Source organism: Choloepus didactylus, chromosome 1 (genome assembly GCF_015220235.1).
Source record: "Choloepus didactylus isolate mChoDid1 chromosome 1, mChoDid1.pri, whole genome shotgun sequence".
Taxonomy (NCBI): domain Eukaryota; kingdom Metazoa; phylum Chordata; class Mammalia; order Pilosa; family Megalonychidae; genus Choloepus; species Choloepus didactylus.
Genome location: NC_051307.1, coordinates 68221847 through 68293935, shown reverse-complemented (window position 1 = coordinate 68293935; position 72089 = coordinate 68221847).

Below are 72089 nucleotides of genomic sequence, written 5' to 3'. Positions count from 1 at the left end.
TTGGCTGCCTCTTTACCTTTCTGAGAAATTCCTTTGAGGTGCAGAAACTTCTAAGCTTGAGGAGTTCCCATTTATCTATTTTTTCTTTTGATGCTTGTGCTTTGGGTGTAAAGTCTAGGAAGTGGTCGCCTAATACAAGGTCTTGAAGATGTTTTCCTACATTATCTTCTAGGAGTTTTATGGTACTTTCTTTTATATTGAGATTTTTCGTCCATTTTGAGTTAATTTTTGTGTAGGGGGTGAGGTAGGGGTCCTCTTTCATTCTTTTGGATATGGATATCCAACTCTCCCAGCCCCATTTGTTGAAAAGACTGTTATGACTCAGTTCAGTGACTTTGGGGGCCATATCAAACATCAGTCGGCCATAGATCTGAGGGTCTATCTCTGAATTCTCAATTCGATTCCATTGATCTATATGTCTATCTTTGTGCCAGTACCATGCTGTTTTGGCAACTGTGGCTTTATAATAAGCTTCAAAGTCAGGGAGTGTAAGTCCTCCCACTTCGTTTTTCTTTTTTAAAGTGTCTTTAGCAATTCGAGGCATCTTCCCTTTCCAAATAAATTTGATAACTAGCTTTTCCAAGTCTGCAAGGTAGGTTGTTGGAATTTTGATTGGGATTGCATTGAATCTGTAGATGAGTTTGGGTAGAATTGACATCTTAATGACATTTAGTCTTCCTATCCATGAACATGGAATATTTTTCCATCTTTTAAGGTCCCCTTCTATTTCTTTTAGTAGAGTTATGTAGTTTTCTTTGTATAGGTCTTTTACATCTTTGGTTAAGTTTATTCCTAGGTACTTGATTTTTTTAGTTGCTATTGAAAATGGTATCTTTTTCTTGAGTGTCTCTTCAGTTTGTTCATTTCTAGCATATAGAAACATTACTGACTTATGTGCATTAATCTTGTATCCCGCTACTTTGCTAAATTTGTTTATTAGCTCCAGTAGCTGTATTGTCGATTTCTCAGGGTTTTCTAGATATAAGATCATATCATCTGCAAACAATGACAGTTTTACTTCTTCTTTTCCAATTTGGATGCCTTTTATTTCTTTGTCTTGCCAGATTGCCCTGGCTAGCACTTCCAGCACAATGTTGAATAACAGTGGTGACAGCGGGCATCCTTGTCTTGTTCCTGATCTTAGAGGGAAGGCTTTCAGTCTCTCACCATTGAGTACTATGCTGGCTGTGGGTTTTTCATATATGCTCTTTATCATGTTGAGGAAGTTTCCTTCAATTCCTACCTTTTGAAGTGTTTTTATCAAAAACGAATGTTGGATTTTGTCAAATGCTTTTTCAGCATCTATTGAGATGATCAATTGATTTTTCCCTTTTGACTTGCTAATGTGTTGTAATACATTGATTGATTTTCTTATGCTGAACCATCCTTGCATGCCTGGAATGAACCCCACTTGGTCATGGTGTATGATTTTTTTAATGTGTCTTTGGATTCGATTTGCAAGTATTTTGTTGAGGATTTTTGCATCTATATTCATTAGGGAGATTGGGTGGTTGTTTTCCTTTTTTGTAGCATCTTTGCCTGCTTTTGGTATTAGATTGATGTTAGCTTCATAAAATGAGTTAGGTAGTGTTCTATTTTCTTCAATGTTTTGAAAGAGTTTGAGTAAGATTGGTGTCAGTTCTTTCTGGAAAGTTTGGTAGAATTCCCCTGTGAAGCCATCTGGCCCTGGGCATTTATTTGTGGGAAGATTTTTGATGACTGATTGGATCTCTTTGCGTGCGATGGGTTGGTTGAGGTCTTCTATTTCATCTCTGGTCAGTCTAGGTTGTTCATATGTTTCCAGGAAATTGTCCATTTCTTCTACATTATCCAGTTTGTTGCCATACAGTTGTTCATAATATCCTCTTATAATTTTTTTAATTTCTTCAGGATCTGCAGTTATGTCACCTTTTTCATTCATTATTTTGTTTATATGGGTCTTCTCTCTTTTTGATTTTGTCAGTCTAGCTAGGGGCTTGTCAATCTTGTTGATCTTCTCAAAGAACCAACTTTTGGTGATATTTATCCTCTCTATTGTTTTTTTTGTTCTCTATGTCATTTATTTCTGCTTTAATCCTTGTTATTTCTTTTCTTCTACTTGGTTTAGGATTGGTTTGCTGTTCATTTTCTAGCTTCTTCAGTTGATCCATTAGTTCTTTGATTTTGGCTCTTTCTTCCTTTTTAATATATGCGTTTAGTGCTATAAATTTCCCCCTTAGCACTGCTTTTGCTGCATCCCATAGGTTTTGGTATGTTGTGTTCTCATTTTCATTCGTCTCTATATATTTAGCAATTTCTCTTGCTATTTCTTCATTAACCCACTGATTGTTTAGGAGTGTGTTGTTTAACCTCCAGGTATTTGTGAATTTTCTACGTCTCTGATGGTTATTGACTTCTAATTGTATTCCATTGTGGTCAGAGAATGTGCTTTGAATAATTTCCATCTTTTTAAATTTATTGAGGCTTGTTTTATGTCCCAGCATATGATCTATTCTGGAGAAAGTTCCATGAGCACTAGAAAAGTATGTGTATCCTGGTGATTTGGGATGTAATGTCCTATATATGTCTGTTAAATCTAATTCATTTATCAGATTGTTTAGGTTTTCAATTTCCTTATTGGTCTTCTGTCTGGTTGATCTATCTATAGGAGAGAGTGATGTGTTGAAGTCTCCCACAATTATTGTGGAAACATCAATTGGTTCCTTTAGTTTTGCCAGTGTTTCTCTCATGAATTTTGTGGCACCTTGATTGGGTGCATAGACATTTACGATTGTTATTTCTGCTTGTTGAATTGCCCCTTTTATTAGTATGTAGTGGTCTTCTTTGTCTCTCAAAACATCCCTGCATTTAAAGTCTATTTTATCTGAGATTATTATTTCTACACCTGCTTTCTTTTGGCTGTAGCTTGCATGAAATATTTTTTTCCATCCTTTCACTTTCAGTTTCTTTGTGTCCCTGTGTCTAAGATGAGTCTCTTCGCATGCAACATATTGATGGTTCATTTTTTTTTTTTGATCCATTCTGCAAATCTATATCTTTTAATTGGGGAGTTTAATCCATTTACATTCACGTTATAACCGTGAAGGCATTTCTTGAATCAGCCATCTTATCCTTTGGTTTATGTTTGTCATATTTTTCCCCTCTCTCTATTAATATCCTTTATTGTACTCATATCGAATCTCTTTAGTACTGAACCTTTCTCCAAGTCTCTCTGTCCTTTCTTTGTTTCTCTGTCTGTAGGGCTCCCTTGAGTATCTCCAGTAGGGCAGGTCTCTTGTTAGCAAATTCTCTCAGCATTTGTTTGTCTGTGAAAAATTTAAGCTCTCCCTCAAATTTGAAGGAGAGCTTTGCTGGATAAAGTATTCTTGGCTGGAAATTTTTCTCACTCAGAATTTTAAATATATCGTGCCAGTGCCTTCTCACCTCCATGGTGGCTGCTGAGTAGTCACTACTTAGTTTTATGCTGTTTCCTTTGTATGTGGTGAATTGCTTTTCTCTTGCTGCTTTCAGAACTTGCTCCTTCTCTTCTGTGTTTGACAGTGTGATCAGAATATGTCTCAGAGTGGGTTTATTTGGATTTATTCTATTTGGAGTTCGCTGAGCATTTATGATTTGTGTATTTATGTGATTTAGAAGATTTGGGAAGTTTTCCCCAACAATTTCTTTGAATAGTCTTCCTAGACCTTTACCCTTTTCTTCCCCTTCTGGAACACCAATGAGTCTTATATTCAGATGTTTCATATTATCTATCATATCCCTGAGGTCCATTTCGATTTTTTCAATTTTTTTCCCCATTCTTTCTTTTATGCTTTCATTTTCCATTCTGTCATCTTCCAGGTCACTGATTCGTTGTTCAACTTCCTCTAGTCTTGTACTATGAGTGTCCAGAATCTTTTTAATTTGGTCAACAGTTTCTTTAATTTCCATAAGATCATCCATTTTTTTATTTAGTCTTGCAATGTCTTCTTTATGCTCTTCTAGGGTCTTCTTGGTATCCTTTGTATCCCTTACTATGGTCTCATTGTTCATCTTTAGTTCTTTGAGTAGCTGCTCTAGGTGCTGTGTCTCTTTGGATCTTTTGATTTGAGTGCTTGGGCCTGGGTTATCCATATCATCTGGTTTTTTCATATGCTTTAGAATTTTCTGTTGTTTTTGGCCTCTTGGCATTTGCTGAACTTGATAGGGTTCTTTTAGGATTTGCAGACCAATTGAAGTCCTTATCTCTAATTTATCAGATCTACAGCTTCGTGGAGTACACTTTCTCTAACTAACCAGCAGGTGGCATCCACGAGCCACCTGTTCTCCACAAGCCAGTTCTCCCCTGCTTAGCCTTTTTGGTGAGTGGGGGAGTGAGTCTTGTGGGGTCCAATTGGTGTACCAAGCTTGCGTGTGTAGTTGGTGTTGCCTGCCCTGTATATGGGGCGTGTTTCTGGGCAGTCAGGGAGGGGGCTGGCTCTAACAATCAAATCTCCCTGGTGAACCTAGAGTTTTAAAGCTGCTGCAATAGTCTAATCCTTCAGTTCAGTCCTGCCACAGTTTGTCTCTGCCACTGACCCACAAGTCCTTGGTATTGGCGTATGGCTCCTTAGACTTGCAAGTGGGCCCCTCTTCCAGGCTGTGCACCCCGGGTCCTGTGTTGAGGGATGACTGTGCTATGTCACAGGTGAGTGCCGTCCCCCTAGGGCAGTTCTGGGCTGCTGGGCTGTGTAGGGAGGCTCCCAGTGTGCTGAAATGATGGCTGAATGGGGCTTTGTTAATTCACACTGCTCCACCTTCCCAACTCTGGGACAATCAGCTGAGGTTGCAGGGAAGGCTAATGTCCACACCCAGTTTTGTGGTGTGTGCCTGTTATTTGAAGCGCTTCCGTCACACTGGGTTGTCTGGGGCAGCTCTGGGCTATGGGGCTGGCAATGGGCAGGAGTGTTTCCTGTCCACCAGGATGATGGCTGTGAGCGGACACCCCCCTTTTCTTGGGAAGTTGTGGTGTTTAGTGAATTTTCTCAGCCACTGGATTATTGCCTTTTGTCTCAGAGCTCTCTTAGTTCTGCTCTTGTCTTGACCTGCCCAAATTGCAAGTCTTTGAAGCTTTCTGTATTGGGCTTCTTAGAGTAATTGTTTTAGAAAAAGAAAAAAGGATTAAAAAAAAGGGCCCTTCTCAGAGATCTAATGGGTTATTGAAATGCTAAGAGACAAAGAAATTAGGGCCATTAAGGAAAGGTCCACAGGGCAGAGAGATCAGCTTTTCTTTGGGATTTGCATATAAGCCTCAGGGCCTGAGCTCTGCCCTTCCCCTTTCTATGTTCACCAGAACTCCAAAAATCCTCCGCTTTTATTGTGGAGTTTTTTGTGTTGTTTTTCTCTATGCCTGTCTCCTGTCTGCTGGGCTGGCTGCTCTCCGATTCTCTGGTGTCTGGTCACAGTCTATCTATGGTTGGAGTTTTGATCAGTAGAATGAGTTTCTGATAAGGGCTGCCACTGCAGTTCTCCCTTCTCCTTCCCGGAGCTGACAGCCCCTTCTCCCACGGGACTGAGCCTGGCAGGGAGGGGCGCGGGTCCCCAGGCCACAAAAACTTACAGATTTTGCTGATCTCAGCAGTTCCACATTTTCATGAGTGTTGTATGAAGTATGCCCAAAGTCAGATTGCTCTGTGGTGTCCAGTCCACGCAGTTCCTGGCTTTCTACCTACTTTCCTGGAGGAGTAACTAAAACATACAGCTCACTAGTCCGCCATCTTGCCCCGCCTCTGTCGCTTCCTGTGGTTTTGTCTATCTTATGTAAACTTCATTATCATATAAAGAACCTCTTTAATAGGATTAAGGTCAAAACTGGGCCACTCCTTAACTGAAATAGTCTTCATCAAAAGGTCCTACTTACAATGGATTCAAACCCACAGGACTTAAATAAGTTTAATAACATGTTTTTATGGGGGTACATACCTCAAATCCACCACACTGTCATTTTGTGTTTTACCAAATCTAGATATAATTTTCAAGTTTTAATATGAGAATGAAGCTATTTTAATAGCTCTTTTACCCTACCCCACACTTCCATTCACAAATTACAGCAGTCAGTTCTAACCTATTTTTATTTCCATTTTTTAGTCACCATTGCATCATCATACAATACACCAAGGGGATCCTGTGTCTAGTGCCAGGAGCAGTGGCAGACGAAGTCGTGGTCCAGTGCCCATGGCTGTGTCAGAGATCTCCTACTCCCCAGCTTCTGTGTTTCACTGGGCTCTTCTAGCTACCTGGATTCCCTTTGTGCCCAATTTCCTAGCCTGGCTCCTTACTCCAACAGTTCTGGGAGTCATGTAATATTTCAATAAATTGTTTTGTTCTTTACTCATTATTAGCCCTGGTGGCTTATATTTGGAATAACATTTAGCAGTCCCCATTAGTGTATTGTTTTATTTAGATATAATTAATACTAGGCTTGCTTTTTTTCCCAAAATATTTTAAAATTAATTTCTTTTCATTTTCAGCATCTTATTTTTAGATGACTTGACATACTTTATTCTACAGGGAAGTTCAGTTTTGTTTTTTTTAAAATGGAGAAAATTGTCAGTTGGACAGCCCATATAGCTCAGTTGGGATATAATAATACAAGGCCAGGTGAGAGATTACAGAATAGAGAAGTAAATGACAGAACCTTGAGGAAGGGAAGAAAATGAAAAGGCAAAGAAAGATAGAACAGTCAGCCATAAAAAGTGAAAATAAACTAGAGGAACACAATTAATGAAAGCCAAGAATACAGTGAATAATAAGAATGAGGAAGAGGTCATAAGAAAAATTCCCATAATGTTTAAGGAATCTAAGATGTTGGAAAAAATCACAAGCAGATTGTTACCTTCAGAAAAATAGTTTAGAAGGAAATGTGTGAAAAGAAGTCAGATTGCTAAGTGTGTGACTTGCATATTATATAAAGGTAGTGTATGAATAACCCTGCTATTATAAAATAATAAATGTGACAGTTTGGTGTACAGTCAGGCAGAGCCATAACTAATCTAAGTTCTATATTGGGCAAATCAGTTAACCCTCTGGGCCTTAATTAAATCATCGACAGTAGATAAGCTCTTAATAAATACTAATTGTGAATTTTGGGAAGATGGCAGAGTAGGAAGCTTCAGGAAACAGGCGGGAACTTTCTGAATCAAATATTTCAAAACTCCAGACTCTAGTAGAATACTGTGCATCATTCAGAGAAGAACAGGAGGAAGAGGCTGGTAAATTGTGGTGAATACCAGTGAATTACTCTTCCCCGTGGTGGATACTGTCACCCACCACCACTTTTATGGCAGACAGCAGTGGGGTCTGGCCCCTAGGATACCTTGCTAGTGTTAGAAAATGACATAAAAACCTAAGACCAGGAAGGGGTGGTATTGTGTGATTGCTGAGCACTGCCTTTAATTAGACACTTCAATCAAGGAGGGGGGTGCATTTCTGAGGATGGCCATTTTTCCAACCCACCCTGGACAAAGGCAGTAGAAGAAACTTAAAGACAGTATGCTTCTTCAGAGCTACAGAGGGCAATGAAGGAACTGCATTTGCAAGGCAGGTGAAGAACAAGATCCTGGCACCCTTTCTAGCTCCTCCCTCATCCCCTCTCCAGCAGTTTGGTGCTGGCTGGTACTCCTTTTGTTGATCCTTGGCCTTGCTCTGGCTGGGTAAGACTGACTTAGGAAACTCTGCTCTGCCATGCCCCCACTTCCAGAATTTGCCCTCCAGACAAAAGCAGTTTGAGACAAAGAGAACATTATTTCTTACACTGATTTCTTGAAGTTTCATCCATTTCTTTTAGTGGATGAATCATATTCCATTTTATGTACATACCATATGATGTTCCAATACATGGATGTAACTTTAAGACATCATGTTCAGTAAAAAATCTGGACACAAAAGCACGAATATTGTATGGTCTCCCTGATATAAAATAATTAGAAGAAGCAATAGTTTATTATTCTATTAAGAATCTAGAATATAGTTTAATAAGGGATGGGTGGGGGCAGGGAATACAGAATTAATGCTTAAAATGTACAGAGACTCTATTCGGGATGATGGAAAAGTTTTAGAAATGGATGGTGGTAATGGTAGCACAACATTGTGAGTGTAAATAACAGCATTGAATTATATATTTGAATGTGGTTACAGGGTGAAATTTTAGGTTGTGCATATGTTATTAGAATAAAAATTTAAAAAAAAATCTGTGGAACTGTACAACACAAACAGTGAACCTTAAGCTCAACTATGGACTATAAATTAATAGTACAACTACAAAAATGTGCTTTCATCAATTTTAACACGTGTACCACACCAATGAAAGGTGTTAATGAGTGGTTTACGGGAACCCGCATTTTTTGCATGATTTTCCTGTATACCCAAAATTTCTCTAATAAAAAATACAGTAAATAAAAATTGAAAATATAAAATACTAATTCTCTGTCTACTTAAATGGAGTGAGTGATAGGACTTGTGACCAAGAATGATTTTTTTTTTAAATAAGAGAACCTGGAATATTTTTGAGGTTAGATGGAAAAAGAAATTAAATTAAAGGGAACAAAATATAGTGAAGAGAGAAGGAATGAAATAGAAACAAAGGGAGTGTGGCAATTCATGGAACAAGTTGGGGATGTGTGAAATTTTAGATTTAGTTAAGGTTAAGCCAATAGCTCTGTAAGAAATAAATCTATTTTCTTTTGATGCAGGGGAAAAGAAAGACAAATCCATAAGGATACAGAATATGTGTGAGGTGGAAATGAAAAAGAAATTTAAGGGAGCTCACGTTAGATGGCTTAAGTCTTGAATAAATTAAAAGAGGAAATGCCAATTATAAGAATGAAAGGTTTGGGTGGAACTGGGGGACTAAATAAATTGAAAATGTTTGTTGTAAATGCTGTAGGAGATGCAGATGAACTGATGCAATAGTAAGGGCAGATACACTTGAAAGACAATAGTATGATGTAATAGAATCAATAGTCTTTTTAATAATTTTAAGTATTGAATATTTTTAAATAGTGTGGATTCATCAGTACTCATCGTACTATTTTGCAGAAATAGAAGAAATTGGAAACTGGAATAAACATGTCTGGTTCTAAAACATATGTGAGACTACTTTATTGGTTAATTTATCAGCTTCAACTTATTTATTTTTGACATTTACCTATTTTTGTTAGAAGTTATATGTAACAGCATTGTGAAGGAGGATCTGATTAACTGGAGGTTGTTCTTAAAGTTTCTTAAACTTAGATGGTAAAAAAATAAATCTGATAATCATTACACTTATTTTTATCATAATAAAACATTTACAAGGACTATATTATGTATAAGAGATAGTACTAGAAGCTCACATTTCAAGGGTTATATTCCATTCTTTTGTTTCCAGTGATTATATGTGTTTTCAGTCAGCCAATCCTGGAGGATATGAACATAGAAAGAAAAACTGGCATTTATCTTTAGTTATCACATTAAAAAACACAAGCATATTTATTTGGTTCCAAGTTTGTCTTTTTCAGATATAGTTGATAATCAACATAGCTACATATGGACAGAACAAACCTTGTGAACTCAGTGTCATATGTACGCGATCAAAAAATGGAAAGTGTTGTTAATAGCTTTAAAACTCTGTCCTTACCTTTTTTTATTCTTTGCTTGTACCTCATTGTTTTCTTCCCCTATCTTTTCATTCAGATGGATGTGTTTCTTCATACTATCCAATCTTTTGTTATAATTGAAGAGGGCTGATCCTAATTGGAAGAGTGCCAGGGATTAATGAAAACACAGACCATCAGAATTTTCCATCTGAATTACACTTGTCTTCACTCTACTTTTATATTGCTTTGAATGTTTTCAGGTGTTCTGTTTTCTTTGTTCCTGGTCATGGTCATGACCTTGAAATAAGAGTTAAAATATGTTCCAATTATGAAAATATATTTTCAGCTCTTTAGCTTTTGGGATGTTCATTTTAAAGCATATCCTCAACCAGGTGTATAAATAAAAAGAAATAGGTGTTGGAAGACCAAGCTCCATTTTATACTTGATTTCCTGATTCTCAAACCTTGAATCCTGGAGTAGTTCTGCCTGATTAAGGAGAAAGGTAAAAGGCAGGGGAATATAGCCTTTATTACACTGGTGTCTTAAATTAGTAGTCTTGAAGAAGGCATTCATTATCCATTGCCCTGAAATGTTTCTGCACTATCGTTGTTCATCAGATGTGGCCCAGCCAAAGCTGTGGAATTCCCCAACACTTCCGTAAAGTCTTTGAATTCATACCTCCTTAGTTATTTATAATATATAATTTCATAGAATTACTGGACCCTGGGAGTTCTGAGGAGAGGGGATGCTAAATAAGGCTTGGCCTCAATGTGAAGGCTGATTGGTTCCATCCCAGTCCCTCTTAGTAGCATCAGAGGCTGTGAAATTGTAGGTGTTTTGCCTCACTTTTCACCTCTTTTTATTCTGCTGTGTCACTAGTAATTAGTCTCATTAAACAAATGGGAATTTGATGGACCAGAAGAGTACATTAGAGTTATTTTAATTTATATTTATTTTCTTATAAATGGCATTGACTTTATCCTATATTTATTATTAGGCCAATATATTTCTTCTTTTATTAATTAACTGCTTATTCATATCGTCAGTTTATTGTTTTTTATTTAAGCACACTTCTTATCAAAATATATGATCTTTTTTATTTATTAAGGTTGTCAATCCTTCATTTGTTGTTTTCCTGGCAATGATTTCTCCTCTGAAGTGCATTCCATCGCTGTACATTTCAGAGTTGATTATATCAAAACTTTCATTTTGAATTTTCTATCATTTTGTTAGAATATTTCCCTATGTTACAGAAATTTCATAAATATGAATTACCTGAGCACTTAAAGCTTAATCTTTTAAGTTTTTAAAACTGGATTTTGTTTTCATGAGTGTTTTTAAATCACTCTAACATAATTTATTGAATGAGTCTATGCTTCACACTGATGAATAATGCCATCTTTAACTTACATGGTTTTATATAGCAGAATCATCTATTTGTTGACTCTCCTAACTCTTTTCTTCTGGATATTGTAGCACATAATTTATATATAGCTGAAGTCTGTATTTCAGATTATATCATATTTTGGAAAAATAATTGTATTCTTCTCTTTATTACTTATATTTTTCAATTTTCAAGATATGATTTTGTCTTCTGGCTAAGGTATATTGCTGTGAACAGGTCTGTTCTTTTCACTCAATTCTCACCTAATCCCAGGAATTGGGGATTTCATGAGTCACTGAGGGCATGGAATTTTCCTCTGGGATTCTACAGGTCTTAAAATAAGATTTTTAGCTTTACTACGGTAGCTGAGGAGGTGGCACACAAGAGAAGCAGAGTAGTCCAATGTCAGTTTCAGTGGGCATGGCAAAAGGATACCTAGAATTTAGTAACCAATAAATTAATAAAATAATTTGCTCCTAGAAAAATTTGCATAATCCCTTGTACAAACTCTGTTTGAAATGAAAATCTGTTTGAAAGAAAAATAATATATTATTCTTTTCTTTTCCTTTTTATCATTTCTTTCATGCTTAATGAATTTATTTTAGTCTTTCTTAGTTTCCTTTTATTTCTCCAGGAATGTCATTATACAATATCAGAGTGTATAGATCATTTAAGTCACTCTCTCAACAAATGCAGAAATCTATACAATAATCTCCCTGACAACTTATCCTCAAGCTGCTAGTGGCTGTTCTCTTCACACATCCCCTAGACTTTAAATAGCTCTACTATTAATAAAGCTCTTCTACATGTCTTCTTTGTTATATTTCATTAAATGTTCTGATCATAGGACAGATCATATCCAATGTAACTGACATTAGTCTATTTAATATGGGTTAGTGGATTTAAGAAGATATAAGAAAAATGCAAATTTACGTATTTTTTTATTGGAAAAGAAAGTCATTCAAATTATAGTTTGTTGACAGAGAGCAAAAGAAAAGTGATTGCTGTATTTTAAAAAACTATTAAGATATATATATATATATTTGACAAATTATATTGAATGATTTATGTAGTACATTAAAACCACAAATGTTTGGGGCTAATTTATTTTCTAATTAAACATTCACTTTTGTTTTAAATTCTGGGGCCTCAAGAGTCACTTCTACCTCCAAGATGTCAGATCATCCAGTAAATAACATAAATCATAGCTGTAACTTTTATTATATCTTATGTCTCTGAGACATTTGTTACATTTAAATATATTTAAAATAATTAAAAGTGCTTGTCATAAAGTTCCGTATGGCTCCTTCCAATCCGTTAAGGAAAATCAGCTCCATTTTTCTGGTCCTATCCTTTATTCTGTGTAAGAAGAGGACAGTTCTAAGAACCAGACTCTGGGTAAGCAAATGTGCACAAACTGGGATGTGTACATGTTTATTTATGGAAACTAAAAACAGCTAAGTCATCTGGAATGTTTTCTCCTTGTACAGGAAGTGTGACCCTTATGGCAGTTTCTTTCTCTGACACCAGAGGTAAATTTCTAACCAATAACACATAATCACACACATTCCAAGAGGTAGAATTGTTTGCTTTTCAACCTGTCAGGTTAGATTTCTTGGTCAACTCAAAAAAGTCTAAATATGCCTTGAAGTTATAAAACAATTGAAACTCCTAACCTATGATTGAATTCCACAGGGCAAAGAGGAAAAGATGCAGTTGATAATGTGGTGGCAGAAGGAAAATACAGGGCGAATTCACCACAGGTGTTTAGTATTCCACTGTGATGTACAGCACACGGGAAAACTTGAACCATATTTTAGAGGCCAGGTAGCATGACTGTTCAGCCCACTGAAACTGCTTATGCTGAGAGAAAAAACAATCATGTTTCTTACTGTGCCCAAGACCTTACATCTCCCCAAAGTAATTATAACCATTTCTGCTTGGGTAAGAGTGGTTGGATGGAATCATAGCCACACATGTAGGTCTCAGCAAATCTCTGTTCAGTCTGCTTTACACCTTGTGCAATGTAGAAAGAAAAACTAATATTTTTCAAGCAAGAAAATTTAATCCCTACAATAACTTATAACAAGGAGTGTATTAGTTTCCTATTGCTCCTAAAACAAATACTATGAACTTTATAGCTTAAAACATCACATTTATTGCCTTACGCTTCTGGAGGTCAGAAATGGTTCTGATTGGATAAAACCAAAGTGTCGACAAAACTCCTTTAGGGGCTCTGGGGGAGAATCTGTCTGGCCTTTTACCACTTTTAGAGCCCACCCACATTCCCTGGCACACGGTCTCCTTCCAAATTCAAAGCCGGCAACCGCGGGTTCAATCCTTCCCGCCTCTGCTTCCGTTGTCACAAATCCTTTTCTGCCTCTGCTTCTTCTGGCTCCCTCTCTCACTAGTAAGGACCCCTGTGATTACATTGTGTCCACAAGATAATCCAGGATACTCTCCCCATCTCTAGATCTATATTAATCACATCTGTAAGTAATATATTCAGTTTCCAGAGACATAAATATCTTTAAGGAGCTGTTATTCTGCCTACCACAGGGATGCCCCCATTTTATGTATAGGAAACAGAGCCTCAAAGAGTTGAAGTGATTTGTCACTCAGTCCTTAATTGCTGAATTCAGAAGTCTGCATGACTCCATCACCCATGTTCTTTTTATTGTGTAATGCTTTACTCATGAGGTGCTCTGATCCATCTCCCTGTCAAGTCTCTGCATCTAGATTGTCTACATTAAATTGGAACAAATATTAGAAGCTCTAGTGATGCCCACAAGTTTACAATAAAAGGGATAGCCAGGAAAATGTGGAGTCTAGGCACAGGCCTCATGTGAACAGTCATGTTTCCTGTGAATAATGCTGACCACAGCTATGTTAAAGAGTGTTCAGGATATCTGATAGAATTACATTAACACTGAAAAATGCTGACTCTTTTCCTATGGAATACATTACTCATGGCAAGAGAAAACGATACACATACAAAGATCATGAGTAAAGTTGAATTTTGACTTTAGTCTGTTGGAAACAGGCAGTGTTTCTTTCAAAATCTATTGATAAATAATAAAAACTTGAATGTGAAAGTCATCAGATTGCTTAAACACAAATTAATAATTTTATCTCTCATGTCTTGGTGTCCCAGATCAGGTTAACATTAAAATTGAATTTATAATACAGGAGATGTTCTCATTCTGCCAAATTAGGGAATCATAAAATTTCTCTGTTTATGTCAAGAACATAAAATACAATTATAGTGCCACATAATACTTATCTTGAACTATAAGAATTGCCAAGAGTAAAATAGGATCAAGAAAAGAAGAGAAAGATCTATTTCTCCCAGATAAATTGTGGGTTTCCATGATGCTTAATAAATTATGAAACATATTATGATTAATTCTAAACCTGCCTTCCCATTTTCTGAGACTATTAAGAGAAAGTGTTATGGCAAAATGTAAAGGCATTTATTTGACTTTCTCACCAAGGTACATGCTTCATATGCCCTTTACTCAAAATATTAGTAGGGATGAATGAATCTGATGGAATAAAAGAAAGATTAATGAAAATCTTTTGCTACAAACTGAAACATTTGTTTCTTGCTGAAAAATCCTTATAATGGTATTTTAAAGTATGAGTTGCAGTTTTTATACACCCTATATATCTTCTTTACTGTGCTGGGACCAGAAGCTAAGGTTTTCAAATTCAAGGGGAATATGAAATCTATCATGCTTAAAATGAATAATGTGGCCTCATTAAGGAGTGTGATGGCTAGATTTTTAAAAGATGACCATGTTTTACTATAGATCAAAAGAATCTAATTCAACTATCGTCTATCTGTATCTAATAAACATGAACTGCCTATGTTTCATTCATCTCTCGTTGTAACATGCTGATGAACCATTTCAGGAGACAAAATAATGGCATGATAGGAGAATCCTGATTCTGTATTAGAATGTACCACACTAGGACTACAGAGCAATAAAGGGTACATATTTTCTTCCTGTCAAAAGATCATGTGCATTAAACTCCTACTTTGTCTAGAATGTTGACTTGAAAATGAACTATCCAAGAATGTAATGGGTAAGCCACATGAAAAGTTCTGAAGTTGATGAAAATAGTCCACACAAATGGTTCTGAAGTTTATGACAAAAAGAAAAGGAAGGAAATAGGACAGGATTAAGTAATCTGCTGCTCTCATCTGACTGAAAACTCTTCTTTTTCCAGTAGCACTATCCCAATTTTCAACAAACATACTGAATGTGTTTACTTAGAAATAAAATGTATAATAAAAATATAACTTTTTTTCATGATAAGGCCACCGAATCTAAAGCCCAATTATTTATTGCGTTTTCCTTCTTCCCTTATCATCCTATTGCATAGTGAATGGTTATTTCATAGAATAAAATTTAACTCTTTTTATATGAAAGTATCATACATGCTCTAGATCCTATTAGCTTGTCTCACTTCATCTCCTACCATTCTTTGCCTGCCTCCCTATTCCATTCATACCAGCTTACTTTCTCATAATCAGCAATAGTAAGCCCACAACACTCTCAGTGTCTTTATTCCTCTTGGTTTCTCTGTCTGGAATGTTCTTTTAACATGGATGACTTCTTATTGAGGCCTGAATTCAAATGTAACCTTCTCAGAGAAGTTTTCCCCAAATTCGCTATATAAAATAGCCTCCCTCTGCCCTACACTACCACTCTGTGTTACTCTGGTTTGTTTTCATCATAGCAGCAGATCCAGCCATATAATTTGCAGGGCCCAGTGCAAAATACGTATATGGGTCCCCTTGTTGAAAAAGTATTTAGAATTTTAGGGCCATGGGAATGGAACATTAAACCAAGGGCATGTTCCTTCTCAACATGAGTCCTTATACTACCGCACAAGTTACATGACTATGAGGCTCATCCTGCATAGCAGTTATCACTATTTGAAATTAACATCTTAATCTGTGCTTGTTTCAATTCTCTTCCCTATTAGAATGTATGCTCTGTAAAGCACAGATTGCAATCATCATGATCACCATTATGTCCCACATATTTAGAATAGCCCTTGAGGCATAGAAAGCCAAAATTAAAGTTTTCTTGAGCAAACAAATGGAAAAGTAGATGAAGGAAACCCTTACTTATTAATTGTATTCAATTTAGAACTTTTCCTAATCTTCTTACCACAATTGTTCATTTAATGACCATCAACAAGTTCCTTATTGTACTATTCTATTTTTCCTTCATTATTCTTGATTTTTCTTTGATCATCTTATGATATTAACAACCCTATTGCTTGGCTTTCATCAACGACAGCATTCTACTTTCCTTCTCCATTACTCCATTATTCTACTTCTTCTTAGTCCTAAATTTTATTTCTTAGGCCTGGCATCTAATGGGAATATGCAAACATTAACAAAGTGTTGTTAGAGTGTTAAGTCTTAGTGAGGTGGCTAACTATTATAGAAAGGCTGTTCCATAGGTTAACTAAAAATTGAAAAGTACAAGCATTATGCCAATGTTCCTGTAATAATAGAGTTTAATGATCAGCAGGCTGTTAAATGGCTATGGCAAAATTGTAATTGAAAGTATTTGTTATCAAATCAAACAGATAATAGTGATTTAAGAAGCATAACTATTACTTGAACCAATCAGAGTACACATTTGTAAAATGTTTAGGGATGCTATAATTTTGAATCCAATCATAAGATGATAGTCAGGAAAATAAATAGTGATTTCTGTATATTAAATAAGTTATAGACCTAATTATGCAGAGATTCTTGAAAAGCACAGAAGCAAGTTTCAGAATCCTGGGGAACTCATCTCTGACTAACTTACCCTCCATGTTCATAGCAAGGCACAGCCATTGTCCAGTCCCCATCTCAATGGCCATCCAGTTTAATATCAAATTCTAATAATCCACCCTTCACAAAATGGATTTCAACCAAGTGTTTCTTTTTTTTTTAATTCTACTTTATTGAGATATATTCACATACCATACAATCATCCAAAGTGTACAATCAATTTTTCACAGTACCATCATATAGCTGTGCATTCATCACCCCAATCTATTTTTTGAACATTTTCCTTGTACCAGAAAAAGTAAAAATAAGAATAAAAAATGAAAGTCAAAAAGAACACCCAAATCATCCCCCCCACCCTATTTTTCATGTAGTTTTTAATCACCATTCTACTACTCATTCATCCATACACTGGATAAAGGGAGTGTGATCCACAAGGCTTTCACAATCACACTGTCACCCCTTGTAAGCTACATTGCTATACAATCATCTTCAAGAGTCAGAACCAAGTGTTTCTTCACACCCAAAAAAAATATTGTCAGAGTTGGGGAACTCAAAATTTCTTAAGGAAGTTCTCTTTATTTTCAGAGACATTGAAAAACCACATTAACCTTTCTTTAAATAGTTTTTACCTTTCTTCTGTTTCCCAAACTGTAGTCCTCAGGTATTAGAGCTGTGTTATGTAGTTCTCTCATTATGACCATGGAAGTATTCTACCTGAAACACATAGGAAATGTGTTTATTCAGCAAATCTAAATGCTGCTTAGTTTCCAAAATATTATAAGAGCTGTACTCACTTTACCCACCCAAATCTTACCTCCTTCTTTTACATCAATAGCACTTCTCTACAGAGTCCACATATACTCTCAGGCCTGTCTCTGTGTTCTCCTGTCACCTGGAATAAATTCCATTTTTTATTCCATTTTTGATTCCCTTCAATATCTATCCTTTTTCTTAAGGATTTTCCATGTCTTAACTTTGATTTTACTTATTAACAGTATCATGTTATTTAGAATTTAATTATTTTCTAATTAAAGGATACTTTTCCCTTTCAACTAATTTATAAGCTATTTGAGAGCTGTAGTATCTCTTTAACAAACAACCCCTCATCACAGAGCCTTTCACGCATAAAACATGGCAAATTGTTGCTACATTGCAAATATTTCTTCTTGCCTTAACAGCTAAGCATGCAGCAAAGAAATCTAACAAAGGAAGCATCTTCAGTGGGATGATGACTTAAGTGGAAGGAAAGCACATGTTTAAAATAAGATTTGTGAATGTATTTGTGACAAATTTTTAGATCAAATTCTTAAGCAAGTACAGTTATAGATAGTACTAAAAACAAACAGGCATACAGGAAAAAAAATGAGAAAAGTATATATATGTTCTTTTTTTAGATCAGAATTATAATAACTGGGTACATAATAATAAACTGAGCTCCCAGTGGAAAATGTACCTATCCTTCCTTTGAATTGAAAGGTATATAAAACATAACAATGTAGAAATTCATTAATAAAAGGGATGTTTAAAGAAGTACTTCTAATGTTTTGTTTATATTAAATTAAAATTATAGCTTCTGCCATAATGCTTAAAGATTAAGCTTTTCTTAGTATATTTATTGGGAGCAAAATTGACATTTTTGAAGCTACATATACTTTTCTAAGACTAGTGGCTGTCATTTGCTTTATGACTATATACACATTGATTAAACGTATTTAACATGAAAAGAGAAATATAAGGTGGGTCCTTTGAAAGACTGTTCTGTTAAAAAAATAGCATTGTTAAATTTAGATCCAAAGCATGTAAAGTTCAAATTAAAATAAAAGGCAATTTTTATTATAAAATGTGAGTTTTTAACAAGTCTACCATATAACATAATGTTCTGATTTGCTAATGTTGCCAGGATACAAAACACCAGAAATGGATTGGCTTTTATAAAGGGGGTTTATTTGGTTACACAGTTACAGTCTTAAGGTCATAAAGTGTCCAAGGTAACACATCAACAATCCAGTACCTTCACTGGAGGATGGCCAAAGGTGTCTGGAAAACCTCTGTCAGCTGGGAAGGCACGTGGCTGTCATCTGCTCCAGAGTTCTGGTTTCAAAATGGCTTTCTCCCAGGATGTTCTTCTCTAAGTGTCAGCTTCTTTCCAAAATGTCACTCTCAGTTGCTTTTGGGATGTTTGTCCTCTCTTAGCTTCTCCAGAGCAAAAGTCTGCTTTCAACAGCCGTCTTCAAACTGTCTCTCATCTGTAGATCCTCTCTCAGCTCCTGTGCATTCTTCCAAGTGTCCCTCTTGGCTGTAGGAAGCTTGCTCCTTCTGTCTGAGCTTATATAGTGCTCTAGTAAACTAATCAAGGCCCACGATGAATGGGCAGGGCCGCACCTCCATGAAAAGTATCCGATCAGAGTTATCACCCACAGTTGGGTGGGGCACACCTCCATGCAAGCAACCTAATCCAAACATTCCAACTTAATCAACACTAATATGTCTGCCCCTCCAAGATTGCAACAAAGAACATGGCTTTTCCTGGGGGACATAATATATACAAATCAGCACACATAATGAGTTTCCTGACTCTGAAAATATTCAAACAGTGACACTTCCACTCATAGCAAATTGAAATCCAAGACAATCTATGAATTGTGTGTTCAATAGAGTGGTGCAGATAATAAGTGGTCAAGGGAGGAAATTATAGCTCTGCATTGATGAAAGTAGAAAACCTTCATTGATGCCAGAGTTGGGCTGCATCTTACTCTTGAACATTTATTTACAAAACTTAGTGTTGCCAAATGTGTTGAAACTCACAACTCTTATGAAGAGAATAAAAAGTCAAGGGGAAAGAGACAGAGAGGAAGAGAGGGACTGATATAGTAACCTTCCTAAGGGAACTGGGATTTGCCTACTGGTAGTCCAACTTCTGAGGCCAAATTCTTAACCTCTAGGCTATAATGCTTATTAGACTGTATGAGCAAGATTAGGAAAGGTAGAGAGTAGGTGAGAAAGATCAAAGGTAGTGAAGATCTCAGTATAACAAAATCAGATCCCTCCCTTTGGAAAGCATTGAGAAGAATACTTGGAAATCACAGTGGAGCTAGACTTCAAGTGTAGAGCAAAATGTCCTAGATCTGCAAATGTCAAAGTTGTTCATTATGCTTAAAAGCTAAGCTGCTGTATTTGGCACAGTGTGAAATTTCTGGAGGCTTTTCAAGAAAAGTGTCATGTGTACTAGGTATCCAATTGGGAATTAACAAAGATCAGCATCCCCTGGGGAAAGCAGAGTCTTAGATAAAGCAAAATTGCATACCAGTGAACTTTAATGTAAGAAGTTAAAACATGTCTTGCCAATCCCTCAGGCACAGAAACAATAAGAAACCTGTATGAACCAAAAGTAAAGGCAAAGTGGGCATTTTTAATTCTGAGTACTAAGCTGCGTCCTTGCCCACCAACCCTTTGCCACTTTTACTTTCATCAGCACTGATTTTCAACTAGTTTCTCTTTCATGAAACAGTAGAGCCCATTGATTAATTATTGAGTTCTTCATTAAGAGAGTCTGGGAATTAAGTTCTAGTTCTGAGTCTTGCTGAATGTATGACTTTGGATAAGTTAAGGAACCACTCTCTTGACTGTATTCTTATGTTTAGTTCTTATCTCCTATGTTGGGAGATGCATATGAATTATTTTTCACAGATTGTCATACATATAAATTGATCAAGACATTTTTATCATACTAACAATAATTATTATTTTCTTTTGGTTTTCAGTTTACTTAAGCTCTGTAAATTAAGGAGATGGCAACTGATCCACAGATGAGTTCTGGTAATAAGGACAATAAGTTAACCAAAAACCTAAAATCTAAGACTAGGATTCTAGTCACAGAAGTTAACATAACTGATCAAAATACAATGATCAAAATCCTAGTTTTCTCAAGGGGGCAGTGTCTTTCATTCTATTGAAAGACCAATCAATGTGATTGACAGTGTCTTCCCAAAGTTTTAACATAATGTTTTTACCTCACAGCCTCTCTGTGAAGCAAGTATGAAATAGAGGATATTATCCAGATTTTTCAAATGAGGAAACACACTCAGCATGGTGGAAAGATTTCTATACAAGGTCCTAGAAAAGTCAATGGGGAGACATGGGCCAGTATTCAAATCATCAGACTGACAGCTCAGTACTTTTCCACTTGGCTGTATCCTTGTGAATTCTGTGATTTTGTCATGTCCACCATGGAAATAAGACCAGTGAGGTTCTAGATAATCTCTTGAATGTGTGTACAATTAGTATTTTCCCAGCATAAATTTCTTTATAATTTTCTCCTCAGAAGAATATTACTATTTTAAACTCAACTAATTCAGGAATACCAGCCCAAGTTAGGGATTCAGTATTGCACTGAATTCAACAGTCTAGACAGTGGTGGAAGACTGACTGTATTTAAATATTTATTTTGCCATTTACCTACTCTGTCACTTTGAAGGAGTTATTCAATATCACTAAATCTTAGGGTCCATGTTCAAAGAACAAGGCTACCTACCTTAAAGGGTTGTTTTGAGGAGTTACCTAAATGGTAAATATAAAGACCCTGTCACTGAATAAGTACTATACATGTATTTGCTACTATTATTAATTATTAATAAATTTATGAAGAATGCACTTCTCTCAAAAAATTATTGCCTGTCTTTTGAGAAATTTATTAACCTTTGCAACAAATTTTTGGAAATGATACTTTGTTTTCAAAAAATGATCAAAAGTGGTTGTTTAAATGCATGTAACCTGCAGAGTTGCATTACAAATATAAATGTTAGCATGATATACTTCTAAGGTATGACACTAATACAAAGAGTTAACAACAGAGTGGTATATGAAAAAACTACCTGTTATATATTAGAGACTATATTTAATAAGTATACCTTACCAGCCCTACCCAAAAACTAGGGATGAATAATTAGTGGCTGATAAAACTCTGAGATGTTTTGTGTTATAATTGTTTAAAATTGAGAGTGTGGATGATTGTACAACTAAGTGAAGATAATGTGAGATACTGATTGTTTATCTTGGACAGAATATATTTTATGTGAAATTAGGAAGCCCCTGTTTAATAAGTCAAGCCCTCGATCTTGAGGCTTGCTCTTGTGAAATTTAGGGTTATAAATGGAAGGTTGAGCCTTCCTATAATTATGCCCAAGAGGCACCTCTAGAGAACCTCTTTTGCTGTTCAGATGTGGCCTTGCTCTCTCCAAGCCCAGCTTGGCAAATACATTCTTTAACCTCCTCACTACATGGGACATGAGTCCCAGGGGAGTGAATCTCCCTGGTGATGTGGGACGCTAGTCCCAGGAATGAGCCTGGCCCTGGCACTGAGGGATTGAAAATGCTTTCTTGACCAAAAGGGGGAAAAGAAAGGTAACAAAATAAGGTTACAGTGGCTAAGAGATTTCAAATAGAGTCGAGAGGCTATCCTGGAGGTTACTCTTACGCAAGCTCAAGATAGGTATCCCAAATTGTCACAGTATGCTAAGCCCTAACCAACAGCAGTCCTGAAATACCTAGGTCCCTATCTGATATGCTATAAAAGTTTCACTCACTAAGTTTATCTTCCAGAAACTAAAATCCACCTGAGTGTTCCTATGCCAGACAAGTCCTAAAACCCAGAGGCAACAGCCTCTTTGAGAAGAGCAACCAGATGCAGCCCCCTTCCCCATAATGTCAACACCCCTTTTCAATATGAACACGTTAGGGCGGTCACTGCCAAGAAACCCCTGAAGATCAAGAAAGTGGCTTAATGAGAGACAGTGGTAGCAAAAGACAAGATAAGATTTAACAAAGGACTACATATACTGAATCTTCATATAATTTTTTTAGATGCTAGGGTTATTAGAATAGCTAGAAGGAAACAACTGAAATTGTGGAACTGTAACCCATAACATTCTTTGAAATTTTCTCTGTATCAAATTTCTATGTTAAATTGTACTTTGAAAGTTATCACCTTTCTGTATATGTTTTATATTCCACAGTAAAGAAAAAACTGAAACTGTGGAACAGTAATCCATAACATTCTTTGACATTACCTATTAACTACCTGTTAAATTATACTTTGAAAAGCATCACCTTTTCTGTACTTATGTTACATTTTACAGTAAGGAAATAAATGAAATTGCGGAACTGTAACCCATAACATCTATGAAATTTGCTAACTATTTGTGAAAGCGTACCTTGAAAGTTATCACTGTTAGGTATACATGTTAAAGTTCATAACAAAAATTCATTAAAAAAAAAGAAAAAGTAAGCATTATCCAATTGATTTCATGGCTGCGTCTTAAAGAAGAAATCACTGTAACTCAGCTTGTCTTAGGAAGAAGTCCAGTAGGAAGCCAATTTATATTTTAGGAGATGTGTCATTTAGGGTCTTTGAAAGAGACAGATTAGGTTAAGAGGACCCCAAAGGAATTGGTTATGATTTAATAGGGTTTAAATAATCCTCTGGGTGATTCCCAAATGAAAAAAAAAAAAAAAAGTAGGAAATGTTTCCCTAGTCTCCTTAAAAGAGAAGTGCACAATTGTGGAGAAATCAGACGCCCTTAGAACCTGATGCAGAGACATCTGAGAAACAACACTGAGGAAAGGGAAGTCATAAACTGACCAATGACTGCAGCATGTTGATAAAAATTTCATGTAATTCAATAAACCTAAAAGAAATCAGCCACTGGTTATGTTCTTTCTGATAAATGTGTGATGTGTGAAATGTGGGGAAATTATTTTTTTCTTTGTAGAAATCTGACAAATACCTTACTTAAATTATTTCATTTTAAACTTCACTTATACCCTGACAGTCAAGTCTTGTAAATCACTGGCATATGCAAAAAGACACTGAGTTCTGAGAGACTGTTGTCAAAAATGAAGTCAGATTGACAGGAGAAAATCAATCTAGCTCCTTCTGAAGCAAGGGTGAGGCTATTCCAACTAGATCATGCTACTTTTTTCAAGTCCTTGAAAAGTTCAAGAGTAAAATGAGAGGATTACTGACCTAGAGAACTCTGTGATGTAAATATTGTTTATTAATATCATCAAAATCACTAGTTAAAAATTTTATAAACAATTTGTTTTTTGTAATTTAATCTTGGTAAATGGTGCATGGCAAAACAGAAATGCCTATGCCCTTCAGAGTGGTAAAAAACAAACAACAAGCAAACAAGCAAATAAACAAAAAACCTGAAGAAAAAAACCAAGAAATATAATGGAGAAATCCTAAAACTAAGACTGATAAAAGAGAACTACATAAGCTCTCCATATTTCCTGTTAGAGAAACTCTGCACATGAATAGAGAAGAACCAAGAGGGCACAGTGGAAAATAAAAGCAGAGAAAGACTTTAAAATTTTTGAACGTTGAACATGCTCTCCAACCCACATAGATATCTACTGGAAGAAAGTGGAGGCCTTGCAGTTTCAAGATGTTTGAACAAAAATTCTCAACAAGTGACTGATTACTAATCTATGCAGGCATTCAGACAACTTCTTAGAAACCAGCCTAAAAATAAAAAGACAAAGAGATGATCATAAGTCATAATGCCTGCAAAGCATGGGGGAAAGATTAACTAAATGCAAGTTACTGAACACTAAAATAAAACACTTTAAGTATGCAGTGACTCTATCAGCATGGTGATGTAAGATAACCCCTGGAAGTCTCCCCTCACAATAAACTAATAAAAGGACAAATCACAAGTGCTTGGATCTCTAGAGGATTATAGAGATGGGAGAAGGACTCTACAAACACTGAATTAAAGAAAAAGACAAACACCAACATCAGGTAGGAAATTTGCACCCTGGACCTGCTAGCCTGGACCCTTCACCCTCACCCATGCAACTTGAGAGCTGCAAAGAGGCAGCATGACCCGGGGCCCCTCCCACCATGGATGTAGACCATACAGCCATTCACAGCAGTAAGTTACAATACAAATCCAGGCAGAAGGACCCAAGTCTGCAGAGACCCAGGGTGGAACAAAAGTGACTGAAGATTGCCACTAAGGTCTGGAACAAGACAAGGATGTCCACTGTCACCACTGTGAGTCAACATTGTATTGGGTGTTCTTGTCAAAGCAATTAGGCAAGAAAAATAAATAAAAGGCATAGAGCAATTAGACGAAGGGAAAGAAAGTCATCCAAATCAGAAAGGAAGAAGTAAGACTTTCACTGTTTTCAAATTACATGATCCTATATAGAGAAAGTCCTGAATAATCTACAACAAAACTACTATAGCTAATAAACAAATTCAGGAAAGTTGCATGGTACAAGATCAACAAGCAAATATCAGAAGTGTTTCTATTCACTAGTAAGGAGCATTCAAAGGAACAAATTAAGAAAAAATTGCATTTACAATAGCAACTTAAAGGATCAAATGTCTTAGAATAAATTTAACCAAGAATTTAAAAGACTTACATATGGAAAAGAAAAACACACACACAAAACTTTACTAAAAGAAATTAAAAAATATCTAAATAAATGGAAGGAGAATCCATGCTCATGGATTGGAAGACTAAATATTGTCAAGACATCAATTCCATCCAAAATGATTTACAGATTCAACACAATCCCTATCAAATTTCCAACAGCTTACTTTGTACAAATGTAAAATCCAATCATCAAATTTACTTGGAAGGATAAGGGATAGTGAATTGAGGATTTACAGTTACACATCTCTAAAATACAGTAAAAGTAAAACAAGAGCCTTACTATTTATTTTGACAAGAACTGATGTGTAATATAAAGGTATCCATATAATATAATAGTTAATATTCATAGTTTAGATTGTGCTTAAAACATAAAAACAACCAGGCATGGGAGGGAATCTTTCAAAGAATAAATTATTAAAAAAAAGCCAAGATGGCCTGTTTTAATCAAATATTATATATTCCACTGCTTGAACAACTCACTTTTTTGAGTGTCAATCATCAAAACAACAATTCCTGTCCTAGGTAAAATACAGGGTATTTGAGTTAAAAAAAAAAAAAAACAAAAAAACAAAAAAAAAAAAACACTTAGCATAAAATTTCTCAGCCTATCATCAAAAAGTTATTTAGAACAGCTGTGTTTATAATCACGAGAAACTGAGAAAAGCACTCTTTAATGACAAACTCCCAAGTAACATAGGATTAGAATATATAACAAAGGAATTTTGGCAGGAAGAGGTCTGGTAAAAGTATCTAATGCACCCCCTGTGGACATAATCTCCCTATGATCTTCCAGCCCCTTCATTTTGTTATTGTTTTAAGGCACATTTTAAAACAACAGTATAGGCATTCCGAGGGTTACAGAGCATCCTGTGTGGCAGCAAAGTATATTAGCAAGCAGCAACAGGTGTATACCACATGAAGTGGTAAATGTGATTTGTAGATATTTGATGATAGATCTGTCTCTATAAAGCTCCATCCCAGATTGTGCCCTCCATCTGTTCCACAAGTCTTCCTCTGGTTGCTTTAAAGGTAGTGGAATATCTTCATTTTGACATCTAAAGGAGTAAGTCTAAAAGTGAATTAGTTTGATATATTTAGTATGATTAAAAATATTAATATGGCCTGTTAATTATCTAATTTATTTTAAAATGTTCTATACTTATTTTATCATAAGGTAAAGTCAGACTACCATTCCAAACCATACCAGCTTCACTGGTTAAAGCTAATAGGAGAAATATCCTCTCCATTTGATGAATCTGAATTCTTTTTTTACATGTGTTTTGTACTTCTCTATGTTACCTTGTCAGTGGAGACTTGACCATGAGAGTAAATTTTCCTTTCTAATATTTAAGGTTTTTCCCTATGTTATACCATATTTTCCTGCCTTGGTAAGTCCATTGTGAAATTCCTTCATTTTTAGCTAAACTAAACTTCAAGCTGATTGTGGCAATAAATAAATAATAGAAGTATGAACCAAAACAAAAATCACATATGCAGACAATGATTAGGAAACAGCTGATTATTACCCAAAGGCAGTTTTGTCTTTCTGGCTTTGGATCCTGACTATATTCAGGGGTAGCATTGTAATTTGGTCCCCTCCTATGGGCTGAAATGGAGGCAATCATAAGGCTCACATGACCAGTAATGTCTTACCCTCCTGACCTCCTACTCTGAATGACATTTATAGCTTAATATTTCTGTTTCTTCAGCTTACCTACAAATTATTTATCACATTGTGATAAATTGTGTTTGCTTAAAGCATGTGAATTACCAGTTTCAGAGTCTGATGCCCATTCATTTCCATGAATTATACGTATGGAAGATATCTGATGAAACTCTAGTATGGAGTTGGAGAGGTGGTGGTTAAATATAAAGGTATACCAGTACTTGGAACCTGGACTTGGATACTGACTCCAGAATCTTAATATCCAAAGGCTTGCTCAGCACAAGAAAATATGTATAGCTAACATTGTTAAAAATAGAAAATTTCCTTAAATAAAAAAACCTTAATTTTTCCTGTTTTAAAAATTAAGAACACAATATTCAATAAACACTAATATTTCACAAGTTTTAAAATTTCATCTCAATGACAATAAATGGAGCAAGATAATAGAAATAAAGAAAACAAAAGAATTGCCAGGAGATATAGAGAGAATATAGTTGTGAAAAGAAGTGTGGTTGCATTAATGTTAAGAAAGGAGACAGAAACCACACTAAAAATCTGAACAGAGTAAATTAATTATTAAGAATTGTTAACTAGTAAAAGGTTAACTAAAATTAAAATTGTTAACTAAAAGGGATAAAAGAGGACTCTGAGATATGTAGAAATAGCAAATGTATAAACCCCTTCCTACCTCTAGGGTTGCAGGAAAGTGAGCAAGGAAGCAATAGAAACTTATGAGATGGAAACAAAACCAAAGCTGTGATTCAGACATCTTTGGAGAGAAAGGGGCTATCCTAGGAATATTCAGACACCTGTGATAAGCAAACTTGTTGAAGGTTACCTGCCAGCCACCCAGGTGATGCTGAGACTTGCCCAAGGATACAATATGCAGTTGTCCCATAGCAGCAGCCCATTAGGTGGCAGAGAAGCCCACCAAAGTGTGTGGTCCTCAGCTGGACTATGAGGGCCTTTGTGGTAAACACTACCAGGCCTCCAAATTCTAACAGACTAGCTGCCACACTAAAAATAGCACACAACCCCTTTCTGCTACCCTAGTTTTGCAATATTTCTCTAGTGTCCTATTTTTTTTTTTTTAATCTTCATTTTATTGAGATATATTCACATACCACACAGTCATACAAAACAAATCGTACTTTCGATTGTTCACAGTACCATTACATAGTTGTACATTCATCACCTAAATCAATCCCTGACACCTTCATTAGCACATACACAAAAATAACAAGAATAATAATTAGAGTGAAAAAGAGCAATTGAAGTAAAAAAGAACACTGGGTACCTTTGTCTGTTTGTTTCCTTCCCCTATTTTTCTACTCATCCATCCATAAACTAGACAAAGTGGAGTGTGATCCTTATGGCTTTCCCAATCCCATTGTCACCCCTTATAAGCTACATTTTTATACAACTGTCTTCGAGATTCATGGGTTCTGGGTTGTAGTTTGATAGTTTCAGGTATCCACCACCAGCTACCCCAATTCTTTAGAACCTAAAAAGGGTTGTCTAAAGTGTGCGTAAGAGTGCCCACCAGAGTGATCTCTTGGCTCCTTTTGGAATCTCTCTGCCACTGAAGCTTATTTCATTTCCTTTCACATCCCCCTTTTCGTCAAGAAGATGTTCTCCGTCCCACGATGCCAGGTCTACATTCCTCCCCGGGAGTCATATTCCACGTTGCCAGGGAGATTCACTCCCCTGGGTGTCTGATCCCACGTAGGGGGGAGGGCAGTGATTTCACCTTTCAAGTTGGCTTAGGTAGAGAGACAGGGCCACATCTGAGCAACAAAGAGGCATTCGGGAGGAGGCTCTTAGGCACAACCATAGGGAGGCCTAGCCTCTCTTTTACAGCAACCGTCTTCCCAAGGGTAAAACCTATGGTAGAGGGCTCAACCCATCAAACCACCAGTCCCCTATGTCTGTGGTCATGTTAGCAACCATCGAGGTGGGGTAGGCAAATACCCCTGCATTCTCCACAGGCTCCTCAAAGGGGCACTACATCTTTTTTTCCTTATTTTTCTTTTTTTTTTTTTCTAACTTTCCCTTCTTTTTTAAATCAACTGTATGAAAAAAAAGTTAGAGAACAAACATACAATAAAAGAACGTCTCAAAGAGACCATAACAAGGGAGTAAGAAAAAGACAACTAACCTAAGATAACTGCTTAACTTCCAACATGTTCCTACTTTACCCCAAGAAAGTTACCTAATATAGCAACATTTCTGTGAACTTGTTCCTACTATATCCATAAGAAATTAACAGACCATAGTCATTCCTGGGCTTCCCCAGAATGTTAAATAGCTTATCTATTCTTCTTGGATTATTGTTCCCCCTTCCTGAATTGCTCTCTATTGCTAGTTCCCCTACATTCTACATTATAAACCATTTGTTTTACATTTTTCAAAGTTCACATTAGTGGTAGCATATAATATTTCTCTTTTTGTGCCTGGCTTATTTCGCTCAGCATTATGTCTTCAAGGTTCATCCATGTTGTCATATGTTTCACGAGATTGTTCCTTCTTACTGCCGCGTAGTATTCCATCGTGTGTATATACCACATTTTATTTATCCACTCATCTGTTGAAGGACATTTGGGCTGTTTACATCTCTTGGCAATTGTGAATAATGCTGCTATGAACATTGGTGTGCAGATATCAGTTCGTGTCACTGCTTTCCGATCTTCCGGGTATATACCGAGAAGTGCAATTGCTGGATCGAATGGTAACTCTATATCTAGTTTTCTAAGGAACTGCCAGACTGACTTCCAGAGGGGCTGAACCATTATACAGTCCCACCAACAGTGAATGAGAGTTCCAGTTTCTCCATATCCCCTCCAGCATTTGTAGTTTCCTGTTTGTTTAATGGCAGCCATTCTAACCGGTGTTAGATGGTATCTCATTGTGGTCTTAATTTGCAACTCTCTAATAGCTAGTGAAGCTGAACATTTTTTCATGTGTTTCTTGGCCATTTGTATTTCCTCTTCAGAGAACTGTCTTTTCATATCTTTTGCCCATTTTATAATTGGGCTCTCTGTACTATTGTCATTGAGTTGTAGGATTTCTTTATATATACAAGATATCAGTCTTTTGTCAGATACATGGTTTCCAAAATTTTTTTCCCATTGAGTTGGCTGCCTCTTTACCTTTTTGAGAAATTCCTTTGAGGTGCAGAAACTTCTAAGCTTGAGGAGTTCCCATTTATCTATTTTTTCTTTTGTTGCTTGTGCTTTGGGTGTAAAGTCTAGGAAGTGGCCGCCTAATACAAGGTCTTGAAGATGTTTTCCTACATTATCTTCTAGGAGTTTTATGGTACTTTCTTTTATATTGAGATCTTTGGTCCATTTTGAGTTAATTTTTGTGTAGGGTGTGAGGTAGGGGTCCTCTTTCATTCTTTTAGATATGGATATCCAACTCTCCCAGCCCCATTTGTTGAAAAGACCATTATGACTCAGTTCAGTGACTTTGGGGGCCTTATCAAAGATCATTCGGCTATAGATCTGAGGGTCTATCTCTGAATTCTCAATTCGATTCCATTGATCTATATGTCTATCTTTGTGCCAATACCATGCTGTTTTGGCAACTGTGGCTTTATAATAAGCTTCAAAGTCAGGGAGTGTAAGTCCTCCCACTTCGTTTTTCTTTTTTAGAGTGTCTTTAGCAATTCGAGGTATCTTCCCTTTCCAAATAAATTTGATAACTAGCTTTTTCAAGTCTGCAAAATAGGTTGTTGGAATTTTGATTGGGATTGCATTGAATCTGTAGATGAGTTTGGGTAGAATTGACATCTTAATGATATTTAGTCTTCCTATCCATGAACATGGAATATTTTTCCATCTTTTAAGGTCCCCTTCTATTTCTTTTAGTAGAGTTATGTAGTTTTCTTTGTATAGGTCTTTTACATCTTTGGTTAAGTTTATTCCTAGGTACTAGTTTTTTTTAGTTGCTATTGAAAATGGTATCTTTTTCTTGAGTGTCTCTTCAGTTTGTTTATTTCTAGCATATAGAAACATAACTGACTTATGTGCATTAATCTTGTATCCCGCTACTTTGCTAAATTTGTTTATTAGCTCTAGTAGCTGTATCGTCAATTTTTCAGGGTTTTCTAGATATAAGATCATATCATCTGCAAACAATGACAGTTTTACTTCTTCTTTTCCAATTTGGATGCCTTTTATTTCTTTGTCTTGCCGGATTGCCCTGGCTAGCACTTCCAGCACAATGTTGAATAACAGTGGTGACAGCGGGCATCCTTGTCTTGTTCCTGATCTTAGAGGGAAGGCTTTCTGTCTCTCACCGTTGAGTACTATGCTGGCTGTGGGTTTTTCATATATGCTCTTTATCATGTTGAGGAAGTTTCCTTCAATTCCTACCTTCTGAAGTGTTTTTATCAAAAACGGATGTTGGATTTTGTCGAATGCTTTTTCAGCATCTATTGAGATGATTTTTCCCTTTTGACTTGTTAATGTGTTGTAATACATTGATTGATTTTCTTATGTTGAACCATCCCTGCATGCCTGGAATGAACCCCACTTGGTCATGGTGTATGATTTTTTTAATGTGTCTTTGGATTCGATTTGCAAGTATTTTGTTGAGGATTTTTGCATGTATATTCATTAGGGAGATTGGCCGGTAGTTTTCCTTTTTTGTAGCATCTTTGCCTGGTTTTGGTATTATATTGATGTCAGCTTCATAAAATGAGGTAGGTAGTGTTCCATTTTCTTCAATGTTTTGAAAGAGTTTGAGTAAGATTGGTGTCAGTTCTTTCTGGAAAGTTTGGTAGAATTCCCCTGTGAAGCCATCTGGCCCTGGGCATTTATTTGTGGGAAGATTTTTGATGACTGATTGGATCTCTTTGCGTGCGATGGGTTGGTTGAGGTCTTCTATTTCTTTTCTGGTCAGTCTAGGTTGTTCGTATGTTTCCAGGAAATTGTCCATTTCTTCTACATTATCCAGTTTGTTGCCATACAGTTGTTCATAATATCCTCTTATAATTTTTTTAATTTCTTCAGGATCTGCAGTTATGTCACCTTTTTCATTCATTATTTTGTTTATATGGGTCTTCTCTCTTTTTGATTTTGTCAGTGTAGCTAGGGGCTTGTCAATCTTGTTGATCTTCTCAAAGAACCAACTTTTGGTGATATTTATCCTCTCTATTGTTTTTTTGTTCTCTATGTCATTTATTTCTGCTTTAATCCTTGTAATTTCTTTTCTTCTACTTGGTTTAGGATTGGTTTGCTGTTCATTTTCTAGCTTCTTCAGTTGATCCATTAGTTCTTTGATTTTGGCTCTTTCTTCCTTTTTAATATATGCATTTAGTGCTATAAATTTCCCCCTTAGCACTGCTTTTGCTGCATCCCATAGGTTTTGGTATGTTGTGTTCTCATTTTCATTCGTCTCTATATATTTACCAATTTCTCTTGCTATTTCTTCATTAACCCACTGATTGTTTAGGAGTGTGTTGTTTAACCTCCAGGTATTTGTGAATTTTCTAAGTCTCTGATGGTTATTGACTTCTAATTGTATTCCATTGTGGTCAGAGAATGTGCTTTGAATAATTTCAATCTTTTTAAATTTATTGAGGCTTGTTTTATGTCCCAGCATATGATCTATTCTGGAGAAAGTTCCGTGAGCACTAGAAAAGTATGTGTATCCTGGTGATTTGGGATGTAATGTCCTGTATATGTCTGTTAAATCTAATTCACTTATCAGATTGTTTAGGTTTTCAATTTCCTTATTGGTCTTCTGTCTGGTTGATCTATCTATAGGAGAGAGTGATGTGTTGAAGTCTCCCACAATTATTGTGGAAACATCAATTGCTTCCTTTAGTTTTGCCAGTGTTTCTCTCATGTATTTTGTGTCACCTTGATTGGGTGCATAGACATTTACGATTGTTATTTCTTCTTGTTGAATTGCCCCTTTTATTAGTATGTAGTGGCCTTCTTTGTCTCTGAAAACATCTCTGAATTTAAAGTCTATTTTATCTGAGATTAATATTGCTACACCTGCTTTCTTTTGGCTGTAGCTTGCATGAAATATTTTTTTCCATCCTTTCACTTTCAGTTTCTTTGTGTCCCTGTGTCTAAGATGAGTCTCTTGTATGCAACATATTGATGGTTCATTTTTTTTGATCCATTCTGCAAATCTATATCTTTTAATTGGGGAGTTTAATCCATTTACATTCAACGTTAAAACCGTGAAGGCATTTCTTGAATCAGCCATCTTATCCTTTGGTTTATGTTTGTCATATTTTTCCCCTCTCTCTATTAATATCCTTTATTGTACCCATACGGAATCTCTTTAGTACTGAACCTTTCTCCAAGTCTCTCTGTCCTTTCTTTGTTTCTCTGTCTGTAGGGCTCCCTTTAGTATCTCCAGTAGGGCAGGTCTCTTGTTAGCAAATTCTCTCAGCATTTGTTTGTCTGTGAAAAATTTAAGCTCTCCCTCAAATCTGAAGGAGAGCTTTGCTGGATAAAGTATTCTTGGCTGGAAATTTTTCTCACTCAGAATTTTAAATATATCGTGCCACTGCCTTCTCGCCTCCATGGTGGCTGCTGAGTAGTCACTACTTAGTCTTATGCTGTTTCCTTTGTATGTGGTGAATTGCTTTTCTCTTGCTGCTTTCAGAACTTGCTCCTTCTCTTCTGTGTTTTACAGCATGATCAGAACATTTCTCGGAGAGGGTTTATTTGGATTTATTCTATTTGAAGTTCGCTGAGCATTTATGATTTGTGTATTTATGTTGTTTAGAAGATTTGGGAAGTTTTCCCCAACAATTTCTTTGAATAGTCTTCCTAGACCTTTACCCTTTTCTTCCCCTTCTGGAACACCAATGAGTCTTATATTCGGACGTTTCATATTATCTATCATATCCCTGAGGTCCATTTCGATTTTTTCAATTTTTTTCCCCATTCTTTCTTTTATGCTTTCATTTTCCATTCTATCATCTTCCAGGTCACTGATTTGTTGTTCAGCTTCCTCTAGTCTTGTACTATGAGTGTCCAGAATCTTTTTAATTTGGTCAACAGTTTCTTTAATTTCCATAAGATCATCCATTTTTTAATTTAGTCTTGCAATGTCTTCTTTATGCTCTTCTATGGTCTTCTTGATATCCTTTGTATCCCGTACTATGGTCTCATTGTTCATCTTTAGTTCTTTGAGTAGGTGCTCTAGATGCTGTGTCTCTTCTGATCTTTTGATTTGGGTGCTTGGGCTTGGGTTATCCATATCGTCTGTTTTTTTCATATGCTTTATAAGTTTCTGTTGTTTTTGGCCTCTTGGCATTTGCTGAACTTGATAGGGTTCTTTTAGGATTTGTAGACCAATTGAAGTCCTTATCTCTAATTTATCAGATCTACAGCTTCGTGGAGTACACTTTCTCTAACTAACCAGCAGGTGGCGTCCCCGAGCCACCTGTTCTCCACAAGCCAGTTCTCCCCTGCTTAGCCTTTTTGGTGAGTGGGGGAGTGCGTCTTGTGGGGTCCAATTGGTGTACCAAGCTTGCGTGTGTAGTTAGTGTTGCCTGCCCTGTATATGGGGCGTGTTTCTGGGCAGTCAGGGAGGGGGGGTGGCTCTAACTATCAAACCTCCCTGGTGATCTTAGAGTTTTAAAGCTGCTGCAATAGTCTAATCCTTCAGTTCAGTCCTGCCACAGTTTGTCTCTGCCACTGACCCAGAAGTCCTTGGTATTGGTGTATGGCTCCTGAGACTTGCAAGTGGGCCCCTCTTCCAGGCTGTGTACCCCGGGTCCTCTGTTGAGGGATGACTGTGCTATGTCACAGGTGAGTGCCGTCCCCCTAGGGCAGTTCTGGGCTGCTGGGCTGTGTAGGGAGGCTCCCAGTTTGCTGAAATGATGGCTGAATGGGGCTTTGTTAATTCACACTGCTCCACCTTCCCAACTGTGGGACAATCAGCTGAGGTTGCAGGGAAGGCTAATGTCCACACCCAGTTTTGTGGTGTGTGCCTGTTATTTGAAGCACTTCCGTCACACTGGGTTGTCTGGGGCAGCTCTGGGCTATGGGGCTGGCGATGGGCAGGAGTGTTTCCTGTCCACCAGGATGATGGCTGTGAGTGGACACCCCCCTTTTCTTGGGAAGTTGTGGTGTTTAGTGAATTTTGTCAGCCACTGGATTATTGCCTTTTGTCTCAGAGCTCTCGTAGTTCTGCTCTTGTCTTGACCTGCCCAAATTGCAAGTCTTTGAAGCTTTCTGTATTGGGCTTCTTAGAGTAATTGTTTTAGAAAAAGAAAAAAGGATTAAAAAAAAAGGGCCCTCCTCAGAGATCTAATGGGTTATTGAAATGTTAAGAGACAAACAAATTAGGGCCATTAAGGAAAGGTCTACAGGGCAGAGAGATCAGCTTTTCTTCGGGATTTGCATATGAGCCTCAGGGCCTGAGCTCTGCCCTTCCCCTTTCTATGTTCACCAGAACTCCAAAAATCCTCCGCTTTTGTTTTGGAGTTTTTCATGTTGTTTTTTTCTATGCCTGTCTCCTCTCTGCTGGGCTGGCTGCTCTCAGATTCTCTGGTGTCTGTTCTATGGTTGGAGTTTGGTTCAGTAGAATGAGTTTCTGATAAGAGCTGCCACTGCAGTTCTCCCTTCTCTTTCCCGGAGCTGACAGCCCCTTCTCCCATGGGACTGAGCCTGGCAGGGAGGGGTGCGGGTCCCCTGTCCTCAAAAACTTACAGATTTCTCTGATCTCAGCAGTTCCACGTTTTCATGAGTGTTGTATGAAGTATGCCCAAAGTCAGATTGCTCTGTGGTGTCCAGTCCACGCAGTTCCTGGCTTTCTACCTACTTTCCTGGAGGAGTAACTAAAACATACAGCTCACCAGTCCGCCATTTTGCCCCGCCTCCCTCTCTAGTGTCCTCTTTTGATAAAAATTAACATCAAATCATTTGGCCAAAGGAGAATGTCTGGGTCTAGCATAAAAATGCAGGGCGATGAAGGGTTGATCTGAAGCTGACAAGCAAGTAATTGACGTGTCACTTTATATATACTCTTGACTGTTCAGCTTCCACACACACTCTTCAACAGACATTTGATTTTCCACACAACAAAAAAATTCCTTGTTCCCACCTACCAAGATGCAATTGTCTGTTGTACAAAGAATGAAGTTTTCACCCTCACCAAAAATGAGTGGAAACAGTCCCAATGATCATTGCATCTATGACTGGCTTTATTAATCACCACTCATATCCAGTTACCATCTATTGTGGTTTGAATTGTGACCCCTAAAAAGATATGTTGAAGTCCTAACCTCTGGTATCTCAGAACATGACTTTATTTTGAAATAGTTAAATTAAGATGAGGTTATACAAGAGTAGGATGGATTCCTAATCCAATATAACTAGTGTTCTTGCAAGAAGAGAAGAGAGAGATGCATAGAGAAGACCTCCATGTGATGACAGAGGCAGACATTGAAGTGCTGCACTTGCAAGTCAGAGAATTCCAAGGATTGTCAGTAAATCACCAGAACTTGGAAGAGGCAAAGAAGGATTCTCCCGTACAGGTTTTAGAGGAACAATGGACTTGCCAATACATTGATTTTGGACTTACAGCATCCAGAAATGTGAAACAATAATTTCTGTTTTAAGTCTTCAAGATTAAAAAAAACAAAAAACAAAAAACAAAAACTACATTCTCTTTATTTTGGGTCTATACTGTAAAACAACCAGAGTTGTTTCCTATAGTCATAAATAATTTGCAGCTTATATTGTTTCCCTACTTCATTGACTGCACTTTACTTCCTGGTGTTGTGTTTTCAAATGGAATAAAAATGGAGACTTGCATGAGATGGGTCTTATGTTAAGTCATCTCTGATTGATATAAGAAATATGATTCAGCTGGTATGAATGAATATACTGCCAGTACCTTGGGAGACACTTGACAGATAGGGCTACCCAAATGCATCTGGGCAGGGCGTGCTGACTCAACACCCATTTGTTTTGACTGGGATTTGATCTTCTGCATGTCACATAAAAGATAAATCTTTAAAGCATATATATTTCATCACTAACTAGAGAATAACATTGTATAGAATATAATTCCTACTGTAAATGATAATGCTAGTTCTTCCATATCCTGTAATTATGACAATTTTTGGAAATAAGATATATTATTTTATATATAAAATTTTATTATATTGTATACATACCTTCTTTCTTATACTCAATTTCTTCCATTCATATTTCTGTAATAGATTGTAATTCTTTGCATGGATTCATGAAGGTCTTGATACTCCAAAGTAATGTTACTGATTAAATCTTTTACAAATTCCTTCTAAAATAGAAATTTCATTAAAACTTGATTATTTTAAGTCTATCCCTTCAGCACTTTGTCTCAATCTAGTTGTTTAAATCAATGACAGTTGTACAGAGTAGAAGAGCATGCAATCTTGCTTTGTATGTAGCATGATTAAATAAATTTTTGTATTGGTTGGTAAAACCATTTTATGCTGTTTTTTTTTTTTTTTGTAAGTGTGTCATGGACATCTTAACTTACTAGATGCTAATATATCTATATCTATCTATCTATATATATATATATGCAACAAAATCCCATCTTCTTCACTACCCTGTCGTTGCTTACTTTGTTCACTTAAGTGATTTGGTTTCTTTGGTCATTGAGATAAAGATTTTCTGTCCCTATCAGATGACTGCATGGATTCCCATGCACAGCTGCTATACGACTAAGACAATACCAGATCTGATTCTTTGTGAGGTTTCTTAAGGATTAGACTCAAAACTGGTATTCTGTCAGCCATGATTACATGCCATTAGACAAAGGAAGCCACATGACAAACCCCATAGTCAGGGGAGTGAGGAAGAAACTATAAGCTAAGTCCATGCCAAGGATGAAGTGATAATTCAATCTACCTTGGTAGCCAATGTCAGGGGATATTTTCTCTATAGAATTCTAAATTACATAGGACATGTTATTTCAATGACTAAATTTGTTGCAATCTGAATAAAATTCAAAGAAAATGTGATTTAAGTACAGAAATGAGATGTTGCTACTATTTGGGGGGCAGGAAATGTAAAAAACACTAAGCAATGGTTTTTAAAACAAGTGAAGATTAATAACATATTCAACCATTGCATGAGAGGTTTTGTATATGAAGGATACAATTGCCAAAATTAAAATTCAACAACATGTTTGACTCAGCATCTCTGAGAATTAGAATTTTTAAACTTTCAGAATTCTAGAGGTTTTAAAGTATGAAGAAAAAGCTGGACTGATATCACTTCTTACAGAAAGGCTGTTCAACATCAGAGTGTTTGAAAGAATATCTGGTTGACCACTGACATCACACTTTATTTTTGCCATAATAAAGAGACTGGAAAGCTTGCAGGGTAAAATATTGTCACTATAGGCATATTTGATAAATGACTAAATTTTAACTTCTAGTGGCCACAGAAATTAGGAAGCACATATTGTGAGGTGACAGTTCATTATATTTTTCTTGTAAACTCTTATATAGAATTTCATTCAAAAAACGTCCAAGTGTCTTTCTCTCAGTTTGGCAGCAATCCGTTTTACCATTCATTGTCTTTTTCCTTTATTGTTATGGAATATTCCTCTGTCCCACAAAAGCAGATTACCTAGTTCCACCTTGAAAGCATCAGTGACAGTGCTGAAATGACTACAAAAATGTCCAAATGAAGATATTCTTAAACATTCCCAAGCAGTGTTCTATCTGCAATATGAAAGACCCTTATTGAAATCACCTCTTTATTAAACCTAATATGCTAAAATTTAACTTAAATCAGAACTTAAACTAAAACTCCCACAAAGTTGCTCTGTTCTACCCCCAACAAAACCAAAAGCAACAGTAGTATCTAAAATAGTAATTTTAAATAAAATAATATTTAATAAATTGCATGTTAGTGAAGTCACGATATATGAAGATGATTAAACAGAATTTTATATCTATCTATTGATAAATAGCATACAAATTTAGATATTTTTCTCTACTATTCATCGGTATGCAGTAATCTATTCCTTTATGTATATTTTCTCTATATGCAGATGTAATTCTACTTACATATCATGTTACAACTCAAGTTGATTACCTGAGTTTTAAAAACTGGAATATTTAGATTAAAATAAAAAATTAGCCATAAAATAAAAATTGCTTTTTTTTTTTTTTTGCCTTCTAACATTCCCTTAATAAGTTACAAGAGGATGTTAGAGGCCAATTACATTTGTCTTTTATTCTTTTTATTTTCCTAAGTGAAGAGTGAATTGCCATACAGTGTGTCATGAGAACACAGGCTCTGGCACAACAGGAACTTTCAACAAGTGATCTGCTTTATTACTTGTACAGCAGAAAAGGTCCAAAAAGAACAGGGGCAAAGATCCACCTTGGCTGGTCCCCCGAGGGAGGCCAACTGCTCAGATCAGAGTTGGTGGATGGCAGCTCTGCACATACCACTTGATATCAGATGAGGGATTGATTGTGGCTGATTCCCCAGGGAGACCAACTACTTAGCAGCTCCACATGCCTCATGTTGCATCAGAAATGAGGGTCACTTGCACTGCCTGAGTGTGGGCTTTTATACACACCAGGAGGAGTGCATTCTTCCAGTGAGCTACACTTGTGCCCTGGCCAGCAGCTGGGGCTAATTAATTTTTAATGTCTCCCTCAGCTGACTGCCATCTCTTATGAAATAGAAACATACCAAATACCTGTATATAAATAAATAAGAGTGGAAAGAAAACAAATACCTGCACACAAACAAGCCAGAAGGGAAAAGGAGGGTGGTAGCAAAGGCTGGGAGTTGGCTGCTGAGTGTGTCTGTGACCTCCGCTACAATAAGGTAAAATGACATTCCATAGATGAAAGTCCTTTTAAAATTATAAATTTTAATATAAATGAAATTGTTATTTTCAAGAAAAGGAGAATTAGTGCCATAGGCACAGTATCTGTTTTCAGAAAGTGAATTAAGATTTTCTTAGTGGCTTAGAAACATGAATCCTCTCATAGTTTATTTGCCTTTTTTCTTTAACCTAAATAGGTAGCACATTTTGCTTTCTCTAACAGACTTAACCAAAAGTCCCAGAATAAATTCAAATATTTCAATATATCAATAATTTTTGCCTTTCCCCTGCTTAAAAAAATCTACAATTTTCAAAGGAGAGCAAGTGATAAGATACAGAGTGTGTAAGTTTATCCCCTGCTGTTCATGACTTACGGAGTCCAAAGCAAGTAATTACCTCCTAAAGGGGCAGAATATTCATATCACCAACAGCAATGAATTTGACACTTAATGATCTCTCCACTTGCTTCTTTGTGCAGAATTTTCACTGTTTCTCCTCTTTTTCCCTTTCACATCACCTTAAAGAAATGAATAGCATATAATAGGCTCTAAGTGTCTGATATGCACTGGAGTCTTAAAAACCATTCCAACACTTTTCGATCTTTTTCTACTTATAAATTCTTCTTCATATCTGGGTTCAAGACTCCCACTGAAATTTCAAAAACTATAGATTTTATAAATTTGCTCTTCTAGAGGAAAACAAATCCAAATCTCAGGTGATACAGTAAATATATTCCACTACTGTGTTCTAAAACAACCCTTAAGCTTTTTCCTTATGAAAACAACCTAGGCAATCAATGTAGGATAAATGAGTGTCATTCATTCAGACTGACAGATTTATCCTTGAGCTTAGTTTGACACCAGTATGTCACTGATTTTCCCAAGTTTATAACAATCTATTACCTGACTGAGGCCTTATCACTTATTGATAAGCATATAAGTTACTAAGCATTTTATTAAAGACCTAATGCCACTAAACAAGTTATAGATCAACTAAGCAGAGACAGTCCTTTAGAGAAGATGCTGATTTTCCTACTTCAATGGATAAACGTAGAATCTGGAAATGCAAGCATTGTTTTATTTTCTTTGTCTGTTTTATTTTAACAAGTGTTTACCCACAAGAACATTATTCTCAACCATTAAATTTGCAAATAGAAATCCAACTTCAGCTTCACTTGGAAAAATAAGGGATTTGAACAAATTTTCTTCATTTCTTCACTACATTTAAGTTGCACTTTGCTGGAAACAAGGTTATAATAAGATAGACGGAAGAAACAAACAAAAAGTAGTTGAGGAAGGTGTAAAATGTGAAAGCGTTATGATAGAGAAGCACCTGAAGAAAGAGAAACAGAATTAATATTGATTACAGGGACTGAAGGGCTAAAATACAGTATTAACATCAGCTCTGAATCCCCTGACCTATCCATGATAAACACCCCTAAGGACCTTGTCTAATACCTCCTGCTTTTAGTAATATCCAATTTCTACATAGTGTATTTAGGTTACATATAATGGAAGCCTTGATACATTTTGAGACTATTATTTCAACAAAACTATGTGCTGTTCTGAAATTTTATGCTAATTCAGTCAGCTCATTACAACCCCATCTCCCCTATCAAAATATCAGGAGTGCAATAGTCAATATCATTTTTACATTTTATGTTATTACAAAGCATATGCAGTATAGATTAATGAAAATATTCATCAGGCATGTCCTGTAGTAATATAGAATAAGGAAGGAAAATGCAAATATCTGACTCAAATTATTATCAGATAATGATTATAAACAGTTGCACCTGGTTCAATTTGCATTAAACTATCAAGGTATAAATTTAAAAAGAAGCACCTGTAACAAAGAGAACAAGAGAACAATGTGCTTGACCACAGTCGTAGTATATGAAGGCATAGGAAAGGAGACTGACAACATAAATGATATTCAGACAAATATGGATTTAAAGTAAAATATATTGTATGAGAGAAGAAGAGGTATTTTGTACTAATAAAAGATATGATCTACCAAGAAAATATAACATTCATGGGTTTTATCTACTTAGGCAATTAAGTAAAAACTGATAGAATTAGAGCATTTTGCAATCATTTTAGGACACTCAAATATCTCTTTTAGTGCTCAACATCTCATCTAGATAAGAATTAGATAAGGCTATAAGATAATTGCATAGTATAATTAATAAAAATTATCACTGTACCAAAAAGGATAGGCATTTGCTCTTCAAATATGTCTGAAATACTGATTTAAAAGACTGAATTTGCACCTATGAAGGAAAAGATGAAAAACTTCCAAAAATTAGAAATCATGTAGATGTCATATTTTCTGAATATTTTGCAAATGCATTAGGAATTTTAAATGAAAGGAGAATCAGTGTTTTTGCTTTTATTTTGTTTTACTTTGAAATTTTAAAAATGTCATATGTGAAGTAACTTTAATATAAAATAAAAATTAAAACTGAAATAACAGACTATTTAGAAATAAACAGGGAAAAATTTATAGTTCAAATTTGGGGATGTGGTCAAATGGTATTCATAGGTAGTTTTTAAACCATAACTATTGCTAAGAATATAAAATTAACTTTAATAATTGAAATAGTTATTCATCTCAAGATTTTTGAAAAGGCATAAGAAATTGAAAGTAAAAAGAGAGGGATTAATAATTATAAAATGAAAAACAAATGAAACTGAAGAAAAAGTGTTCCCTATCAAAAATTTTAAAATACCTTTCTTATAAGAAGGTTAACATAGATGTGATTTTGGAAGACTGATTAAGGAAGACAGAAAACAAAAATAAATGTTAACAATAAATATCTGGATTGAAGGGGATAAAAAATATTAAGAACATTTTTGGGATAGAAGTATAACAAATATTTCAAAAATAGACAACTAGGACAACATCAATTATCAAAATTATCTAAAAAGAAAGGTAAAAATATCATATGTTTTTAGTCTTTATATTTTTATATTCTTCAGGTTTTTTTTTTTAGTTGTTTGTATAATGCAAAATCCTAGAGGCTAAGGAATATTCCTTAGTGATGTTTTATATAATGGAATAGAAAACCTCAACTACAAAAATAAAAAAAATATTTAAAAATTGAATTACTTATATTTTCATTGTTTGGTTTCCACTTTATACTCCTGGAGAGTGTCTTTTTTATTCTATTAATAAACAGAAATGCATACTTTAAAATGCCAAGATGTAATGCAATTTGTGGAATTGTTTGTATTTTCATTTTCATACTATTCAAGTGTCAATGGTTTGCAGCCAGGTTTTAAATCTTTATTTGTTTAAACTTCACCGAGTAGAGAGAATTTATGGATTTATTAAGAGTCTGAACTTCAAATCCATTTTTTAAATGTTATCTAAATATGGTAAAATGAAGGCATAAAATAAAGGTGGGAAATATGACTATTTTTATTATCCATAGTCCACACATTGCATTACGTGATTGTGTGCACAAGTGACCAAAGGCATTTTCTGGACTTTGTATCTCCTTTATTTTAATGGACATTTTGAGATTTTTTTTACTTCCCAGTATTAGGGAGATATTCATGTATGTCTAGAAAAGTGAAATGTGATGCAATATCCCAGAAGAGATAATTCCGTAACATCAGATTCAGCTTTATTGAGAAAGAATAAGACTTCTTTGTAGCAGACTATGTAAAATTAATGGAGATAAATAGAATTTTTATAAAATAAATCTCTTACCAGACTTCTTGTAATTTTCATTTGGAACTACAGAAAGATAAGCACAACAGGAAGATCACAGACCGCAATTTGGTTGCTCTGCATTTCACAAGAAACCTTCCATTTGCATGTTAAGAGATAATTGATTAGAGCTTAGGTTTTAATTTATGAGAAACAATACACTCAATGGGAGAAGGACACTCAGATGTCAGTAAAAAGATCTGGAGCATAAACTTGGCTTTGCAGCTATCCAGCTTTTTATTCTTAATTATTTACTTAATTCCTTCAGACCTCAATTCCTCATGTGAGAAGCTAGACTGTTAGGCCAAATTACTTCTAAGTTTGTTGTCAATTTTAAATCCCTAAAGTTAGTGCTTTGGCAAATGACAATACTGATTTTTCTGATTTTCCTTTTGGTCATTTTTTTCACATTTTCATTTTCAATGGTTTCATTTATCAGATTTTTTTGGAAACTTTTATTTTTTATTTTTTTGTAATTTTGATTTCGTTTCAACTTACAGAAAAGTTACAAGAATAGTACAGGAAACCCCTAAATTCCTGTATATCATTTACTGAGTTTCACCAATTATTTATATTTTGCCACCAATTATTTATATTTTGCCCCAGTTAACCAATTACTCTCTCTCTCTCTCTCTCTCTCTCTCTCTCTTTCTCTCTCTCTGTCTCCCTTCCTCCCTCTGTCTCTCTGATGGTTATGTGTGTGTGTATGTACATATATATATTTATTTTCCTGAAACAGTTTTAAGTAACTGAAGACACCGGTCCTCGTAACAAAACAAAGGCATTCTAATACAAAACTGCAAGATAGTTACTAAGTCAGAAAATTTAACTTTCATATAATACTATTATCTAATGCACAGTTTATATTCAAATTTCATCAACTGTCAAAATGTACTTTATAACTACTTTTTCCCTGGACTCGTACAGGAGCCAGTCAAGAATCACACAGTGCTTTTAGTTGTCATGTCTTTAACTTCCTTTGATCTGAGAGAGTTTTTCAGTCTTTCTTTGTGTTTCCTATTTAAATTTTTAGGACTACAGTTATTTTTAAGAATATCCCTCCTCTTGTGTTCAGCCTGATTTGTCAAAATGCAATCTTAGTGTATATCAGGAGGCACATGCTTTTGGTTGGTCTCAATATTGGTGAGGTTTCCTCTGTTTATTTGAGTATGGTGATATCCCCAAGGTTTCTACATTGTAAAATTAATAATTTTTCTGATGTAATTAAAAAGTAATATGTGGGGAAAGAAAGGCTTTGTGAATATTCTGTTCCTCACTTTATTTTAGCATCAGTTGATTATTTTCTAATTCTATCTGTCCGATATTTATTCACTTTTCACATTTATTTATTTATTTATTCATTCATTATTTATATCAATATGGACAATGAAGATGAGTGTGTTTTATTCAAAGGGTTATAATCTATAATTATTAATTTTCATGCTAAATATGTTCCACCTTTGGCCAATGAGACACCTTTCAAACTGGCATCTGTGACATTCTGACATATCTTTTTCATACATTGAGTATTTCCTCAGTTCCTGGCGATAAGATATGTTAGGTCTATCTTATGTATTCTCTGAAATAGCCTTAGGATCAAAAATTTCCCCAAAGAAACCAGGTTTCTTCTTCTATTAAACAATGGTATTTAGAAGACAGGTTATGGGTCCCTTGTGTCAAGCCACTCTCAGTGGGCAGAGGAAGGATGAGTTCACACTGGAACTAAAATTCCAATCCAACAGCATAAGATACTAGAACATTTTTCTTATTTTCGTATATTCCATATCTGAAACCGCTTTCTCAAAAGGGAGAAACATTGCTCCTAATTATGCTCAATGTATTTACTCTTTTAAGGGCTGTTTCCTTATTTCTCTATGTGAATGTTTTTCATTGTCTTCTTTGTCTTTTTATTTTCATGTTTTAGCTATTCTTCTATATATTCTAGAGAGAAATTCTTTACAAGATTTATGGTTTGCAAATGCCTTTCCCCAATCTGTAATTTAGTCATTCATTTCTTAGCAGTTTCTATTTATGAGAGAGTGGTTTTAATTTTGATAAAATCTACTTTATCTATTTTTAATTGATGCTGCTTTCTATGTTCTAAAAGAAATATTTGACTATCCCCAAATCATGGAGATATTTTCCAAAGTTTTCTCAAGAAGATTTATTGTTTTAGGGATAGAATCAAACATAAATTAATTATTGTAATTGGTATGTTGTAGAGGTTAAAGTTCATTTTTTACATATGGATACCGTTTTCTAGTTCTTTTTGTTAAATTGTTAAATTTAGCCTTTGCTAATTAACAAATTGAACATTTCTTAATTGTTAAATTCCTTTCTGTAATGACATTTTTGGCACTTTAGTAAGAAAATCATATGATTACAAAAGAATAGGTCTATTTAGAGGTTTCTAATTTGATCTGTTGAATTTTAAATTATTTTTATATGAATTCTATACTAGATTTCTGTTTGTTTATAGAGTGGATTGAAGTTAAATTGTACAAATCCTCCAACTTTGTTCTCCTTATACAAGACAGCTTTGCATCTACATTTTAAAGTCTATTTTTCAATTTATATTTTTAAAACATTTGGAATTATGACAGGATTGTTTTGAATGTGTAAATCAACTTGATGAGAATTCATATCTTAATATGGAGCATTCTAATTCTTTAATTTGGTACAGTTTTCCATTTATATATTTAATCTATGTCTTAAACCATTGAGCATATTTATAATAGTTGCTTTAATGTTCTTGCCTGTTAAGTACAACATCTTTGTATTACTGTTGGTTTCTCTTGACCATATTCCCCCTGGTTATGAGTCACATTTTCCAACTTCTCACATTTAGTAATCTTTGATTATATTCTGGGCATTGTGTTACTTGAGTCTTCTTAGAAGTGTGTTGTGATTTTGCTCACAGGCAGTTAAATTACTCATGACTCAGAGTCATCATTAAAAAAAGACTTGTTTATAAGCTCTTTAAAGGCAGTTCTAAAGTAAGCCATAATTTGGGATTAGATTAGCCCTTCTTTTATGGTATGGCTTTCTAGCATGTCAACTGATTATCTAAGATGTGCAGTGAATGTTCTTTACTATAGCTCTTTATAACTCCTATGTCTTTCAGAATTATATGAACTTTGGTATTTCCATTCAACTCAGAGATCATCAATAGCTGTTTCTTGTGAGGCCTTGTAGAATCTTGGTGTATGTAGACACAGCCTAGTATTTGGCCCACATTCCATATTCTGCTTCACCTGCTCATGAAAATCTTGTGGTCTACTTGTATTCAATCTCCTTCCATCTCATTCTGATTGTACTCCTAGGCAGAAAGACAGGATAATTCTAGGTTTCAGCTTTCATGTTTCCTTTCTAACAGAGGTTACAGCCCTGTGCTGATGGATGTTCAACAATTAAAAATAGTGGCTCATATTTTATATGGTATTCTAATTTACTGTGCAAGTGATAGTCCCAGACCAGTAACTATAGCATGGTCAGAAGAATAATTATGCTATCTCATTTATCCAACACACATTTCAAATATTTATTATTAAAAATTAGGCTAACATAAAATGGGATAAAAAGCATAATGAAATAGAAGTAAATTTTATTTTGAGGTAAGGCTTCTACAACTACATCAAAATCACAGCACAACATCTTTTAATCTAAATCAAAACAATACCTCCAAAAGAAACAATAAGCAACATCAAGGTAAGTCCATCTGAAAGCTCTTTCTGGTAATACTTGTCTCATGACTTCTCTGATACTAGTTCTCAAGTGTGGAGTATGCTGCATTTTGGGAACATAGGCTTAGGCACAGAGACTTTCAGCAAATGACCACTTTATTACTTACACAGCTCAAAGGATTCAAAAGAGCAGGGAAAGAGATTTAATCATGGCTGATACCCCAGGGAGGCCAGCTGCTTGGGTCAGGGTCAATGGATGAAGGCTGTGCATGCCTTGCTTCATATCAGAGATGAGGGACACGTGTGATGCCCAAGTGTTTAGTTTTCATACATGAAGGGGAAGGGGCCCTGTCATTAAACAAAAAGTATTCATCAAGCAATCTTTGTGCCCTGGACAACATCTGGGGCTGGTTGAGATTTAATGTCTCCCTGGGCTGCTTGTAGTCTCTTGTGAAATGGAAACATACCAAACAAGCAAGAGAGGAAAAAGACAGGGGTAGGTGAGAGCTGGGAGATGATCACTGAGTATGTCCATGACTTCCCCAGCATCAAGTGAACAATCTCTTTTTAGAGGGTTTAGTCTTCATTGACTTATTTTTCTTGAAACTTCTCTATCTAGAAAAAGTAAAGGTATTTCCCGAGAAAATCAAGGGAGAATTGTTGATGTTTATATTAATTTTTGCACCTCCCAGACAATAGTCTTCTCATTTTACCATATAAATCTCTTGCCATGGTTAAATTATTTGTGCCAAAACCAATTTAACAAGCCATTTCTGAAATGAGTGGATTAGTATGAAATTACCTTCAGAGTGAGATCATTCCAATATTTTAAACTATGCAAAGTAGGTGATAAAAAGGCCACTGATGGAAAGAAAAATTGAAGCTTGAAATAGATTATTTATCTTCTACTTTTCCTAAATCTAGGTGATTGAATGCCAACTCCCAGCCAAAATACATTTAGGCAGGATAAAAATGTCAATCATTCCTGGTTGTTTATTTTTAAACATCTTAACAAGCAAGGATATAAAAAATGTATCCAAGGCCTGATAATACAAAATCATTATATTAAGGTTAAAATAATAATACATGAGTTGAGCCTTCTGCAAGTATAACCTTACAGTTTCAGAATTATTTGGAAATGAGCATTGTTGCAAAGCAATTTTCTTTGTTGCAAATAAATGTGCTTTGCTACAAAATAATTTACCATCTCCTAGAGAATCAGAAAAAAAAGAACACTAGTAGAATATGACAGAATGCAAAATAATTTCATCTGCAAATGCCCTATCTCTCATATTATATTAGTATTAGTGTTAATTATGAAATGGGGAAAGGTAATTGAGAACGTAACTGATAATAGAGTACTGAATATTTTAATGGATTGTCTTTTGTCTTTCTACCTATGCTTATTATAGGTTGAAGGGAGTCAACTTACTTCCCAACAGGTTTGTTCTCATCCTTCTATCTATCCTTTTTCCTTGAGCCAGAGATTATTTTTCCATCTTGTGTTCTTTATGCTGAGGAGTTGGAAGGCTTAAAGAGGAGCACAGATAAAAACAAGGCTATATTGTTCAGTAAGTCTTTGGGTAAAGCTTCCTTCCATGCCTTCATTGGTCTAGAACTAGTCCATAACTCCATTCAGTACAGTATTTAGATTATCCACTTTTATTTGAACAGTTTCTTTGGGTGGACTTGATATATGAGTGTGTTTGGTAAATTCCCAGGGAAATTCCAGGGACCAATAAGTTGATGATTTGTACATAATCTTGTTATAATAAATTTGTAGTTCACAAGCAACATTTGTTGCCTTGGTAGGGGAGTTCTGTAATTGGGAGAATCTCTCTAGCCCATCTCTGAATGCTGATTTTATGAAAAGCTAAAGCATTCCTCTAAAACTGTAGTTTTGGGTATCCTTCTTTAGATTATTTAACTCATCCCTAACACATGTAGTATTCAAGTCAGGGCCTTAAGTTTAAAGGAGATGATTAACTTTGCTGTTCAGAATTTTCCCTAATTTTCTCTTTTAACTTTTCCCAGATCTTATTTTTCCTCAATACCAGAATTGTAATAAATCATTAGAATACACACAGAGTGCATTTGAGAGAGGCAAAAATGATGTGGGGTAAAATTGCTTGCTACCTTTTCTTGCACATAATCATGACCAGTGACAAAGGGAGGTGTTTTGATTTACTAAAGCTGCTGGAATGCAATATAACAGAAATGGGTTGAATTTTTCAATGGGGATTTATTAGGTTACAAATTTACAGTTCTAAGGCCATGAAAATGCCCAAATTAAGGCATCAAGAAGAAGAGAACTCTGAGGAATGACTGCTGACTTCTGGGTTTCCTCTGTCACATGGGAAGGCACATGGCAACATCTGCTGGTCCTTCTCTCCTGGATTCTGGTTTCAATGGCTTTCTCTCTAAGCTCCTGTGGGTCCTGACTTATTTCTCCTAGGGTTTTTCATTCGGCAATCTGGGCTTTTACCATCTTTTATCCTGTTCACAAAGGACTCCAGTAAAGGATTAAGACCCACCTTCAATAGGCTGGATCACATCTCAACTGAAATAACTTAACCAAAAGATCCCAACCACAATAGGTCTGCTCCCACAAGAATCAATTAAAACAACATGGTCTTTTCTGGGGTACATAACAGATTCAAACCAGTACAGAAAGTATAGTTAACTCTTTAGAAGCCGTATGAAAAACACTTTTGCAAGTGTTAAAATGGAATATTTTTCAGATTGACTTCCAAAAGAGGGAAAAAAAAATGGAGAAATGGATCCAGAAGAGGGCAATGGAAGACAGAAAAAATAAATAATAAAAAAGAGAGGCACTAGGCTGCCACCTCCTGCATGAAGCTTTCTCCAAGTTACAGTAAGTTTTCTCTCTAAGTTAACCCAGCACAGTGCCTTTAGTTTGATATGTTTACTAATTCCAGTTTGGTTCATGTTATGGTTATTTTGGCGTTTGCCTTCCAATTAGTATATAAAATGCTTATATTATTTATCTTTATGCCTCCCTTCGCATCTCATGTGAAAGAAATCAATAAATTTTGTTGAACTGAAGGGAAATAAGTCTAGTTTTGCACATAAGTTTAAGATACAATAAAGCAACATCAGAAAGCCTGGTGTTTATTCTTAAAATGATTTAAACAACTTTTTATATTATAATAGAAACATTTTTAGCAATAGGAAATTTAGATATTTAAAATAAAATAAGTGTAAAGATAATCTGTCCACCCTCTTTAATACCATTAGCATTTTGGTTTGTATCCTTCCAGATCAGGTGCTTAGAGAAATAAAACATATATTTTAGTATTTGGAGCCTCTTGTAACAACTTTTAATAATTTTCATTATGAGTACATGATAAAGCTCATTATCAAACACTTAGTTTCTACCTCTAAATATTATTTTGTTCAGAGTTTTCCTTTCTTGGCAACATGGCGACAACCACTGAACTTTTGTTTTGCTTTGTTTTTTTTTTTTTTTTTTTACTTTTTCTCACTTGTACTAATTTCACATACATTATCCCTTTTTTCTCCCTTGTATCTCTTCTTTTATGACTTGATTTACTCTAAAGTTAGTACTGAACCATTTCAAAAGTGCATTTTGTGTGTTTGATTATATCTTTCTCTTCACAATATTCTGTTGAAATGACATTATTTGATAGTTGGTGTCAATGAAACAAAATATTTTTCTTCTCTTACAAAATTAGTTTATTATGTCAGCATTATTAAATCAATATGGGTGTTTTGAAAATATTTTTTAAGACACTAGCAATAATCTTATACCATAAAGTTTATTATCCACATTTTGTAGATGAGAGGTTCAGGGATTTTTTCAGGGACTCAAGATTTTATCCAGATTTCTCAACATTATCTGAAAATTCTGAGATACAACTCCAAGTAACATTTAGTCACTCCTTGTCAATAAGACATTTCTCCCTCTCTTTTAGCCTACTGATATAAATATATATCATATATACATGTTCTCTCCAACATTCAATTTTACATTCTTCTTATAATAATTTATCCTTACGTTCACCACCGTACATTAATAAAATGTATATTTACTCATTCATCTTTCCTAGCACCCACTTTTCTTTCAGCTTATACCAGTATGGTGTCTCCCAGCAATATTTCACTGAATCTACCAAGAAAGTGTCAGCAAGTGACACCGGACTTGCTTCCTTTTCCCTTTCCAATCAATCCAGTCCTTCCTTTATTTCCTGGTTTACTTCCATTCTCCCATACCTTGAGTGTATTATTCCTTAAAACTATTTCTTTGGATCTTCTCTCTTGTCTTGGTTTTCCAGTGCTACTATACAAATACCACACACTGGTTGGTTTAAGCAAAAGGAATTTGTTGTCTCATGGTTTTGGAGGCTAGAAATACAAAATCAAGGCTTGAAGTTTGTAGCATTCTGGTGCCAGTTTGCCACAATCTTCGGGCTCCTTGACTTTCATCTCTGCCTCTGTTCCATGGTGATATGCTTCATTCCCTGGTTTATGCTGGCTTATGGCTTCTACTGATTGACTGTGTCTGAATTTCCTCTGCCTTACAAGGATTTAATTCATGTGGATTAAAGCCCATTCTAATTCAATTTGGCCTCATCTAAATATGATCTTCAAAGATCCTATTCACAAATAACTCTGCACTATAACAAATAGTAACATTTGCAAAGGTCTTGTTTACCAATGTGTTCATGCCCACAGAAATGCAAATTAAGACTTGAACATGTCTTCACTGTGAACATGATTCCATTCCTACCATCTTGTCAAAGAACCCATTCTTTCTGAAATCTAATTTGCCTCCCTTTCTTTAATAATCTCTTGATAATGGCATTAAAATCTACTCTTCTACTATGACCATTTGGTGGTGCTTCAACCATGAATTTCCATTTGTCTGCACTACTTTTCTGCACTTGTGGAGCAAGTTGCTGTATGGTGTGTCATGGGAACACAGGCTTAGACACAACAAAGACTTTCAGCAAATGACTACTTCATTACTAACACGGCACCAAGGTTCAAAGAGCAGGGGAAGAGATCTCATCATGGCTGGTCTCTTGGGGAGGCCAACTGTTTGGATCAGGTTTAGTAGATAGTAGCTGTGCACACCCCACTTCACATCAGATAAGAGAGACAAATGTATGCTGGCCAAAAGCAGGGTATTTATATGACTTCAGGAGGAGAGTGCCCTGCCACTGAGAGTTCCTGCCCTGCTAAGCAGTTGGGGCTGAATGCTCCCAGTTTTGGGTTTAAGTTATGGTCAGGTCATTCCATTACACCTAACGTCTCTCCTTGGTGGTGGAATGGAAACATATTGAAGTGGCAGGTGAGAACTGGGGGATGGCTGCTGCATATGTCTGTGACCTCCCCAGCAGAACTACATTCCTATCTGTTCCACAAACATAAAAATCCAAAATGATTTCCTTGTTTCTGCTGCCCATTTGTATTAGTTAGCGTTCTCCTGGGAAACAGAATCAATGAGAGATGTCTCTGATTATCAAATTGTAAAAGTGACTCACGCAACTGCAGGCACGCACGAGTCCAAATTCTGCAGAGCCGTCAACAAACTCAACTCCAAGGAAGACATCCGACGAACTCCTCGGGAAACAAACCGACAATTTTGATGAACTCCTCTGGAAACGAACCGGCAACATCGATGAGCTCCCCAGGAAATGCTTCACTGAGCAGCCGAAGAAGAAGTGAAGGTTCTCTAACCGTCCGGCTTATAAGCCTCCAACTGATCACCCAGACCAAATCCAGCCAATTGCATTCTCTCATTGTGGAAGCACGCCCCTTGATGAGTCATCAGTCAGCTGCAGTCAGTTGACTGATGATCCAACAAACCAGCCCATTGGTTCATTAACCAGCCTCAAATATCCTCACAGCAATTGTCAGGCCACTGCCCGCTTTACCAGACAGCTGGGCCACCTAGCCAAGTTGACACATGAACCCAACCATCACACCATTCTACTCAGATACTACCTCTTCCACGTTTCTGCTTAGCTTATGGACCACTATTCACTGCTCAAATGTGCAACCACATATTTATTCCCTCAGTATATGCTTTGTTCCAGTCACAAATCAAAGAGCCATGAATGCACATAAGAGAGAAAGGGTCCCATCTATTAAGAAAAAAAATTCAGTGGTTACTTGTAGTATGGTGTATGTTCTAAAGTAGACATATGAACAAAGTGCTATCACAGTAAAGCAAAGTGAGTGATTTTGAGTCAATGTGAAGTAAGAACAGATTCTCTCTAATCCCATTATGCTAGTCAGACTATCTCGCAAATCACACAATCCTTTCCTTCTATCTAAGAAAACAGCTTATTACAAAAGTATTGGTAATTGAAGCACTCTATTTATTGTCTATTCAATGACAAAACTCTAATAAATGCTTTACAAATAATCTCACTTAATACTCATAACACCCTGTGGACTAGGTGCCATCATTCCTCTTCAACAGATGAGGACTTGAGAATTAGAAAAATTAAGTAACTCACTCTCCCTCTCACAGGTTTTAATTAGCAAAATTAAAGTAAAAATCCAAATTGTCTGACTCCAAACCTGTGTTCTGATCTGGTACACTAAATTGTCTCCCTGAGTAATAGAAAAAATGCCTTGCTGAGCCAATTATGGATATACATTGATGAGAAATCCTTTTTCTTTGATTTTCAATAAGTGATATAGATTAACCACATACAGAAATTAAAAAATAAAAAATATTAAAGTCACTTGTATAAAATATATTAAAATGTCATCTGAATTGAATCCAATAATTAACTAAGTGTCTGTGATTGCATTGTGCAAGTATTTATGACTTAAATTGTTCCATACTGGGACAGAGGCAACTATAAGGATGGTTGAGTATTGATGAAGAATTATTTACAACATCTAAGCTTTAAGAATATATTACTGTCAATACAAATGTTTCTCCACTTCATACTTTTAATGTTTAACCAGGAAATATCCAAACAACTGAGCAAGACATGATTTGGAAATTAGAGACTTACATTTTATGCATGAAACAATCACTTTTCCAAACTTCTAAGGAAATAAAACAGCATTAACTTGAATCAAGGATGTTGGGTGAAAATGAAAATGCCCTCTTTTCACTCAGGGCAGGTAAAACTTCATTGACTATGACTACAGAAAAGTAGTGATAGAAATATTACTTAGTGGGAGATAATGGTAATCCATTAGGTTTAGTAAATAATTGATTGTCTAACTAGGATACGTATTACTTGGTGGGTATAGAATTTATGATTTTAGGGCAGATTGACAAAGGTTAACCCACATGAAATTAAAATGAGTAACACTATATGATATTGATTTTATATATAACTATCAATAGACAATACTCAAAAGGACAAATAAGATGTTACATGAAAACAAACCTGGAAATTATAACACTTCAAAATTAAATAAAAGAGTCCTTTTTTTTTTGGCTTGTATCAAGGGGGTTTATTTCGTTATAAAGTTACACTCTTAAGGCCATAAAGTGTCCAATGCAAGGCATCAACAATAGGGTACCTTCACTGAAGGATGGCTGATGGCTTCCAGAAAACCTCTGTCAGCTGGGAAGGCATGTGGCTGGTGTCTGCTGATCCTGGGTTGTGATCCAGCTCCTCTCATCTCCTGTGCTTTCTTCATTCTTTCTACCAGGATGTTTCTCTTTAAGTGCCTGGGGGTCTTATCTTAGCCTATATTGAGGTCAAACTCTGGACTAGCAAAAGTCTGTCTTCGACGGCCATCTCCAAATGTCTCTCTCAGCTGCAGCATTGAGCTCCTTCTGTCTGAGCTCTTACAGGGCTCCAGTGATTTAATTAAGACCCACAGTGAATGGGTGGGACTACACCACCATGGAAATAATCCAATCAAATGTATTACCCACAGTTCTGTTGGTCACATTTCCATGGAAACAACCTAAATCAGACTAACCTAATTAAGACTAAATACATCTACCTCCACAAGATTGAATTAAAGAACATGGGGGACATAATACATCCAAACCAGCACAGACATATAACTAATAAAAGAATACTTTTGAATCATGGGAGGATTTTTAACAAAGCAGTTAAATATTAAAATATATTATTTTAGTGTTCCAGAGAAAACCCTTTTATTGCCCTACCCCACAGAGGCACCATATTTTGAAAATGTTTATCTGTCAAAGAAATTGCATCTATAAACAAACTATTGTTTCCTAAATTTGATCAATCAAATGGCATAAGAACAGGTGAACAGAAATCACATACAATTGATCAAATTCCATTTTAAAGTAATAAGACTTGATATTCCTCTTAACCAAATAGACTTTAAAATGTTGAAGTATAAAGCTCTGTCTTACTGAAATGCCAGCTTCTAAAAGGACAGGCATTGCATGTGTGGAGACTGGTCTAATTTGAAGGTTTCAAATTAGAGATACAGAACAGACTCAAAGATTTTAAATAAGCCTTTCATAGTCATGTGGTACAAATAACTATCAGAGTTACTTGTGTCAGAGCTTAAACTTCCTGATTCTTAGTTTGATCTTTCCTAAGGACCTGAGAATTTGAAGGATATGGAAGGCATATTTACAGATCTGTGACAAAATCTGGAGGTTTTTTTCCTCAATAAAAGGCATTTATAACTTGTGTTGTGGGAATATTACTTTAAATAGGTTGACATACAAAATAAAATACTGGTTCCATTAAAATTCAATGAATTGTGTCTGTTCTTGATCTCTCCTAATGCTCTCACTGTTAAACAAAATTGCTTCTTCAGTGCTATACCCCTGAATTTAATAGGTCTTTATTTCCTATTTAAAATAAGTACCTTAATGTATGGCGTTGATATGCCTTCATACTGCATTAATAATAAGAAAAAACATTTAAAATGTCCTTGAATATTCAGTCAAGGAAACATTAGATTTGTTAGTTTTTACTCCTGGAAATATTACATCATTATTATTTTTATTGTTATTGTGAAATTTTGATGAAAAATATTGTCATGTGGTAGGGAAAATGCTTTTTGTACAGCAGTTTGAATGTGAGATTAGGGGTAGTTATGCTTTCTTCTGATTTTTTTTCTTTCCTTGTGTCCTCTCTGTTGAGGGTAAGTACTGGCGATTTTGTGGATATTGGCATTGCTTGCAAAAACAAGTTCTAGCATGCAGAATTTCCCCTTTGACCTTCAGTTTCTTCTCTCACCCTTGCTGTGATATGCAAGTCCTGCTCTGAAATGTTCAGGATTGTATTTTGTTATCAAGTTGAAAATATAGTCATCAAAAATATAAAGTTTGATATAACAGTCATCTTAGTGAAGGAGACAAATTTATTTCCTGTGGCAAACAGTTAAAGAGACATGGTCTTCCTCATACCCAAATGCCACACCACTTACAGACAAGTCTTTGGATAAATTCTCTCTTAATATTGTAGTGCTTTATTTACTTACTTACTTACTTAATCTTTTATTTCCCCTGCCCTGCTCCTTTTTTTATTTCTATTTTCTTGGAGGGGAATTTTTGTTCTTCATATGCTCTAGTAATCATAACAACAAACATTTTTAAAATTCCTTGCTCTTGTTATATTTTTACAATTAGAAGCAATAGGAAAACTAAAAGAAAATGAAAAGATAAGGAATAAAATTAGGTACCAAAAACTTATATTCCAAATATAACTATGGCTTCTCATTTCTTGGTGAGCCTATGCTAACTGTATTTTAATATCCATATGGCTAAACATGTTCATCCACCTTTAAAGACCATACATTAACCAACCTGAGGCATGTGAAATTTCCCAATGTCAATTACTGCCTTGTAAAAACTTCATGATAATAAGAAGAAATAAATTGGGAAATGACTCTAACTGATGGCACTACTTGATGAGTTTGCCAGAGTTGATCTAAAAAGGTATTTGGTGTATGGGGCCAGTTCTAACACAGCCTGTCACCTTTCCCTGGGACCCACAAATACATCCTGTGCTCAGGACCAGTTATGTCAGCCTGGTAGTATAAAGCACAATCCCCTAGTAGATACAGGGACTGCCAATACACTCCTCCTCCTATTGTCCTAAGCATATGAAACACTCACTGGGAAGAGTCTGACTCTGGGAGGCATGTTGTATGATATCCAGCTCAGGCCTAGTGGTATATCTGTCCCTGGTCAGGGAGTGGGTCAGGAGCAGGTTTCCTCCACTATGGCAGGATACAAATACAGGAGAGGGGGGCTGCACTTAGAACCTCTCCCTGTGTCCATGTCAGTCACATAAAGAACCACTGACTATGGAACCAATGCCCACAAGTGAAGCCGACCTTGGTCTGTCTCTTCTCTAAGTGAGTAAAATGTCTTTCCATCAGAGCCTGTGTGAGTCATGCTTTTGCTGGCAACCCCCCAACACCTATATTGGAGTGGGTTGGCATCTATTTAGATAGCTCTCTTTCAGACCAAAAATCTTTATATGTTGAAATTTTTTCATCCAAATTAATACCAAACTCAAATAATTGCTTAAAATACACTGATTTTTGTAGAAGCTAATAAACTTGATGATGAACTGCATAGAGAATTTACACCATGTATAATTTTTTTTATTTCTACCTTTCCAAAATTGAGGCTTAGTTTTTTGTTTATTTGTATTGTTTATGTTTAACATATTTGTGTCTGTGAGTTCTGGGTATGGAGGAGAGGTGCTGATGGAACTTAAGTCTTGTTGGAGCACCATAAAAAATAATTAAGAAAATAATTGCTTTTCCTATACCTTATAAAGTCTTTTCACATTTTTTTATGGTACATCTGTATCAATACAAATAACTACCACAACAAACAACAGCAAATACTTGAAAACTGTTGGTAATACAGAGACTTTCTCCTACTCTCTCTCAATTTTCCATCAGACAGGACAGGACTGAACAGAATAAATTTGTATGCTTATAAGTCGAATGCCTGCAATTTAGAGTGACAATGGGAGCAGCAGCAAATCAGAATGCAACTGGAAATGTATGTGTGTAAATATGTATGTGTGTGTATATATGCAGAGAGAGAGAGATTGCTTATGAAACATCTATACTACAATTTTAATATTAGAAGCTTAATTCATTATCCTCAAAGTTGAACAATTCCTACTGCAAACAACAATTCATATCTTCTATCTGAAAAAATTCCATAACTCTTTTATGACAATTCAAACATCAAGCATTCAGTGATAACTTTGTGGGGATTCCCTCTTAACTCCATCCCCATAGATAGTCAGTTTTTCTTTTATTGTTCTATACCTTTTACATTAAAATACCAATCTACAGTGTAATTATTTCTGAGTTTTTTCCCTCCCAAACACCGAATTATTTAATTCCACAGATAACAACAGTATTCCCAGTATATATAAGCATGCCTATTATGTGGAGGGAAGAATAAATATTAGTTGATTACTGATTACAAAAATAAAAGGATGGATATAGTAACATATGATATTAGTGCTTGCAAAGTTGGACTTAAGCTTCAAGATATCTGACTCCTAGTCTGGTGAGTTTTCCCCTGCATTCAGTAACTAGAATGATGGGGAAATAAAAATTCATTGCAATGGAGGAAAGCATATCACTCTTTGGGTGTCAAGATATTATGTGACTTTTTAAATTACTATTTCACACAGTGACATTTCTGTTTAGGAAATTTCATTTATATTTATATAATCAGAACCTAATTTTCATGTGTTGCTGATTTCTTTTTTTCCTACAATTTTAACACATTCTTGTATCTCAGTTTTTAATCTTGTTTATTTTCCATTATTCTGACATTCCATTTTTGTGATTTAGCCCTTTCAAATTAATTTTATGTCTCATTAACTTCAAAAATATAAAATATTTATTTGGACACTAAAATACAAATAACATGTTATAAAATACTAAAACAAACATAACCATTTTATTCACAAAATGGCTTTACAAATACAATATTACTTTCCTGATAAGCCCCTAGAAAAACTTAGATTGAATTTCATATATACACTCAGAGAATAGCCATTAAGCTAGGATATGATAGAAGATTTTCTTTCTAGCCTAGTGTTTACACACATATGTAAACAAAATTTCTTTGAGGTTCTTAAAATTTGTAGATCTAAAAAATGCATTAATGTGCAGCTTTAACCTTCTTCACGGCTCTTTGTTTTAATATTTTCTCTGCTTTTCTGCTTTCTGATTTCTTTTTCATTCTCCATTTGTGAACTTATTATGCACATACCCATACTGAGTGATCCTCTGAAAAGAAACTCTTTGGATATTATTTACTCTTAGTTCACTGAGACACGTTACTCAAAAATTATAAATCTGAGTAATTGACAGCAACCGTAAATTAACACTTAATTTCCCTCCCTTCTACCAGACAAGTCTTCTGTCAATTAATTGTGAAGTGAGTCTCTACATGGTGTGTCATGGAATCACAGGTTCAGGCACAAAGAGACCCCAGCAAATGAACGTTTTATTACTTACACAGCACAAAGTTTCCAAAAGAGCAGGGAAAGAGATGCCACTTGTGGTTAGTCCCCAAGGGAGGCCAACTTCAATAACTCTGCATGTCTCCTGTGGAGGCCAAAGAACTGCATGTCTCCCATGGAGGCCAACTCTGAATGCCTCACTTTGTGTCAGAGATTAAGGACACCTGCACTGCCCAAGTGATGATGGCATTTTATACACTCCAAGGGGAGGGGGCCCTGCCAAGGAACAATCTTTGTGACCTGGAAAGCTGCTGGTCCTGGTTAAGATTTAATGCCTCTCCAGCTGCCTGCAGTCTCTTGCAAAATAAGAGCATACTGAACATCTGCATGCAAACAAGTTTAAAGGACGAGGAACTGGAGATGGCCACTAAGTATGTCCCCATATTACCTATCTGTGCTGGTTTGAATCTATTATGTATCACAGAAAAGCCTATGTTCTTCTAATCCAATCCTGTGGGGGCCCACCTATTGTGGATGGGACATTTTGATTAAGTTGTTTTCCACGGAGATGTGATCCCACCCATTCAAGAAGGATCTTAATCCCCTTGCTGGAGTCCTTTATGAGGGGATAAAGGACAGCTGAAATGCAGATAGCTCAAAGAAGCTAAGAGAGACAATTTGGAGAGACATTTTGGAGAAAGACATTTTGAAATCAGAACCCAGGAGAAGGACCAGGAGACATCTCCATGTGCCTTCCTATGGGAGAGAAGAATCCTGGATGCAATTGGCCTTTGCTCTTGATGCCTTGATTTGGACATTTTCATTGCCTTAGAAGAGTAAATTTGCAAGCTAATAAATCCCCACTGAAAATTCCAACCCATTTCTGGTATATTGCATTCTAGCAGCTTTAGCAGACTGGAACACCATCCATTTCACTTAATTTTGTAAGCAATTCTACAGGTATTATGTTATATATTTATTACCTCTGAGCATCAAAATCATGTAATCATCTCTACAAAAGAAGTGCTACTTGTCAATAGTTTCCTATCAGTTTGTCTTTTATTAACATTTCCCCCTATTCCCATAGTATTTCAAAAAATTCACCCAGAGAGTACACATTAAGAAAACAATTTATCAGGATAAAAACCAGATGAGAACAAGGTATTTCACCTGTGTAATATGCAAAATTTGCATCACAATATACTTAGATAAACAACCTACTAAGAAAGTTACTGTCTAGGGATTTCACAACTATGGATCATAAAGGTATTGTGAGGCTACAGGAAATTGTAAAGGCCTCTGAAATCCTATCTGGGATCTCTGAAAACTAAGCATATGCTGTGTGCTTCTCAGGACCCAGGGACTCCCCAGCTGTGAGCAAATAGAAAACTTAGGATTCATGTTTCAGTAACAGGTCCCCTAATTTCATAAGTACAAAAATACATGTCAATTCCAAAGAAAACTACTGCATATGGACTTCATTTAGTTTCTGTATCAGAACATCCAAGGTCAACATATTAATACCAGCTATCACTGGGTTTCAGTAAAAGATGTACTTTCAGAAGCAATAAAAATAAAAAATAATGTTTTGACTCCATTTATTAAGAGATAAAATGAACCCTTATTTAGTGTCCATATTAAATTAAACACCCTACATTTGATTTCTTGGGGTCAAATGAGAAGAAGAATTTGGCTTAATGCTAAAAAAATCGGAAATTAATTAAAGCATAAATACTTTCACTTTTATATATAGAATTTTAAAAAATGAAATTCAAGCCCAAAGCTTCATTTTGGTACTCAGTGTTCATAATAATCCCATCTTACCTTTTCTTTACAATCTTCTCTGCCATTATTTTCAGTATTAAACCCCCAATTCAGCCAGGCAGAGTTTCACAAGTCATTCTAAATCAGATTGGCAAATCGTGGCCTACAGCCCAGATTTGGCCTGCTATCGTTTTATGTATAGCTCCCTAGCTAAGAGGCTTTGGGCATTTGTTTTTACATTTTTATATCTAAGGGAAGGGGGTGTGAAAAAGAAGAGTATGTAGCAGAGGCCAACTGTGATCCATAAAGACTGAAATATTTACTATGTGGCTCTTTATAGAACATGCATATATTTATGCCTTCTTTTATTGTTCCATTTAAGGATCTGTGGTTCTCTGCATGTTTCTTCAAATTATATCATAGTTTTTCTTTAAGACCAATCTATATTCTTCACCTCCAATGATGAATATAGTATAAGCTGCATACATTTGTCTCCAGTTACACTAGTTGCTAGTACTACAAAATAGCCCTTAACTGTTCCGTCCACTGTTTTAAGATATATTAGTCTTTATTCTCCAAATGGATTATAAGATCATCATATAATCAAGGCTAGAATTGTGACTTCAACCAATCAACCAGCAAGAATTTCTTTATTACTTACATGTGAGTACTTGCTAACTGCCTTTTAAATCATGCCCTTGAAATAACCATATAAGCTTATTTTATATACACACACACACACACACACACACATATATTTAACCCCTATCTTCTGTATTTGGGTGCTAAATCCGTCTTCCATTCTAGTCTAAAGGCACACCCAAATGCTAAAAATATCTCAAGAAAATGTTAAAACAATAATCTCTCCTTTCTTTTATTAAGGAATTAAGTTTAATGGGATGTTTACACAGAAGATACGAATTCAGAATTTTAACTTGGTGGATGTTCTTCCCTTTTTGTGTTAATAGAGATAGGACATGATCTAGATATTAGAAAAAGATCATCTCTATTTCATTCCCAATAGTTTGTATTGTGTTAGGCTTATTATTATTTTTCGTTTATGTGAATCTATCTTTTTTCTCATATTCTACTGATGTTTATATTAAACCAAGTTTATATTCCTTATTTACATTCCATCATAAGCAAAACAAGCAAAGACTGGAAACACCTTGTTTACATGTAAATATTTGATATCCGTAGTTGAGAGACAACATAACATAGTTAATAAAAGCAAAGATTTCGAAATTAAACAGCCTAGTTTCAAATCCTGGCTCTTCTACTTTGTAGCTGTTTCACCTTGGAAAATTACTTAAGCTGCCTGTACATCAGTTTCCTTATCTGAATGTTGAGGATAATAGTAATATCTACACCATAGTGTAGGTATGAGAGTTAAATAAATGAGTATTTATATAAGCCTTAAAACAGTGTCTGCCTCATAATAATTGTGTAAAAGGTAAATTAACCATGAACTATAGCACACAAATCCAAAATTAAAATTTAGTGCTTTTTTATTGGAGGCTATAAATCATCTAAAAGAAACAAATAATTTACCCATTTGACAAATCAAGAAATTGGTAAGATTGTGCTATTAGAACTGCTGTTTTATTAGTTTTGTTTTGTTTTGTTCTTAGCATATAAGGTCAACATGCTCCTTAACATTACTCTTGCAAGAGACATTATTTATAGCTTTATGGAACGTGAGTAATACAGGGGAAAGAGGAGATTGGAAGTGATGAAGAAGATGTCTATCCATTATGTAGAGTAAGTCATTTATTGTTCTGGGTGTTCCAAATATCCATACACTTATAATCTATATGAGTGTACACTCAACTATACTCAACTAACATAAACTGGTTGAATAAATTTAAGCAAACTGAATAACCTCCCTTGAATTGCCTTCTTATCTGAATATTGAAAAACAAGAACTAAGCAGCGTGGGGAGAAGCATTGACTTAGAAACCCAAAGATCTCAGTTATAAGTTGATTATGCAATAGAATAGCTTTGTATTCATAGGCATTCCATTTGAACTAGGCCACTATTTCATCTGTGAGATGAGAGTCTAACAGGAATGCTATATCAGACTGATACTGTGAGAAGGGAGAAGACTGGCTGGGAAAAGAGTCCATGGAAGGGTTTATTGGAGCTAGGACTGAACCTACAGATAAAGAAAGTGAGCATAATTTCTGTCTTAGTTTTCCAGTTGCTATAACAAGTACCACACAATAGGCTGGCTTAAACAAAAGGAGTGTATGGCACAAGTTTCAGAGGCTAGAATGATTGCTTCCTCCCAGGGTTGGTAGCATTCTGGCTGTCTGTTGATTCTGGGGTTTCTTGGCTTTCCTGTTCACATGGTGATATCCTCTCCTTTCTCTTCCAGGTGCCTTTGATTTACAGCTTCTGGCTCTTCCCTATGGCTTTCTCAAAGATATCCAGAAGTAGAATTAAGATCCATCCTGATTTACTTGCCCACATCTTCCAAGGTCCTATTTACAATAGGTTCACACCCACAGAAATGGGATTAAGAATATGTTTCTCCCCACTTATGGGTACATAATTCAACCTACCACAATTGGCATCTTTTCTCTTACAAAGCCAGGGAAAACATAAGAACCTATATTTTTCACAGGTAGACAGGTAACATGTACTATGCAAGACAGATAATGAAAGTAAAGACACACAGTTACAAGAAAGGTAAGGCCACTACCACTAGCAAAAAAAAGCAGAGGTTCTTTGAAAGGACCTAGTTGAAATGAAAATTAGTGGCATAGAGCATAAATTGTAAGTTGAAAGGTTAAACATAGTAATGATTATAACTCAAAGTTATGCTCATATTTACAGATAAAGAAACACAAATATCAGTGAGTCAGAAGAAGGAAAACAATTTTTCAGACATGCAGTTCAGCCACTCATGGATTTTACTGAGTCTGTTAATACAAGTTTTAAATTATTCACTCTTGTTAATTTATTCATTCATTCATTCATATACCAAAAATTTGAATGACAATGTATTGGTATACCTCACTTTCTGTTGTTGTTGTCAGATTGCTCAGTTTCTTTGTAGGCCATTCTTGGTTTTTTAAGTCATATATTCCCCCTAATATCTTTCTAAGAGTAATATAGATCAATTTTGCTTTTATTATCTCTTCTGTTTCCTCAATTAACTCTGTTTATTCTGTAATGAGTTGTTTGTTTTGTTTCTTGTCCTGGTTAACTTAGCCTTCTGCTTTCTTCATAAGTATGAATGAAGTACATCAATGGGATAGATGATAAGCATGATTTCATCCATTACTATGAGGATCCTTAAGCCTCAATGAGGATTCAGCAAAAAGAAGTGAGTTATCGACCAGCAGAGTTTTATTTTGAGTGCATGGGAAAGACAAACACAGGTAGGTTGAGGCTCAATAATTGCTAAATTAAAGGGGGTGCTACTCTGGGAATGAAGCAGAGTTTTCCTACTCTGATGGACTGTCTTTTTAGTTTGCTTTACCCTCTGTTGTAACTATCAAATTTTTTTTGTGAGGTACCTCAACATGCATCTTACTTTGTCTAAGCCACTTGCCTTAACACTGACCATTGGCCTAGTTAATAAGTAGACTTCCAGCCCTGGGGCTTAAACTCCCCTAAAGCTCAAACTCACACCTGTGACCACTACTCATACCACCCACACATCTCACTCAAATCCCAAAGCTGGACCCAAATGATAAGCTAAACATTCTCACTGCCCTCAGACCCCCAGTCGCTTTCCCTTTTGGTCCATGTTTTTTTTTTTTTTTTTTAATTTTTAATTCAGTTTTATTGAAATATATTCACACACCATACAGTCATCCATGGTATACAATCAACTGTTCACAGTATGATCATATAGTTATGCGTTCATCACCACAATCTATTTCTGAACATTTTCCTTACATCAGAAAGAATCAGAATAAGAATAAAAAATAAAAGTGAAAAGAGAATACCCAAACCATCCCCCCATCCCACCCTATTTGTCATTTAGTTTTTACTCCCATTTTTCTACTGATTTTTTTTCAATTTTTTAACTTTGTTTATCAAAAAATTAAAAACAAACAGGCAAACAACAACCAAAAAAACCCCACAACATTTCAAACAAAGCAATGGATTAAGGAAAACAAATAACCTAAAATAACTACTTTGCTTCCAATATGTTCCTACCATACCCCAAGAAAATTAATAAACCATGTCCAAACAGAGGAGTAAGAAAAACAAATAATCTAAAATAACTACATTGCTTCCAACATATTCCTACCATACCCCAAGAAAATTAACAACCCCTAAGAAAACAAAGGAATAAGAGAAAAAAAAAAACTAAAATAACTCTATTGCTTCCAACATGATCTTACTATATCCAAGAAAGTTTACAAACCATAATCATTCCTGAGCATTCCCATAACATTGAGATTACCCTCCATAGTTTATCTGTTCTTATTAGATTATCATTCCCCCTCCACTAATTGGTATCTCTAGGTCTCCTACATTCTACAGTATAAAACATTGTACATTTTTCACAGAATTCACATTAGTGGTAACATACAATATCTCTCTTTTTGTGCCTGGCTTATTTTGCTCAGCATTATGTCTTTTTTTTTTTTTTTTTTTTTTTTAATCTTCATTTTATTGAGATATATTCATATACCACGCAGTCATACAAAACAAATCGTACTTTCGATTGTTCACAGTACTATTACATAGTTGTACATTCATCACCCAAATCAATCCCTGACACCTTCATTAGCACACACACAAGAATAACAAGAATAATAATTAGAGTGAAAAAGAGCAATTGAAGTAAAAAAGAACACTGGGTACCTTTGTCTGTTTGTTTCCTTCCCCTATTTTTCTACTCATCCATCCATAAACTAGACAAAGTGGAGTTTGGTCCTTATGGCATTCCCAATCCCCTTGTCACCCCTCATAAGCTACATTTTTATACAACTGTCTTTGAGATTCATCGGTTCTGGGTTGTAGTTTGATAGTTTCAGGTATCCACCACCAGCTACCCCAATTCTTTAGAACCTAAAAAGGGTTGTCTAAAGTGTGCGTAAGAGTGCCCACCAGAGTGACCTCTCGGCTCCTTTTGGATTCTCTCTGCCACTGAAGCTTATTTCATTTCCTTTCACATCCCCCTTTTGGTCAAGAAGATGTTCTCCGTCCCACGATGCCAGGTCTACATTCCTCCCCGGGAGTCATATTCCACGTTGCCAGGGAGATTCACTCCCCTGGGTGTCTGATCCCACGTAGGGGGGAGGGCAGTGATTTCAGCTTTCAAGTTGGCTTAGCTAGAGAGACAGGGCCACATCTGAGCAACAAAGAGGCATTCGGGAGGAGGCTCTTAGGCACAACCATAGAGAGGCCTTGCCTCTCCTTTGCAGCAACCGTCTTCCAAAGGGTAAAACCTGTGGTAGAGGGCTCAACCCATCAAACCACCAGTCCCCTATGTCTGTGGTCATGTTAGCAACCATGGAGGTGGGGTAGGCGAATACCCCTGCATTCTCCACAAGCTCCTCAAGGGGGCACTGCATCTTTTTTTTTTTTCCTTGTTTTTTTTTTTTTTTTTAACTTTCCCTTCTTTTTTAAATCAACTGTATGAAAAAAAAGTTAAAAAGAAAACAAACATACAATAAAAGAACATTTCAAAGAGACCATAACAAGGGAGTAAGAAAAAGACAACTAACCTAAGATAACTGCTTAACTTCCAACAGGTTCCTACTTTACCCCAAGAAAGTTACCTAATATAGCAACATTTCTGTGAACTTGCTCCTACTATATCCATCAGAAATTAGCAGACCATAGTCATTCCTGGGCATCCCCAGAACGTTAAATAGCTTATCTGTTCTTCTTGGATTATTGTTCCCCCTTCCTTAATTGCTCTCTATTGCTAGTTCCCCTACATTCTACATTATAAGCCATTTGTTTTACATTTTTCAAAGTTCACATTAGTGGTAGCATATAATATTTCTCTTTTTGTGCCTGGCTTATTTCGCTTAGCATTATGTCTTCAAGGTTCATCCATGTTGTCATATGTTTCACGAGATCGTTCCTTCTTACTGCCGCGTAGTATTCCATCGTGTGTATATACCACATTTTATTTATCCACTCATCTGTTGAAGGACATTTGGGTTGTTTCCATCTTTTGACAATTGTGAATAATGCTGCTATGAACATTGGCGTGCAGATATCTGTTCGTATCACTGCTTTCCGATCTTCCGGGTATATACCGAGAAGTGCAATCGCTGGATCGAATGGTAACTCTATATCTAGTTTTCTAAGGAACTGCCAGACTGACTTCCAGAGTGGCTGAACCATTATACAGTCCCACCAACAGTGAATAAGAGTTCCAATTTCCCCACATCCCCTCCAGCATTTGTAGTTTCCTGTTTGTTTAATGGCAGCCATTCTAATCGGTGTTAGATGGTATCTCATTGTGGTCTTAATTTGCATCTCTCTAATAGCTAGTGAAGCTGAACATTTTTTCATGTGTTTCTTGGCCATTTGTATTTTCTCTTCAGAGAACTGTCTTTTCATATCTTTTACCCATTTTATAATTGGGCCGACTGTACTATTGTCATTGAGTTGTAGGATTTCTTTATATATGCAAGATATCAGTCTTTTGTCAGATACATGGTTTCCAAAAATTTTTTCCCATTGAGTTGGCTGCCTCTTTACCTTTTTGAGAAATTCCTTTGAGGTGCAGAAACTTCTAAGCTTGAGGAGTTCCCATTTATCTATTTTCTCTTTTGTTGCTTGTGCTTTGGGTGTAAAGTCTAGGAAGTGGCCGCCTAATACAAGGTCTTGAAGATGTTTTCCTACATTATCTTCTAGGAGTTTTATGGTACTTTCTTTTATATTGAGATCTTTGGTCCATTTTGAGTTAATTTTTGTGTAGGGGGTGAGGTAGGGGTCCTCTTTCATTCTTTTGGATATGGATATCCAACTCTCCCAGCCCCATTTGTTGAAAAGACCATTATGACTCAGTTCAGTGTCTTTCAGGTCCTTATCAAAGATCAGTCGGCCATAGATCTGAGGGTCTATCTCCGAATTCTCAATTCGATTCCATTGATCTATATGTCTGTCTTTGTGCCATTACCATGCTGTTTTGGCAACTGTGGCTTTATAATAAGCTTCAAAGTCAGGGAGTGTAAGTCCTCCCACTTCGTTTTTCTTTTTTAGAGTGTCTTTAGCAATTCGAGGCATCTTCCCTTTCCAAATAAATTTGATAACTAGCTTTTCCAAGTCTGCAAAGTAGGTTGTTGGAATTTTGATTGGGATTGCATTGAATCTGTAGATGAGTTTGGGTAGAATTGACATCGTAATGACATTTAGTCTTCCGATCCATGAACATGGAATATTTTTCCATCTTTTAAGGTCCCCTTCTATTTCTTTTAGTAGAGTTATGTAGTTTTCTTTGTATAAGTCTTTTACATCTTTGGTTAAATTTATTCCTAGGTACTTGATTTTTTTAGTTGCTATTGAAAATGGTATCTTTTTCTTGAGTGTCTCTTCAGTTTGTTCATTTCTAGCATATAGAAACATTACTGACTTACGTGCATTAACCTTGTATCCCGCTACTTTGCTAAATTTGTTTATTAGCTCTAGTAGCTGTATCGTCGATTTCTCAGGGTTTTCTAGATATAAGATCATATCATCTGCAAACAATGACAGTTTTACTTCTTCTTTTTCAATTTGGATGCCTTTTATTTCTTTGTCTTGCCGGATTGCCCTGGCTAGCACTTCCAGCACAATGTTGAATAACAGTGGTGATAGCGGGCATCCTTGTCTTGTTCCTGATCTTAGAGGGAAGGCTTTCAGTCTCTCACCATTGAATACTATGCTGGCTGTGGGTTTTTCATATATGCTCTTTATGATGTTGAGGAAGTTTCCTTCAATTCCTACCTTTTGAAGTGTTTTTATCAAAAAGGGATGTTGGATTTTGTCAAATGCTTTTTCAGCATCTATTGAGATGATCAATTGATTTTTCCCTTTTGACTTGTTAATGTGTTGTAATAGATTGATTGATTTTCTTATGTTGAACCATCCTTGCATGCCCGGAATGAACCCTACTTGTTCATGGTGTATGATTTTTTTAATGTGTCTTTGGATTCGATTTGCAAGTATTTTGTTGAGGATTTTTGCATCTATATTCATTAGGGAGATTGGGTGGTAGATTTCCTTTTTTGTAGCATCTTTGCCTGGTTTTGGTATTAGATTGATGTTAGCTTCATAAAATGAGTTAGGTAGTGATCCATTTTCTTCAATGTTTTGAAAGAGTTTGAGTAAGATTGGTGTCAGTTCTTTCTGGAAAGTTTGGTAGAATTCCCCTGTGAAGCCATCTGGCCCTGGGCATTTATTTGTGGGAAGATTTTTGATGACTGATTGGATCTCTTTGCTTGTGATGGGTTGGTTGAGGTCTTCTATTTCTTCTCTGGTCAGTTAGGTTGTTCATATGTTTCCAGGAAATTGTCCATTTCCTCTACATTATCCAGTTTGTTGCCATACAGTTGTTCATAGTATCCTCTTATAATTTTTTTAATTTCTTCAGGATCTGCAGTTATGTCACCTTTTTCATTCATTATTTTGTTTATATGGGTCTTCTCTCTTTTTGATTTTGTCAGTCTAGCTAGGGGCTTGTCAATCTTGTTGATCTTCTCAAAGAACCAACTTTTGGTGATATTTATCCTCTCTATTGTTTTTTTGTTCTCTATGTCATTTATTTCTGCTTTAATCCTTGTTATTTCTTTTCTTGTATTTGGTTTAGGATTGGTTTGCTGTTCATTTTCTAGCTTCTTCAGTTGATCCATTAGTTCTTTGATTTTGGCTCTTTCTTCCTTTTTAATATATGCGTTTAGTGCTATAAATTTCCCCCTTAGCACTGCTTTTGCTGCATCCCATAGGTTTTGGTATGTTGTGTTCTCATTTTCATTCGTCTCTATATATTTAGCAATTTCTCTTGCTATTTCTTCATTAACCCACTGATTGTTTAGGAGTGTGTTGTTTAACCTCCAGGTATTTGTGAATTTTCTAAGTCTCTGATGTTTATTGACTTCTAATTGTATTCCATTGTGGTCAGAGAATGTGCTTTGAATAATTTCAATATTTTTAAATTTATTGAGGCTTGTTTTATGTCCCAGCATATGATCTATTCTGGAGAAAGTTCCATGAGCACTAGAAAAGTATGTGTATCCTGGTGATTTGGGATGTAATGTCCTGTATATGTCTGTTAAATCTAATTCATTTATCAGATTGTTTAGGTTTTCAATTTCCTTATTGGTCTTCTGTCTGGTTGATCTATCTATAGGAGAGAGTGATGTGTTGAAGTCTCCCACAATTATTGTGGAAACATCAATTGCTTCCTTTAGTTTTGCCAGTGTTTCTCTCATGTATTTTGTGGCACCTTGGTTGGGTGCATAGATATTTACGATTGTTATTTCTTCTTGCTGAATTGCCCCTTTTATTAGTATGTATTGGCCTTCTTTGTCTCTCAAAACATCCCTGCATTTGAAGTCTATTTTATCTGAGATTAATATTGCTACACCTGCTTTCTTCTGGCTGTAGCTTGCATGAAATATTTTTTCCATCCTTTCACTTTCAGTTTCTTTGTGTCCCTGTGTCTAAGATGAGTCTCTTGTATGCAACATATTGATGGTTCATTTTTTTTGATCCATTCTGCGAATCTATATCTTTTAATTGGGGAGTTTAATCCATTTACATTCAACGTTATAACCGTGAAGGCATTTCTTGAATCAGCCATCTTATCCTTTGGTTTATGTTTGTCATATTTTTCCCCTATGTCTATTAATATCCTTTATTGTACCCATACCAAATCTCTTTAGTACTGAACCTTTCTCCAAGTCTCTCTGTCCTTTATTTGTTTCTCTGTCTGTAGGGCTCCCTTGAGTATCTCCAGTAGGGCAGGTCTCTTGTTAGCAAATTCTCTCAGCATTTGTTTGTCTGTGAAAAATTTAAGCTCTCCCTCAAATCTGAAGGAGAGCTTTGCTGGATAAAGTATTCTTGGCTGGAAATTTTTCTCACTCAGAATTTTAAATATATCGTGCCACTGCCTTCTTGCCTCCATGGTGGCTGCTGAGTAGTCACTACTTAGTCTTATGCTGTTTCCTTTGTATGTGGTGAATTGCTTTTCTCTTGCTGCTTTCAGAACTTGCTCCTTCTCTTCTGTGTTTGACAGTGTGATCAGTATATGTCTCGGAGTGGGTTTATTTGGATTTACTCTATTTGGAGTTCGCTGAGCATTTATGATTTGTGTATTTATGTTGTTTAGAAGATTTGGGAAGTTTTCCCCAACAATTTCTTTGAATACTCTTCCTAGACCTTTACCCTTTTCTTCCCCTTCTGGTATACCAATGAGTCTTATATTTGGACGTTTCATATTATCTATCATATCCCTGAGGTCCATTTCGAGTTTTTCAATTTTTTTCCCCATTCTTTCTTTTATGCTTTCATTTTCCATTCTGTCATCTTCGAGGTCACTGATTCGTTGTTCAACTTCCTCTAGTCTTGTACTATGAGTGTCCAGAATCTTTTTAATTTGGTCACCAGTTTCTTTAATTTCCATAAGATCATCCATTTTTTTATTTAGTCTTGCAATGTCTTCTTTATGCTCTTCTAGGGTCTTCTTGATTTCCTTTATCTCCCGTACTATGGTCTCATTGTTCATCTTTAGTTCTTTGAGTAGCTGCTCTAGGTGCTGTGTCTCTTCTGGTCTTTTGATTTGGGTGCTTGGGCTTGGGTTATCCATATTGTCTGGTTTTTTCATATGCTTTATAAT